We start from the raw sequence: 72,089 nt of genomic DNA, 5'->3' as shown, positions 1-72,089 counted from the left end.
GAAAAGCAATGCAGGCTCCCAAAGAACGCGGGGAGTAGTCTGGGACGGTGTGGGGCATTGAGGCTCCCCCCACAGTCCCTAACGTTGCATATAGGCCCCGGGGGATGGGGCTCCCGGGGAGAATAGAAATTGGTGATAGGTGGTGGGTTTTTTTTACATGGAAATTAGGAGTTTCATACCCAGTGCGGTGCCCAGCTCGGGCTCATGAGGTGCACGCGCTGGGTGCGAGACTCCCAGTGCGGACCCCTTGGTGTAAACGCGTTGGGTGCGCGACTCCAAGGAAAAAGATCTCTTGTGTTTATTCAGAGATTTTGGTACCTACAAGTAAGTACTGATGCAGAGTCTACGGTTGATGAGGAAGACTCTGTTACCCTCATCTGTAAAATGTACAGCGTCTCTCCTATAGATGCTGTCCATATTAAAACGCAGATTGTTGTGGTAAATGGACCCCATCCTATAATCTCGGAGAAAAGCAGAAACCGATTTATTGACATGTTTTCTAGGTTTCTCAATATGTGGACAAAATTGATTGGACCAGTTCCATTTCTGCCTTTGGCATATGTTAGAATAGACAAAGGCAGTTTGGGGGGAAAGTGACATAAATTCTCCAAAGGTGCCCTTCATAAGCAGTCCCAGACCTACCTCAGTCAAAGTGTCTAGGTCATTGCCACCACAGTGCGCAATTATGAGTTCAGGGTGTTGGAGATGAAAAAAGGATTTAACCGATGGCATCAATTGGTGCCACTTTAACCTTCTCTGTCCAATCCATTTAATGTCTACATTTGGCAAAGCTAGGTCTTTGTCAATGTCTCTATTTTCTGCATACCTTTGGCTCCAGAAAATATAGCTGTGTCCCACAATCCATACTCTAAGCATCTTGAAGGGAGGTCTGGATGTACTCAGGTGTCTGAATGTGAAATGGCAGTTTTAAAAGTAATATTTTCTAAAATGGTGGATAAGATGTAGTTTTGAAGAAAGAAGAGCAATTATTGGCTGTTTGAGAACATTGTACATTGAAAACTAGGGTGCATGTTTCTCTTTTTTAAAAGCATGTTTCTTATTGGTTAACAAAAACTGAAAGGAACATTACATACGATAAGCTGATATTTTGCAACGTCAAGCACACTTGCTGTTTGGATTAGCAACATTGTGTGCTGAACTTGTGACCTGTGTGCTCAGTTGAGTGTTCCATGAACTGTTACTATGGTAACAGGCAGTAAGCAGATTGGGGTAGGGTTCAAACTTATGACAATTTGAAAGTGTTGAAATGTGTAACCAATAGAAATGTGTGTTAGCTTTTCAATTAATGTAGGAAGCAATGTGATTTGATATTTACATGTATATGTGTGCAGATTGAGAGGGAAATGTTGCCATTGTTTGGTTTTCCTAAGATCGGTGCAGTACAGAGAATTTGATTAAGAAAATCTTGTGTGACTGACATAGTTCAAAGTCAAATTCAAATTCAAAAGTCATGTAGTCTTCTATAGAGCAACATATCACCGTTAGGTCTCAGGGCGCTTGCAGACACAGTGAGGCTCATCAGGTCGCTATTAGTTGGGAAATAGCCAGGTTTTTAATTCCTCTGAAATGGACGAGATATGTGGGGGAAGCTTGTTCCAAAGATGGGGGGCAAGATGAGAAATAGACCGTCCACCCTGTCTTGTGGTGCGCACTCTCAATGGTGTTAATAGAAATTTAGAACTGAATCTCAAGGTTCTGGTCGGTTGGTATTTACGAAGTTTATTTCCTAGGTACCCTGGGCCAGAGTGGTAGAGGCTCTCTCAGCCTGATTGGTAGCCAGTGTAGGGATTTCAAATTGGCGCAGGAAGATGATCTCCTGGGTAGATCCAGAATAAGTCTGGCAGCAATGTTTTGGAGGGTTCGTAACTTGGCATAGAGATCGTTATTTATGGAAGCCAATAGGGCATTACCATAATCTACTCGACTCATAATTAGGCCCTGGATCAATGGTATGCGAGATTCGATTGGTAGCCACTCAAAAATCCTACGCAGATTGCGTAATATTCCATAGGAAGTGCCCACTACCCGGTTTACATAAACTTTCATCGACAATTTATTGTCAATAGTGATCCCCAAATTGCAAATAGTTGATTTAGGAGATGAGCAGGGGTTCAGTGATTGGGGCCACCAGTCACTGGACCAGTGATCTTCAGCTCTGCCAAGCAGAATTATCTCAGTTTTGCTCTTGTTCAGTTGCAATTTGTTTTGACCCATCCAGTTGTCAATGTGGGTCATACATTTCTTGAACCGGATAATAGTTTCCAAGGGGTCAGGGCCAAAAGCTGTCAGCAGTTGGGTATCATCGGCATATGATACAGTTTCAAAGCCATACAATCTAATTATTTTGGCCAAGGAGGGAGTCACATACAGATTGAAGAGCATGGACTCAAAATGGAGCCCTGCGGTACTCCAAAGCATACTGACCTACTACATGCTGCCATAGGACCAAGGTGCACCGAGGTAGATCGGTCTTTTAGATAGTTATTAAACCAGTCCAAGGTCTTCCCCTGGACCCCCATCTCCCATAGCTGTTGTAACAAGATGTCATGGGAGATGGTGTCAAAAGCGGCTGATAGATCCAACAGCACCAAAATGGCTGATTCCTTCTCATCTAGGGCAAGCCTGATGTTATCGATCATTTCGACTACCGCTGTTTCGGTGCTGTGCGCAGCACGAAACCCTGTTTGAGAGGGATCTACCAGACTCTGCCGTTCTGAATAACAGGTTAGTTGTCTATTTACTACGGCTTCAAGAACTTTCCCAAAATAGGGCAACAACGAGATAGGACGATAATTAGCTAGTTCACTAGCATCTGATGAAGCTTTTGGAAAATGCATTGGTAATACCGAGGTGGCTCGGCGATGAAATCCAAGGAAAGCTGGTGATAGGATAAACAGCTCTAGGTGCGCTTTGCGGGCATTTTCGCAAATTGTTTTTAATATGCCCCATCATGTGTTTGCTGACAAATAACTGCTTTAAAATCTGTTCTGTTGTGAAGTTTTAGTAGCATTAGAAGGCAGTCATTGATTATGCATTTGCACAATCAGTGAGGCTTTCAATGTAAAGTGCAGTATTGAGATGTGTGGAATGTCTGCAGCCATATTACTTCTTCCAGACTAGTAAATGTGTTTTTAGTAAAGTTCAAGGAATCGTGTTGCTTATCTAAAATCACCTTGTGAGTCTCTCGTAGAGTTCTACTCCAGTCCACGTTTTGCTGAGGCTCGAGACTGTTGTGGGTGTAGTTGTGAGAGGTTGCGGATTGGTGACGGCTCCCAGTTCCCGGTTGTCCTGCAGCTTCCATTGTGTGCAAGTCCCCCGCGCCATGCGGTGCGTGGTGTGTGGCCCCTCTGCAGCCGCACCAAAACCAAAAGCCACACAAAGCCGCCGAAAAGCCACCAAAGGCACCCCCAGCGAGTGAACCTAACCAGGACCCGCAAGGGGGAGTCTGCCACAGTGTCTGGTGCCGTCCCAGCGGGACTGTTCAAAGCGGGGCAGAAGACTGCCAAATAGCAGCGGAAAGCAGGGAAAAAGTCGTCTCACAGTGGCTGCAGCCGCGAGTCTCTACAGCGGCGAGACACCAGTAGCAGTAAGAGCGGCATGAGCAGGAGCTTCATGAGCTCCAGGAGATACCCTAGAAGTTAGCCGCAAGGAGTTTGGTGCCACACCCGCTGCGAGCTTTCCTCATCAATAGGAGCTGCGCGTGATATCCCCGCAGCGGCCTCAAGCATCAAGCACCACCCCACAGGAGCCGTACAGGGCGGGCAGGAGCCGCAGGAGCCACGGGAGCCACCCAACTGCCTCCAGAGCCCTCACAGCCTCTAGACAGCAGCGCCTCAACAACCTTTTGACAGCCCTTCACAGCCTTTTACGGCCCTCTGACAGCGGCGGTTAGAGCAGTGGGTGTAGCGGCGGAACCCTTTTCAGCAGCGGCCTCCTTATCCCAGTACGCCCTTATCCAAAGATTCTTGCGGCCGCTCCCACCAGCCACGCTCACCAGCTCACCAGCCATGCTCACAAGCTCACCAACCGGCAGCCACCTCTGAAAAGCAGGTGCCGGGGGCTTCTGTGCTCTACAATCAAGCTACTCCAAGCTACCCCCAGGACTAAGGGGCTGGGGTTCTTACATCTGGTCAGTAAACCAGTAAGCCAGCAAGCCAGCAAGCTCACAAGCCTACAAACGCCTGGGTCTCGAGTGCTGCTCGCCTCCCGCTGTCACTGCTGTTGCCATTACCTGAGCGGCCGCCGCATTCTTGATACACCTCCCTCCCTGCCCAGAGAGGCTCACAGAGAGCGGGAAGCGGGAGGCTTGATATCAGCATTGGAAAACGCGATACCAGGAAAAATTGTGGCCATATCAGACAGCCAAGACAGCTACCTCAAACTAATAGCTCATAGCATCTTGCACGCAATCATGCGTTCTGGAAAGACAAGGTAGCAGGCATCAGTAAACCCTGCCAAAAGAATGAGGAGAGCAACCAAGAAGTCATTAAACAAGAGAGACACCAAAACAGATGCGAGGAAAAAAGTCGAAGCCTTCAATCTAATTTCTCCGCTCCTTATGAACCCCGAATCCTCGACAAGCGGGTTGGCAAGTAGTACAAGTAGCGAACCTATCCTGCCCAAGACAAGTTACCAACTCAAAATTTCCGCAAAATTTTCATTCCTAAACGATGCCATCAATCAATCAATCAGTACATTTATAGAGCGAGCTACTCACCCGTGTGGGTCTCAAGGCACTGAGGGAGGGGGGGTGCTGCTGCTACTGCTCGAATAGCCAGGTCTTGAGGTGTTTCCTGAGGTGAGGTGGTCCTGATTCAGTCCTAGGTGGGCGGGCAGGGAGTTCCACATCTTGGCAGCCAGGTAGGAGAATGATCTTCCTCCGGTGGTGGCTCTGCGAATCCGCGGGATGGTGGCGAGGGCGAAGCTGGCGGGTTGGCGTGTTGAACGTGAGGCCGTTGTTGAGGTATTCAGGGCCCATGTCATCGAGAGCTTTGTGTGCGTGGGTGAGAAGCCTGAACGTGATCCTCTTGTTGACGGGTAGCCAGTTCAGGTCTCTCAGGTGGGCGGAGATGTGGCTGTGGCGAGGGATGTCGAGGATGAGTCGTGCGGATGTGTTCTGTATGCGCTGGAGTCTTTTCTGCAGTGTGGCCGTGGTTCCAGTGTAGAGGGCGTTCCCGTAGTCCAGTCGGCTGGTGATGAGGGCCTGGGTGACCGCCTTTCTGGTTCCAGTGGGGATCCACCGGAAGATCTTTCGGAGCATGCGTAGGGTTTTGAAGCATGTGGATGAGATGGCGTTGACTTGCTTGGTCATCGTGAGGGTTGAGTCCAGGATGAATCCTAGGTTGCGTGCGTGGTCCGTGGGTGTCGGTGTGGTGCCCAGCGCTGTGGGCCACCAGGAGTCGCCCCAGGTGGATGGGGATGGTCCTAGGATGAGGACCTCCATCTTGTCTGAGTTCAGTTTCAGACGTCTGAGCTTCATCCATTCCGCGACGTCTCTCATTCCTTCCTGGAAGCTGATACTAGCCTTGGCCGCGTCTTTGGTTAGGGAGAGTATCAGCTGGGTGTCGTTGGCGTAGGAGATGATGTTGAGGTTGTGTTTGCGTGCGATGGTGGCGATGGGGCTCATGTAGATATTGAAGAGAGTAGGGCTGAGCGAGGAGCCTTGGGTTACACCACAGATGATCTTGGTGGCAGCAGAGCGGAAGGGAGGGACGCGGACTCGCTGGATTCTGTCAGAGAGGAATGAGGTGATCCAGTCCAGGGCCTTTCCTTGGATCCCAATGTTGAGCAGGTGGGATATTAGGGTGCGATGGCAAACGGTATCGAAGGCGGCTGAGAGGTCTAGAAGGATGAGAGTGGTGGTTTCCCCGTTGTCGAGCAGGGTCCTGATGTCGTCAGTGGCTGCGATGAGGGCCGTTTCAGTGCTGTGGTTGGCTCGAAATCCTGACTGGGATGGGTCGAGAGAGCTGTTTGCCTTGAGGAATGCAGTCAGCTGTTCATTGACAGTCTTCTCAATGACTTTTGCAGGGAAGGGGAGAAGAGAGGTGGGGCGGAGGTTCTTGAGGTCTTTGGGGTCCGCTGAGGGTTTCTTCAGTAGGGCGTTGATTTCTGCGTGCTTCCAGCTCTCTGGGAAGGTGGCGGATGTGAGGGAGTTGTTTATGACGTTCCGGAGTTGAGGTGCGATGATGGTGTCAGCTTTGTTGAAGATGTGGTGATGGCATGGGTCGGAGGGAGACCCGGAGTGGATGGTGTTCATCACGTGGGTGATGTCTTCTGTGCTGATGGGAGTCCAAGCGTTGAGGGTGGTGGTAGGGGGCATTGGTTTGGTGGCTGGGGGCCGGGTCTGGGCGCCGAAGCTGTTGTGTATATCGGCGATCTTGCGGTGGAAGAGCGTGGCGAGGGAGTTGCAGAGGTCTTGCGATGGTGTGATGTCGTTGTTGCTGGCGCTGGGGTTGGAGAGCTCTTTTACGAAGCTGAAGAGTTCCTTGCTGTTGTGTATGTCGTTGTCAAGCCGCTCTTAAAAAGATGTCCTTTTGGTGGTGCGGATTAGCTGGTGGTGTTTGCGTGTGGCGTTTTTGAAGGCTGTCAGGTTTTTTGTCGTCTGTTCGTGGTGCCAGGCTTTCTCGAGGGTTTGGCAGGATTTCTTTGAGTTTTTGAGGTCGTCGGTGAACCATGTGGCTTTCTTGTTGCCGGGCTTGCCTGGAGAGTTCTTCAGTGGTGCAAGGGCGTCAGCGCAGTTGGAGATCCGGGCCGGTACTGTGTATAAGTAGCAGTGAAGTAACCAACCTCCCCAATCCACTCCAACCTCTACATGCACATCAGACGGAACACCAGTTGGCACAACAGCAGCAGCAATGGCATCAGCAGGGGCCAGACTGTTGAAGCTTATCAGTCGCCGGCAAAAGCTATGGTAGTGGAGATGCTAGCCCTAAAAAGGGAAAAGTCGCACCAGCAATAATCAAAGAGGCAAAGACCCAGGGAATCGAGAAAAACGATCACCCGGGATACAATATCCTGAGTCATCTGGAGATAGCCCTCCCTATAAACATCGCAATAGACAATGAGTGCAAGCATAACATGCCTGGACAGGCGGCGAGCTGCAGACCAACAACTGCAGAGGGTGGAGAAGGAGGTATGGAGGAAAAAAAGGGGGAAATGACCAATAACTGCCTTCCCTAACACTATAACTGCACCCCTTATAAGCAGGTCAAGGATGGATCCTTGGACAAAATGTTCCCACAGCTATTGGCAGGAGATGTGGAAGCTTCTGGAAACCAGAAGCTCAGTGTAGCTTCTCATGGTCCCTTACAGCGAACAGATACGTCATCAAAGGCCATAGCCATATAGGAGATAGCGAAGACTCCTATAATATAACAAAAAATACCGAAGTCGGGAAAACACTATCAGCATAAGATGATCGCGCTCAACTGAGCCAGGAAAAATCTAATACCCAATATGGTCTCGTCTCTGTCGCAGCTCAACCTGACTGCAACACGAATCGGGAACCAACAGGATTATTAATGTCTCCCGGAACTGAACCAGAGTCATCATATCTTACTCCTGAAGAATGGGAGGAATTAGTCGTGTCTTATCCTACTGCCACTGGAGGTGAGCCAGAAAGAAGAAATAACAGTTCTCCAAAACGCAACATCGAAAAAGTTAAAACACAAAAAAAGACGATGTTTGGTGCACTCTATTGCACACAATGCAAATGTCTGTGAACGCACTGCAGTATCAATCAGACAAGATGGACCTCCAGTTGTCAGTCCTCAACTCACTCTCCATTTTTGTCGCTGGCATAGACGACAAGTTGGCTGACCTTAACAACCTGATCAAGAAGGCACAATCAGAGACAAAATTCGCCCAGGCTAGCTGCACCTGTATAACAATAGTGGACAAGCTAGCAACATTACCATCAGCACTGGATAACCTCCTTGCCGACATTAGGAAAGCAGTGCCAGCCCAATCAGTGCCAGGTGTGGCCCACACCAGCATCAGTGGCCAACAAACAACAAAGCTAAGAAAAGTCCAAGGTCCCATTGCACAGGCTAAGCTAATTGCAAATGCGGCCCAGATATCAGACGGGATGCAGGCTCCCGAGGAGGGGGACTTACCCATACCAGGGCTAAACAACAGTGCACGAGCCGAAGGATCATCAGCAGCACAGACGAGTAAGACCACTCAGTCCAATAAATCCCTGGAAAAACAGGAACCAACTGAAGTTGCACAACTATTGTCCAAACAGCGGAGAAAATTAAGGAGGAAGGGGCGAAACCAAAAACCCATGCAGGCCCTGCCACATAGCAAGGATGGAATATACAATCCCCGGGATGAACCAACGGATGATCAACTACTCTATTCTTGTAGGGTAGAAGTAGATACGGTCCCAGGTCGGGAATAGGAAAAGAGTCCAATCCACGAAAAAGCACTAGAAACTGACGGACTGGAACAGAAACCGGGGACCAAAAGCAGGAGCTCGTTAGGGGAACCGCTGATAACTACAATAAAGGACTAGGCACACATTTAGGCAATACAAGGTTCATCAACATTATCAACGAATGGGCCGTTGGAGCCAGAAGGGGGAAAAGCAGCCCCACAAAGAAGCACTTGCAGGGAGGGGGAGACAATTAAAACAACAGTGCCAAGTATGGTGAAAGCTTCAGCAAACAACAGCCAGGTACTCGGGCCTGACTATACCAGCGCAAGCCATCACCATCAACAGAGGTCTCAACATCGACAGAGACCCCCCTGGACCCACAAACAGGGCACTCTGGCGCAACAACAACAATCATGTTTTACTCAGAGTACATATCAAAGGGACGGGTTGATATACTAAACAGGGGCAACATCTTGCATTTACTAAGGACCATCAACACCTTAAAGAACATAAAAACCACTGACCTGGAGTCAGTTGAGTTTAAAGAATCTCCTGATCGCCCAGGCACAGAGTTAACGAAAACAGTCTGGGCTACACCAGAACTAGCTGAGAGAATCCTAAAGGAACAAAATAGGTTCAACGATTGGGGCTTTAAACTCCAGCCACTTGAAAAACCAAAGTATCCTGACCCCTTGTTGGCTGAACCAAAGTGCCAAGAAGAAAACCCTGGCTCTGGACAACCGAGCCCATGACTATTCTCAGTACTGCGAGGGGCACGCAGCAACAGCACAGAGCACAAGGGGAACGGAGAACAGATTGCACTTAGGGCAAAAGCAAACAGAAGCAGACCCACACCGGAGTGGAGCACGGTTACCAGGACAATAAACATCAAAATGAAAAGACCGTGACATTCTAAGCATCATGCACCCCCACTCAAGAACTCATTGAAAATCTGTTCCTGGAACATCAATGGGCTGGGAGACAAGATCTCGGACCTGGAACTGCAATCTTACCTGCAAACATTTTATATAATTTCGCTCCAAGAGACATGGAGCGAAGCACCAACGGCACTGCATGTCTTCAACATGCTCTACCTACCAGCAATTAGAAAAGCTAAATTTGGCCACAAAAAGGGAGGTTTAGCTACATACAGCTCCATAAGTAGCATTTAGGCAGCAGAACCCTTTGCGTGCAACCTAGCGCCACCAAATGAAATGCAAGCAACTCGAATTACTCTGCAGGGGAAGACAAGTAAAGAACATATAATATCTGCACCCGCACGATAAAAACAAAGGGAGTCAACAACTTAAGGAGGAGCTGGTGAAAATTATTACAGAAGAGAAAACAAATAACTGGATAATCACAGGGGACTTCAATCTAAACATGCTGAGGAAACGAGCTGATGACATCCACTCAGAGGAGGATCCATTTGCTTGGGAGGAAATGCCCCAAGACATTAACACAGATGGAAGACTCACAAACACCTCGAAAAATCTGTTGTCATTCTTAGAGCAACTGGGCTCACGTGCATTGAATGGCAGATTTCTTGGAGATTGCCCACAAACAGCAACATTAAACAACGCAGCAAACAGGTCCACAATTGACTACACATTCTGCTCTTGCCACATGTTCACAAAAGTAGAAAACTATTGCATTGGGAGCGTAGATTTCAGCAACCACTTACACCAGGAAATCACAGTAGAAGACCAATCACCATATACATTGCTCCCAGTAAACATAATCAGCTCAGAATATACCAACAACAAGAGAAGAGTAAAATAAAGAACCAACGATCCAGAGGAACTCCTCTCTTTAGCAAAACAACTCTGGGAAGAAGGGAAAGCAGCCAACCCCGACATAATTGGAGGCTGGGAGGCATTCACAAACGCCCTACGTAACAGCTACGGAGACATGAATGGCCACTTTCGAAACAGGAGAATAAAGTGCTATCAAAACCTACGACCAGGCTCCAACCGAAGCAATAACGTCAAATTTAAACAGCTAAAAGCACGGATAAACCTCACACTGCGGAGGCTGAAGAAAGATCACTCGGCATTGCAAGAACTGCGGCAGTTAAAAGCTACTCGCAAAAAACGTATTTGGCAAACAAAAAGGAAGCAGAAGAATCTCTCTGGGCTACACTCCTGTACGACATCAAAAACAACAACAGCGCACAATTTTGGAAAAAGATTAATGCCCTATCTAACACACAAGGTCAGTACATCAGCTCCAACATCACAGAAGATTCATGGATAAGTTACCTCAAACCTAACTTTAACAAAGAACAGATTCCCCAAATTGGCTTAAATAACCTTGTGCCTAGTACGGAAACCCACCTGCTCCACTTAAACTTTAATGCAGAACATGGTCAGAACCTCACAATCACAAATAACCAAGTTCATAAAAGAATCTTGAAAGGTAGATGTGAGGGAGCTCCTGGCCCAAACGGGATCCTGCCTATACTATTCAAATAAGACCCTGAATTTTGGGCTACAGTTCTAAAACCGATCTTTAATAAAATCCTACAGACATCAATAATACCATCATCGTGGAGGGGCTCAATAATCTCGCCCATTTATAAAAAAGGCAACAGGAGCGACCCAAAGATCTATCTGCTGGTAGCTCTTCTGGAAAATGAAGCCAAATATTATGCTGGGGTACTTCTTCAAGAATTAACAACATGGGCCACAGAAACTACAGCAATACCCTATAAACAAACCGACTTTTGTAGAGAAATGGGCACTTCCACTAACATCTCTGCCCTCTCACTAATGATAGACGCTGCACTTGTACTCAAACAGCCTCTATACATCTGCTTCATTGATTACAGTTCAGCATTCAATCATATAAACAGAAATATTCTGTGGCAAAAAATAAAAATGTTAGGTATCCCATCATTACTCCTGAGACAACTAATCCTTCTGCATAGTAACACCTGGGTACAAGTAAAGTTGGGGGCACGTGACCATCTATCGAAAAAGATGAACACAACCTCAGGATTAAAACAAGGGTGTGTACTTGCCCCGACACTTTTTAATCTATTTATGGCCAAGCTTTCAGTCCAACTTAATGGAAGCAATGCACATGCACCGAAGCTAGGAGGTCGTCAGCTATCTAACATCCTATATGCAGACGACTTAGTATTCATCAGTCGGACACCCTTAATACTACAACGCCTGCTGGACACTATATCTCAATACTCAGACATCAATAAACTAAGCATTAACCAAGACAAAACCAATGTCATGTGTGTAAATCATCGGAGAGTAAAAATAAAGTACAACTGGCACCTAGCAAAAGTCAAGATTGAAGTTGTACAAAACTATAAATATCTGGGGGTCTTGATTGACAGCAAAGGCAATTACATAGCACAATGTGAGGCAATAAAAAAGAGGGGATTAACAACAGCGATTGCATTAAGAAACCTTAAAAACATAACCGCTGGGCCAAGCTTTCTCCCTCTGACCAAGGTGATACAGGCCAAACTTATTCCATCAATTACTTATGGAAGCGAAGCCATGAGAGGGAGGGATGCGGAAACATTGAATGGCACCATCGCAAGAACGCTGAGAATAATATATGGGCTGCATGGATATTAATCTCTGGAGCAAATGAGGCTTGAATTCGGGATAAAAAGACAGGAGCTAGCCAGAAAAGGAGCTTTTGTTAAAAACTGGTTCCAGATCAAAAAAGGGCAGCCGGAAACGCTAAACTTCTACTTGTGGAGAGAAGTAGAAACCACAGAAACCTGCCCAGCTAGACACTTTTTGGACACTGCACTGGACCAGTTGGGGTTACGGCAACTCTGGGCAACGTTGGTGACCACAGCAAGCTTAAAAAAAACTGTAAATAACATTGTTAAAAATTAGTCTATTATACAAAGCGGCCTTGACAGAACGTTCACATGGCTGGCTCACTATTCAATCTTACAGTAAAGCGTCTCCTCAAGCTTACCTACTCTCTAACTTCTCCAAAACTACCAAACAGAAGTCTTTGAAATTCAGGCTAGGTTTATTACCATCTGCATACCATCTGTCCCCTTGGTTGCGCCTTCCTAAGCCAGCAATGTGCCGCCTCTGCGGGGAAGGAGAGGAGGACATAGTCCATATCATAACCATTTGCCATGAGCTGAAGCGGGAACGCCTGTCACTACTTAGACCTATTTTCAATAAAAACCAAATACAGTCGTGCAGACAAACGGTGCTTGCAAGCTTCTATGACGAAGACACTCAACTAAGCTGCTACCTGGTAAAAATGTTACCTGCCGCGGACCTTCGATTAAAACAGATACCGCCGGATCATTGATGAAACTGTATTGGAACAGAGATGGTGACGCCCTGTTATTCCTCTGTGCACACAATTGTAATTGCGTTTTTAAGCACACAAATTTAAGCATTTTTGCACATGTAAGCCTCATAGGAAAGCATCAATAGGCTAATTATCTTTGCACAAATCAATGAATGTTGAGACAGGACTATGCACTATAAATTTGCACCTATCGGCCTGCCTTCCCTCTGTAGCCAAAACTCTGATAAGGGGGGCAATTCTGTCTCATGAACTGCTGCTAATCTCTACTGACATAAATGAAGAAACAAGACTATGGGTCATCAAGGCCGGGGGAGTGGATCTGCTCCGCAATCTTAACGTGCGTTTTTAACTGTGGCTATCAGCCTCTTTTAACCTGATGTTTTATTGCTTATAAACAATGTTCAATTTTTGTAATGGTTTTAATTAACTGTACAATAAACATATTACATTGTGAGTCTGTGTGCACTTGGGAACTATTGTCACAGAAGCAGTTGGGTATTTCATGTCTTTGCAGACATATTACTGCTTAAAAACCTATCCTGTGCAGGGAGTAGTCTTGCTTTTCTAGAATCACATTGGGGCATATTAACAAAATTGAATAGACCTATTTACTGTGCGGCGTTAACATGCATTAATGCATGTAACCAGCCGGTTTGTTAACGCCTCGTCTTGCATTTCCAATGAGATGTAATGTAGGCATTCCCAGAGGCAAGGTAGGTGTTCTCATGACAATAGAATATGGAGGAGGGTACTACGACAGCAGTGTTGTATTTACAAGGCGGTAGTGGATTTTAGGAGTAATAGCAAAACTCATGCTAACCGTGGTTTATGTTGGATCCTAACGTGTGTTCTGAAGTTGTCTTAAGCATGCTTAATATGTGAGATGTATTGACATGTTAAGTTCATATTCTCATATTAAGAAGCTTTTCACTTGCGAACATGAATTATCGCTGCATTTTCCACGATATTGGTGCTTGTCGCCAATATAGCTGGATTTTTTGATTGCTTTTGGAAAATTCATTGGTAATACCGCGCAGGCTCAGCGATGAAATCCAGGGATAGCTGGTGATAGGATAAACAGCACTAGGCGTGCTTTTCCGGCATTATCGCAAATTGTTTTTAATATGCCACTTCATGTGTTTGTTGACAAAAAACTGCTTTAAAATCTGTTATGTTGTGAAGTTTTAGTAGCATTAGAAGGCAGTCATTGCTTTTGCATTTGCACAATTAGTGATGCTTTGAGAGTAAAGTGCAGTACTGAAATGTGTGGAATGTGTGCTGTCCAGACTAGTTAATGTGTTTTAGTAAAGTCCAAGGATTTGTGTTGCTTGTCTAAAATCACATTGTGAGTCTGCATGCATTTGGGCACTATTATCAGAGAAGAATTTGGGTATTTCATGTCTTTGCAAATACATAACTGCTTAAAAACCTATCCTGTGCAGGGAGTAGTCTTCCTTTTCTAGAATCACATTGGGGCATATTAACACGGGTCATTTCACTGCATTTTTTACTTTAAGAGCCAGAAATGCAGCAAAAATACTATGCGGCGCTAACATGCATTAACAAATGCTACTAGCCAGTTTGTTAACATCTTGTCTCGCATCTCCAATGACATGCAATGTAAGCGTTCCCAGAGGCCAGGTAGGTGTTGTTATGACAATAGAACATGGAGGATGGTACTACTACAATAGTGTTGTAGTTACAAGTCGGCCGTGGATTTTAGGAGGAATAGCAAAACTCACGCCAACCGCGTTTTTTGTCGGATCCTAACGTGTGTTCTTAAGTTGACTTAAGCATGCTTAATATGGGAGGTGAATGGGCATGTTAAGTCTACACTGTTATATTAAGAAGCTTTTTACTTGCGAACATAAATTATTGCTGTATTTTCTTCGATATTCGTGCTTATCGCGGGTATAGCTGGATTTCGTATAGACTTTGGAAAATGCGTTGGTAATATTGCGCCTGCTCTGCGATGTAATCCAGGGATAGCTGGCAATAGAATAAACAGCGCTAGGTGTGCTTTGCGGGTATTATCGCAAATTCTTGTTAATATGCCCCTTCATGTGTTTGCTGACAGATAAGTGCTTTAAAATGAGTACATAAGTACTCATGCAGTCATCCAGGGCTTTAGCACTTGGACTAGTACGAAGTCATATGCACTATGCATGTCGTCATCTAAATACCTACACGCTTGTATTTCAGACCTACAATTCCTTTGTCAGTATCCATACACTGCTACAAACACTCTATCAGTGTTTGTATTCCCATACAGTTATGTATACACTTGGAATTACAATTTTAATTAATAAAATTAAAAGAAAGTGGTTAAATGTTTTTTATATAGAATGTGCTTGTATTGTAATAGAAAAGTAAAATGTATAAATGTATTTAAATACATAATTTATGTTAATTGTTTACAGCTTTGTTTATCATCATTGAAATAAAGTTGTCATGTCTGAAAAATCAAGAAAGAGAAAAGGACTCCTAAATGACAATTATTTGAAGAAAATTCAACAACAAGTATTGGATGACCAATATGATGTGGGTAGAAAGAAAAAATCTTCTGGTAAGATAACAAACGATTTTAATAAAAACTTTCAAAGCCCACAAATAGTGTGCAGAATGTGGAAACTAGTGACAAAGATTCTACCCGAAAAAATGATATGAGTAATAGGAAAGGAAAAAAAGTAATTTTGAAGTCAAAATATTCGTTTTATGGTAACAGAAGGCAAAATCAATATTAAGAAATTCATTAAAAAATGTATCATAGAGTGGTTCTTAACTTGCTGAAAGAGGTGAAAAAATATAGAAAATGAGCACTATTTTATAAAAAGAATAAGTATATTGAATCCATTGTTCAAAAGGCTTTTGAAGTAAAAACAAAACTATTTATTTTAGTTTTAAACAGAATTCGATCACTAGATAAACCAATCCATTTTATGAAGGCCAAAAGTAAGAGGAAAAAAGTAATTAACAGAACTATTTTTTTGTGATTTTTTGGGAGGGTCATGGAAGCACAGTTCAAGTTCAAAGCCTTTCTTTAATGAAGAGAGTTATTTTCAGACCAATGATTTATTGCATGCAGTTGATACCAGTGGTCGAGCTTATGGGGTTAGATATGGTTGTCCAATTGAGAAAGAGAAAATGGTTCCCTGAAATTCAGAAGAAGTGTTAGCTGATGAAGTTCTAGGCAGACGTCCTAAAGCCCCAGTGTAAACTTGGGGTTGCAGTAGTATTTGTAGTTACGACAAGAATCTATTGATATTTTACGCAATTTCTTACCACAAGACAGTAAAAAAAGTGTTGAACAAAAGATAAAGATGTTGCAAAGATTAGACCCTTGCAGAGTGAGAAAAAATACTGCTTTGCAAGGTCATTCTCTGGCTTGTCTTTCTAGGAAAGTATGTCAAAGTGTTTTTCACCATTTCAGGATGTTAGCAGTGCCTCATACTCAAATGCAGAAGGAAGTTAGTCAGAAGATTGTATTAAGCTAAAAGTCCAGCACTAAAATTAAATGAGTTGAACATTTTTTTTTGCGTGGGTCTGTTTCAGATGTGAAGAAGATTTGTGATGACATTGGGTTCTGTTACTTTGGTCCTTAACAAGAGAGTGCAGAAACTGAGACATTAATAGAAGAAAATGTTGAAGAGAATGTACAACATAGTACTACCAGAAATTTTGAGGAAGAAATTACAAAGTTTAAGGTGATTTCAGGTGAAAGGCCAAACTATTCTTGAATTTGTTGTCGACGAACTCACTATAAAAATCAGACTAGGAGTGTTGATCTGTTTTTATAAAGTGAAAGAAAAAATTTGTTGGTAGAGAATTGTTTTGATTTACGTTCTGATCAGCGTATTTGTAAACATTGTTATAATAAATTAGATGAGAACAAAATGCCTTCTAGAGCTGTCCATAATAATCTAGAGTTGGTAACTATTCCTCCTGAACTGATAGATTTAAATACCTATGAGTCTATTCTCATTCAATGTGTGCACCCATTTCAGACTATTGTTCGTATGGAGCCTAAAACAGGTAGATTGCCTCTGTCAGATTTACAGAGAGGATTAAAAGGAAGAGTTGTATATTTACCTCTAGATTTAAAGACACATGTTGAAACTATTGGTGTAGAGTGTGGGGAAAATGAACCACTAGTTATTCTAGTTAACAGCGTGCCCACTAAGAGTAAGAAAATCTGGCAGGAATTAGTGGATGTTAGAAAAGTGCAAAAGGCAACTTTGTATCTGATAAAAAATAATGAGTACTATAAAAATGTGTATATGGGAGAAGAAGAAATACTTTTAGCAGAAGATACTGAAACGTCAAGTGGACACATTGAAAAAGTGGATATGTCCAGAAGTAAAGAAATATATGAACATTACAGTGTACATTCACTTCATTCAAAAGAAGTGATGGGGAATACTATTGAGTTATTCCAAATCAAAAAAGCAAAGGGAAGTCCCATGAGTGTATGGGAAGAATGCTTGGTAGCTCGTTGTTTTCCGCAGCTATTCCCAACAGGAAAAGGAGGATGGTATGATGAATGACCTGTGCAGATTCCTGCATCTGAATATCGGACAACAAGATTGTATACAGAAGATCCAAGATTGCGTGAATGTATCCCATATATATTTCATCTTTTGTTTGAGAGTGACTTGTCTGGACTTTCATATGCAGTCAATCACATATTGAAAATGGGAGTACATTTGCAAAATGTTTCTGCAAAGGCCTTTATGGATGAAGTGCACCAGAGAGATGATCATTTAGAATCTCAGCTGATTAATCTGATGGCTTGTCAGCGAGGCACTAATGAGTATTGATACAGTCGTCATGGAGAACTTAAATGTATGCTAAGGAACTTAGGAACTCCTACATCGTTCCTTACCCTAAGCTGTGCTGAATACGCTTGAGATGATTTACTTGAATTTCTTCGAGAGGCAAATTCGAATATAAAAAATATTGAATACAAGACACCTGGAGAATTGTGCTCTTTGGATCCAGTTAATGTATGCAGGTATTTCAAACATAGATTTGAAGCTATGATATCTTTTATTTGAAATACAAAAACATCCTCCTCTTGGAGAAGTTGTGGATTTCCTTTGGAGAAAGGAGTATCAAGCAAGAGGTGCTCCTCATATACATATGCTAATATGGATCAAGAATGCCCCCAAATTTGGAACAGATTTGGATGTTTTTTCTTTTATTGAAGAATATGCCACATGTGCTATACCCAAAAGCACAGATGAAAACAACTTAAGACAAGTCTTACGATTCCAAAGCCATCGATGTGGAAAATACTGTCAACGAAAGTACGTGTCCAAGGAAAAGTTCTATACCAAATGTCGTTTTGGATTTCCATGTCCTGTAATATCCAAAGGAAGAGTCACAGTTTTATGCCAGCTAAGGGACACCCCATCACAAGAAAGACTCCAAAAAATACCTACAATTTGAGAAGAAGCGAAGAATCAAAATACATAAATTATTACAATCCGGTTATTCTGTCAATGTGGAATGCTAACATGGATGTTCAGTATGTTGCAGACAATTCAGTTGCTGTTGCTCGATATGTAACGTCCTACATTACAAAATCAGAAAAGATGGAATTGAAAGAAATGTGGGAAGAGATTTCTCATGAGAAGAGTCTAAGTATCAGTTTGAAGATGGTATCCCATCGAGAAATCGGAGCGTATGAATGCACAGATGAGTTCTCATAAGCAAGTCTATACTCAAAATCTAGAAGGATTATTTGGGTGAGTCTAGGCCTTGCTGCAAATCGAAATTGGATACTTAAATCTGTTCAAGAAATCAAATATTTCGCAGAAAAAGATCCAGAAAGTACAGATATTTTGAAAACGAATATGTTGGATACATATTACCCAAACAGAAGTCATCATCTTGAGAACATGTGTCTCTATGAAGTGCTGCAAAACTACACTTTTAAGCGGAATACTACAGAAAACATCAATGAAGGAAAATATGCAGTTATGGTTCCGAAGGATGTTTGATGAAATAAAGGAAAGGAAATTTAAATAATCACAGAAAATTGAGTTGCGACACTGCTGATAAAAGAGAATTTTACTATTTAGCCCTTTTGCAAATGATCAAACCGTGGCTTTCAGAATTGGGATTACTTGGAGAATTTCAGAGCTATGAAGATTCCTACAATGCTTGTAAATATACTATAGAATGTACTGTTTTTGCATTTTGTGAAAATGTCGAACGATGAAATCTATCAAGAAGCTACTATTGCAGCTGAGATTGCTAGAGACAGTTCTCAAGACAGTCAAACTTCTGCTCCACTGAGTCAAAATCCAATAGGACAACCAATTGTTGAAAATGAAGCAGCAATTGCCATCAATGAGGTGGAAACAGCAATGCATCAAGCTCATGAAGATAATATGGACTTAGCAAACTTGGAAGAACAACTAAATGTTGAACAGAAAGAAATATATCAGCAAGTGAGAGAAAAGATTAAGCATGGATTGCTTTATGAAAAAAAAGAATACACATGCACATCATTTCAACCTATCGAATGTATGTCAGTGGTCAAGCTGGAACAGGAAAAAGTTTCTTAGTTAAAGTAATGACCAGTTATCTACAGAAAAAAATGGACTCACATTTGTCTTGTATTGTAACTGCTCCAACTGGGTTGGCAGCACACAACATTAAAGGAATTACATTGCATCGTTTACTTATGCTACCCGTGGAGCATGAAAACAAATTGGAATATCATAAGTTATCTGGAGATGCTTGTTATGAAGTTTCAAGAGTGCTTAAAAAAACAAAACTTCTGAATATTGATGTGGTAAGCATGGTCTCAAACTTAATGCTTGCTTTTGTGCATTTAAGAATGCAGCAAATTCTTAAAACAGAGTGTGATGTCTTATTTGGAGGAAAACATATCATAGTTTTTGGAGATCTACTGCAACTTACTCCCATAAAATGACAACCACTATTTCAAACACTTGCGCATGATGACACCAGAAAGTCTTTGGGTAGCATTGGAAATGTTAACATTTGGTCATATTTTGAATACAAAGAACTCATTACAAATATGCGACAGGCAAACGATGTTGATTATGGAAGTATTCATCAAGATGTAAGAATTGGACCACTTACAGAACATGGCAAAGAAGCTTTGCAGACACGATTACTTTCCAATTTGTTTCCAAATTAAAGTATAGTTCCTGAGAAAATATATATGAAAATTGCAGAAAGCAAATCTGTAATCTGCTTAATGCCAACACTGCGTGAGTGTTCTATTTTCAATGAACAACTTTTGAAGCTGGAAAATGAAGAAATGATAATAAAAATGGAAGTAATTGATAAAATAAAGCATGAAGGAATCACGGTCATTTTGACAGAAAAATTGAAAATTAAATTAGATTCTTTAGAAAAATCGATATCCAAAACTGCTGGTTTAGAAAAGAATCTTAATGCATATATAAACTGTCGGGTAATTCTAATTTGGATGTAGAAAAAGGTTTAGTTAATAGAGCAATGGGCTAAGTTGTGGATTTTGTTAATTATCAAAATAAAGATGGAATTGAATTTTTCAAAATTAAATTTGATCAGATTGAAGAGGTATAACAAATTGGTTGTTGTTCAGTTTGTTTTTTGCTTGTTAAAGATTTATATATCCGTAGAAAACAGTTTCCAGTTTCTGTGGCATATGCAGTGACTATTCTTAAATCTCAAGGTTTAAGTGTAGACAGTACTGTATTTAAAGAGGGTATGGCATATGTGTCTTTGTCCCGAGTCAGAACTTTATCTGGATTGTATTTGATTGATTTTGATAAGACAAAAATTACTGCAAATGCAAACTGTGTAACAGAGTGTAATAGGTTAAGAAGAGCAGACGCTCCCAATTTAGGTCAATATCCCGTGTTTGAAATGCGTGTAGTAGATCATAAAAGAAGGTATGACAATATCTGTAGTGAAGGTATAGAGAAGGAAAAAAACAAGAAAATGTTGTGATCACAAGCAAAATTAAAAAAGATATTCTTGAAGAGATTGTTGGTTATCAGTTTGAAAATAGTTCAGGTGTCAACTGATATGCTAATGTAGTGGTCAATGTTGTTTTTTTTCTTGAAAGTTTGCAACAGCAAATTATGGAGAATCAGGAAAAATTATTTTGTTCTTTGTTGCAATGTATTTATGAAAAATTGAGAACTGATAAAACCAAAATACAAAGCGTTTGTGATATTCGTAATCTTTTTGATGTATGTTCTGGTTCAACACAATTTACGGAGAATATCCAACAAGATGCTCATACATTTCTAATGGATATGCTTACCATATTGGAAAATGAAGGAATAGAAATTGAAAATCTTTTTGGCCTTTGTTATAAATAGGAACATTATTGTGAAAACTGTATGTATACATAGAGCACTAATATAGACACTGAAAGATTTATATATTTGACATTGTAAATCAATATCTTTCAATAAACTAGGTAATGCAGCAAATCAAAACATTGAGTGTAGCCAATGCAAATCAGAAACGTTATCAACATTATTTATACAAAGATATGGACAATATACAATTTTAATGATGCAACATTGTACAGCTGGTGGAAGAAAATTGCACACTTTAATAAAACATTTTGTAGCAAGTCATCTATCAATATCAGGAAAGACTTTTGTAGCAGTAGCAATAATTTTCCATGATGGTCCTTCCACAACACCTGGACATTACACTGCCTATCTAAAATGTGACAACGGCTGGACATATTGTAAGGATGCTCAGTTGGTACGGCTGGCATCTTCAATGGCTCTCGAGCTGAGAAGTAAGACACTAACGGTCTTGCCTTCTGCGCTTAACACAGGTGAGCCCATTCTCCATTGACAGACCCACCGCTCAAAGGTCCTTCGTGTTGCTTCCTTTATTCCCGGAGGCTTCATCCCTCACTGCTTCTGTTTTTTAGATCTCTGTATTGGCGGCTGTACCCGCCCATCTCTCCACCACTGTTTTTCATGATTGACAACCTTATGGTACACTACTTATACCCATACATGCCGAGTCGGGATTATCACCGGCAACACGGTGAGTCAACCTAACTTTATGTTTGTTTTTTCTTGGCGGATCCGATTGCCCCCTAAATTGGATTTAACTTACCCGACCTAGCGTAATGTTTGTTTTTGAATTCCTGGCAGGTCTGATTACCCCTTCGTTTTGATTTAATGTACCCAACCATCTTTCTCCCCCCACAGATCCTTTAACTATTGACAATTCACAGGTATTTTATGCCCGTTTCCCCTAGCGCTGTGCCACCATGCATGTCCTTCATTTATTTCTATAGCTCATGTTATGAATGCCGCGGAACATTTTGGAAAGCATTATTACAGCTAGAAGACAGATCGAAAGGAAGGAAAAGAGACAAGTTTAGAGGTAAGTGCAATTTTAAGGAAATATTAGTAGTATAACATTTATAGAAAATGCAAATTTAAGAAAAATAAAAATAATAATACGTACAATGGAAATTTATAAAGTGAAGTTTTTATTTATAAAAAATATATTTTGGTAAAGAATATTTTTATTAAATGTATACATATTTTTAATATGATAATAGATGCATGTAACATTTATTTAAAAATATTTAAGAACTTTGTAGTATACTTTTAAAGAAATGGTCCTTTTTTAATCTTTGTAGCTCCTGATGACATCGATGCATAAACGTGAATGCAAGCGGCCATTTTGAAGAGCGTCTATGGAGCAAGCAGCTGGAAGCTGAACTGCGCTCAGGTAGGGTACAGTTTAAACTTTATTTATTTACATTAAAATGTTTTACAGTATATCTATATTGAAAAGAAAGGATAAGGAGTGTTTGCATATGTAAATTGAAATGTATATTGAGTATTTTCAGCATATGTCGCCGATCATGTAAGTAGAGTATGCCTTTGTCGGGTCGCTTGTAGTAATATATTGATGTGTGTTATTATTGTATAGTTGAAAAATAAAGAGAAATTTAATGAAAATATTATTTTAGAGTATGTAAGTTTTAAAAATGCAATGTTAAAAAATATCTGTTTGAAGATCAAATACATGTACTTTGGATTTTTCGGGTGATCGACTTGGAAACCAGTTTGGATTTCGGGAAATAAGGTTTTCTTGGGTGTTCGAGTTGAAAACCTCTTTGGATTTCGTGGACTTTGGATTTTTTTGAGTTTCGAATTGGAAACCAATTTGGATTTCGTGGACTATGGATTTTTGAGGTGTTCGAATTTGAAACACTTTGGATTTCGGGAATTTAGGATTATTATGGACATCGAATTGGAAACCACTTTGGATTTCGTGGATTTTGGATTCCAGTCGTGAACTTTTGGAGAAGAACATGGATTTCGAGGAGATCGAATTGTCAAGAAATTGAATTTCGGGGATTCTGGATTATGGATATTGTTTGTGAAGTCATGATTTTGACTTTGACGTTTTTAGTATTCAATCAAAGAAGATAGTTTTCAATAGAAAACTACTGCATTTTTAAAAATATCAGAATGTTTTTTGAAAATGGAAAATGAAAACACGTGAAAATTTTGTAAAAGACGACATTGGAATTTTTTTTAACATCCTTGGATTGCAATTGGATTTGGATTTTACTACCAAAAGGATTTATTTTTGGGGAAAAAAAGAAGAAGAAGAAGAAAGAAGACTACTAAAGGTAAGGTGACCCGACGAATAATTGAAAAAATAATTTTGTGAAAAGTAAATGCCAATTTAATTGAAAAGTTATTGTAATTTAGGGCAAAGCAGGAAAGTAATGTGTATATTAGATTTAAAAATGTAGGATGTTAGCAACATTTTCTAGGTAGTCTAAAGCCACACACAACGAAAACTGTTGTAAGATAGCCAATAGTCTCTCAGACATTTGTTTGGATTTTTGGGAGATTCGTGGGTTTAGGCTACCAGTTAATGTTTGAGAGATTCTCATTTCTTGGAAACTTTGCTCCTTATTCAAAGTTTCCAAAAAATGATATAAGTTGGGGTGTGGTTTACCAATTGTATGGTTGAAGGAGTTATGTCATCCCTCTATGGCATTGTTTGTTTTTGCTTCTCCTTCTAAACAGCTCGTGTAGCAGTTCCACCACTCCACATGGAGAAGAGGCTTCCTTCTGCAACCCGACCTGCTTAGATGCCCAATCCATGTGTCTTTGAAGTAATTTAGTAAGGGTGCCAATTTATCCTCGTTCTCATTAAAAAATGTAGACTCTGTAATTGCAGTGTAGTACTCGTCTACACTTTCTGGAGGAACAAAGCAAAGTGCAGTTAGTTGTTTTAGTTCAAACTGTAATTTGCTATCTGATGAATAATCTGCAACCAGGGATGTTTTTTGAAGTTTACGCCAAAAAGCCTGGGAAAAATGAAAAAAACATCCCTGAATTTGGGTATCCATGTACGTTTTGGTGATTACATTAATCATTGCAAATTCAAAATCAACAATTATTTTCCTAGGACTTTTATTTGATGTTTTACTTTTAATCACTGATAAAAGTTCAGTGTAGGTTGCAGTTTGTTTATCAGGTAGCAAACCATATACTAAGGGAATTACATTGTGGTTAATCTTGGCATGAATAGTGTAAATTTGGGTGAATGGATGGGGTGTACTTTTAAACGTCCCATCCATCATCCAAATTTCACTGTTCTCTAATTTAACAAGGTTGCGGGGAGTACTAAAGATTAGAATACGTTTCAGAGGGTTTTGGTTGTCATGCAGGAGGAAAGGTACATTAGAAAAAGAAATAGTGAGTTCATTAGGAATTAGAATGTCAGCAATGGTATGAGGTGTTGTTGTTTGGTTATTACTTGCCTCCTTTTGTCTTTGAATAATTCTTCTCAAATTGTGAATGATAGGCATACTTCTAGCTACATGACTGAAGACATGCTGTGCAATCTCTCTTAATATTGAACCTGTTGAGACATTGGAGGTGCATGCAATTGCTTTCATTTCATTAATGGTTTCACAAACCTCAATCTCAATTGCAGAGGCAGAGCGGTTATGTTCAGTTGTTTTAATAATAGTTTCTTCATGAGTAACCGCTCTGCCACTGCAATGGGTTGAGTAATATTGCACACAACTCCAATGTCTTCGTGGTTCACTTATACTTTCTTTACAATATAGATATCCTGCATGCTTTAGTAAGCGGTTTCCTTTCTTTGATTTTACATAGGAGGCAGTTTGCTCAGAAGACATTTTCTGTAAAGACATGTTAAAAAGTTTGAAATTTATTTATGTTTTTTATTGAGAAGGACTATTTCTAACTTGCACCTTCTTAGAGTAAGAATAGTAAATGTTACCCCTACACTATCCCACATTTTCCCTACTGCTGCACCTTCCTGGAGTTAGAATAGTAAATGTTACCCCTACACTATCCAACACTTTCCCTACTGCTGCATCATCCTGGAGTTAGAATAGTAAATGAGGCTCCTCCTGTCCACCGGTACCTCCCCTTTGGTTCAGGTTCAGTCCCGGAGGTGCCGACGGACAGGTAAGGACTTCTCAGAGACCAGGCACTGCAATTTGACTGTCCTGATGCATTGTTAGCTTTTTTAACTGCTACAACTTTGTCTAAGGGGGTTAATTTTAGCCAGGCAAACCAACCAGTAGTTTAGTTGGGTTCATTTCTAAAGGAATAGTCAGACACTCAATCGTGAATTCCTGCTATGAGTGTGATAGAGTGACCTAATGAGCTGTCTGGTTCTTTTTCCCTCTAAAACCATTCATTACATGTATTAATTAAATGAATTGGTTACCAGCATTCTAGTTGAGTGCAGTCTTCTGAGAGCAGCGCTTTTTTACCCTCATAAAAATCCTTTCAGAATGTGTATGAATACTATGAATGGATGACCAGCATTCTAGCTGAGTGCAGCCTTCTGAGTGCAGCGTTTCGCCTTTGTTGAGACCTTTGGGCTTTTTTGAGAACAACCAAGTTTATTTAGTTTTTAATACTAAGTACAAATCTTGAGATAGTGACACGTATCAAATCCTGAATGAGTCCTTCTCTGTATGTCTAATAGAGCGGGGCCTCTTTATCCGAGCCGTTGCCGGGTGAGGTGAGGTCTACTTCCCACACAAGGCTGGGTAAGTACTAATGAGTATTACTCCCTTTTTGTATACAGATTATCTGATTGTGACACAATATTATGCACATGTTCTCTATCTGGCCATTATAAATTTAACTGGCCTACTGAGTTAAAGAATGCCACAATGTCTGTTCACACACTTTGTACATCACAAAAGAGTTTTTCTTTGTTCTTTTCTCTATGCCGCTTGCAGGAAAAGATTGCTGTTGAAATGGTTATCCACAAGGATACGGTAGGGTGGCAGACTTAGCCACTGAGTTTTACTTACCTAACCATACAAATTTCAAAGTTTTTTCTTGTTATGATTTCACCTAAATAATAGTGGATGTTGCAGTAGCTGTCATTCCAACTTGGCCCTGAAGAATGCCGGTAGAATATTACCTTTACGGCAGAAACATGTTGGCCTTATTCTCTGTACCTACTGTACAGTGATTTTTTTACACTGTCATCACTTTTTTACTTGACGCCCAGGGAGATATCAATAAAGACATTTTTCTACCCTGACCGTCATTTTAAATACACATTTATTTTCTTTGAGCACTGCACTCTATCAGTTTCACTTCTAGTGAGGACACATCTTTTTTCAGCTTTGGATCCATTGGTACCAAGCACTATTATTAAGGTTTGGCCATGGATAAACCTGCTGATTTAAGTCCTAGATGACGATGCTCCGCCACATGGGTGGGCTGATAGGACTTCTTTACAAATGATGGTCCCTCACTACTAGTTGCGATAGTGTTGTGTGACATTCTGTTGTGGCCGCTTCCTAACTCTCGTGACCCTCAAGTTCCTTTTGTTGTTGTAACCCCTACACTATCCCACACATTCCCTACTGCTGCACCTTCCTGGAGTTAGAATAGTAAATGTTACCCCTACACTATCCCACACTTTCCCTACTGCTGCACCTTCCTGGTGTTAGAATAGTAAATGTTACCCCTACACTATCCCACATTTTCCCTACTGCTGCACCTTCCTGGAGTTAGGATAGTAAATGTTACCCCTACACTATCCCACACTTTACCTACTGCTGCACCTTCCTGGAATTAGAATAGTAAATGTTACCCCTACACTATCCCACACTTTCCCAACTGCTGCACCTTCCTGGTGTTAGAACAGTAAATGTTACCCCTACACTATCCCACACTTTCCCTACTGCTGCACCTTCCTGGAATTAGAATAGTAAATGTTACACCTACACTATCCCACACTTTCCCTACTGCTGCACCTTCCTGGAGTTAGAATAGTAAATGTTACCCCTACACTATCCCACAATTTCCCTACTGCTGCATCTTCCTGGAGTTAGAATAGTAAAGGTTACCCATACACTATCTCACAATTTCCCTACTGCTGCATCTTCCTGGAGTTAGAATAGTAAATGGTACCCCTACACTATCACACACTTTTCCTACTGCTGCACCTTACTGGAGTGAGAATAGTAAATCGTACCCCTTAACTATCCCACACTTTCCATAATGCTGCACCTTCCTGGAGTTTGAATAGTAAATGGTACCCATACATTATCCCACACTTTCCCTACTGCTGCACCTTCCTGCAGTTAGAATAGTAAATGTTACCCCTAAGCTATCCCACACTTTCCCTACTGCTGCAACTTCCTGGTGTTAGAATAGTAAATGTTACCCCTACACTATCCCACACTTTCCCTACTGCTGCACCTTCCTGGAGTTAGAATAGTAAATGTTACCCCTACACTATCCCACACTTTCCCTACTGCTGCACCTTCCTGGAGTTAGAATAGTAAATGTTACCCCTACACTATCCCACACTTTCCCTACTGCTGCGCCTTCCTGGAGTTAGAATAGTAAATGTTACCCCTACACTATCCCACAATTTCCCTACTGCTGAATCTTCCTGGAGTTAGAATAGTAAATGTTACCCCTACACTATCCCACAATTTCCCTACTGCAGCATCTTCCTGGAGTTAGAATAGTAAATGGTACCCCTACACTATCCCACACTTTCCCTACTGCTGCACCTGCCTGGAGTAAGAATAGTAAATCGTACCCCATAACTATCCCACACTTTCCATAATGCTACACCTTCCTGGAGTTTGAATAGTAAATGTTACCCCTAAACTATCCCACACTTTTCCTACTGCTGCACCTTCCTGGAGTTAGAATAGTAAATGTTACCCCTACACTATCCCACACTTTCCCAACTGCTGCACCTTCATGGTGTTAGAATAGTAAATGTTACCCCTACACTATCCCACACTTTCCCTACTGCTGCACCTTCCTGGAGTTTGAATAGTAAATGTTACCCCTACACTATCCCACACTTTCCCTACTGCTGCACCTTCCTGGAGCTTGTATAGTAAATGGTACCCCTACACTATCCCACACTTTCCCTACTGCTGCACCTTCATGGAGTTAGAATAGTAAATGTTACCCCTACACTATCCCACACTTTTCCTACTGCTGCATCTTCCTGGAGTTAGAATAGTAAATAGTACCCCTATACTATCCTACACTTTCCCTACTGCTGCACCTTCCTGGAGTTTGAATAGTAAATGGTACCCCTACACTATCCCACACTTTCCCTACTGCTACACCTTCCAGGAGTTAGAATTGTAAATGTTACACCTACACTATCCCACACTTTCCCTACTGCTACTCCATTCTGGAGTTAGAATAGTAAATGTTACCCCTACACTATCCCACACTTTCCCTACTGCTGCACCTTCGTGGAGTTAGAATAGTAAATGTTACCCCTACACTATCCCACACTTTCCATAATGCTGCACCTTCCTGGAGCTTGAATAGTAAATGGTACCCCTACACTATCCCACACATTCCCTACTGCTACACCTTCCTGGAGTTAGAATAGTAAATGTTACCCCTACACTATCCCACACGTTCTCTACTGCTGCACCTTCCTGGAGTTAGAATAGTAAATGGTACCCCTACACTATCCCACACTTTCCCTACTGCTGCACCTTCCTGGAGTTAGAATAGTAAATGTTACTCCTACACTATCCCACACTTTCCTTACTGCTGCACCTTCGTAGAGTTAGAATAGTAAATGGTACCCCTACACTATCCCATACTTTCCCTACCGCTGGACCTTCCTGGAGTTAGAATAGTAAATGGTACCACTTAACTATCCCACACTTTCCCTACTGCTGCACCTTCCTGGAGTTAGAATAGTAAATGGTACCCCTTAACGATCCCACACTTTCCCTACTGCTGCACCTTCCTGGAGTTATAATAGTAAATGGTACCCCAACACTATCCCACATTTTCAATACTGCTGCACCTTCCTGGAGTTAGAATAGTAAATGGTACCTCTACACTATCCACCTCTTTTCCTACTGTTGCACCTTCCTGGAGTTAGAATACTAAATGGTACCCCTACACTATCCCACACTTTCTCTACTGTTGCATATTCCTGGAGTTAGAATAGTAAATGGTACCCCTACACTATCCCACATTTTCCTTTCTGCTACACTTTCTTTGCTATTTTTTACTGATTCACTTTTGACACATTTACCTTTATAGTTTTTCTGTTTTGGTTGAAGATGTGTATTCGTTTGGCTGTTGTTCGATGCTTGTTAGATGGTTATCTGTTTTTACTGAAAAAATAAAGTACAATTGAGGTTTGCTTTTTATTAAAATGTATTTCATGTTTGTCTAAAAAGAAATAAAAAAAACTTTATTGTTCATGTTAGCAAAACACACTGTTTCACATGGTACATAAGTTCTTGTCTAATATTAATAGGAATTAGGAAATACGTCTAATTCTGCAGCCATTTCTTGTTTATTTGCATTGAGAAAAATAACAGAATGCTTTTTCTAAAGGATGTATGACGTTTGCACATTTGAAATATTATTTTAATTGTTTTAACTTTGGTTGTTTAGTTTTGCGTTCTTGGCTTGGATTTGGAGTTTGAAAATGAAGAGTAGTTTCTTTTGGATCTTGTTGAAAGATAGAGAAAAAGGAATATTTCTTGTAAATGTTTAAAATATTGTACTTTTTCTTTTTGTTATGAAAACAGAGGTTTTTCTATTACGATGTTTTTTGGTGAAAATAGATATAAATAGTAAAATTTACCTTTTCTTTTTATTTTTTTTTATTTTTGAAAACCTTTATTTTCAAATCAGTGCACACAGCTATTTAGCCATACATCCCGGAGGCTAGGCAGCATATCATCAACCAGAAGGCTAGTGTACAAGAAGCAAGTTACCAAAGCGTATCAAGGTTTTAATTTTCTGTTTTTGTAGAGATTAAACGAAGACAAGAAAAAGAAAGCACCGAAACTAGTGCGAAGAAGCAAGGCAATTTAAAACATTTGTGCAACAGAGCCCGAACATGGGAAGGGCTAGGCCAGATAACCTAAAAAAACAGTCAAAACAGTACCCATTTGTAAGACCATAGGGGGGGGAGGATACAGAATAGATATGCAAATAGAACGTGTGTTGGAGTCATAGACTACGGGGTCAGTCGTTCTTCCAGGGGGGCGGTGTCAGGCGGTATGCAAATGTCACCCCTATACTCGTTCCAGGCCCCCCATATCTTTTGCCACTTTTTGGGTTTACCCCTGGCCACATAGACAGTCTTCTCTCGGAACATACACCAATCCATGTTGGCCTTCCATTGTACCACCTTTGGGGCTGTAGCAGCACCCCACATCTGTGCAATATCTCGTTTCGCAACCATGTTTCCCAGGGTGACCCATTGGGTTTGTGCAGTGCTATAATCAGTAGGGCCCCAGACATTCAGGAGGCAGCGTCGGGCCTCCGCCTGAACATCCACCCCGGTCACTTCACTCATAATCATGTGTATCCGCCTCAAATAGGAGGCTACTGCACTACACTCCCAGATAATGTGCATAAAGGTGGCTAGAGCACCACAGCCACGTCTACAGAGGCCGTCCACTGAGCGACCCATGTGTATCAATCTGGGGCCCGTCACATAAACCCTATGAAGAATTTTCAATTGAACCAGCCGCAGCCTGGCCGGGATAGCCACTTCCTGGGGGGAGGACACTGCACATTGCCAGTCTTCATCGTCTAGCTCTATCCCATCTCGCACCCACTGGTCTTTCACCCCCAGGAGAAGGTCAGTACGGACATTAATACGTTTTTTATAAATTAGGGAAATGGCGCTGTCCGGCATGTGGCCGTCCAGCACCCTATCCTCCAGAGGGGAATGCTCCGGTATTCTCTCGCCCTCTGGCATAGCTGTCCGAAGGGCATGACGCAGCTGGGCGTACCGGAAATATTCCGTTCCACCCAGCTGGAACTCTGTCTGTAAAAGAGTAAAGGATTTAATCTCCCCTCTCACGATAATGTCTTCCACCTTGGATATGCCTATCATGTCCCACTTGTCGAATCCCTTAGTGTGCCATAATTTGCCCAGTATTTCAGAATCAAAAAGAGGGGTTGCCATTGTGAGCCTATCCTTCCATCCCTGCAACTTCGTGATCGCCCGCCATATGTGTACAGCTGTTTTCGTTGGCCCCGACATTCGACCATCCAGAGATCTCGAGTACAACGCCCTATGGTACTTCCCGTCGTCCAGGAGCCACCGATCCATGGCATAACCTGGGCTTACTGCTGGACCGTAGAGGCCGTGATTAAGGGCTGCCAACTGGGAAGCCCAATAGTATCTCCGGATGTCAGGCAACGCTATACCCCCGTCATACCATGGGAGCGTAAGCTTCGTAATAGCTATGCGTGGTCTGCCATCCCAGAGAAGGGCCCGTTGCAAGCCCTCGATCTCCCTAAAGTAACTAGCTGGGACCGGATCTTGGGTATTTTGTAGGGCATACAGGAACCTAGGCAGGGACATCATTTTAAACAGTGCCGCACGCCCAGGCAGGGAAAGCGGGAGTTTGCGCCAGCCCTTTACGTCACGTCGGAGATGGACGAGGGGGGGAAGCAGGTTATTCGTGTAGCATACTTTGGGATCCATTGAGATATAGATCCCCAAGTATTTAAAACCCTGCCGCGAGACCTGTATGCCGCAGTCCCTTGGAAGTCGAGGCGTCCCCCCTCTCAGCACATACAGGTGTGACTTCGACCAATTGATAACCAGGCCAGAGTGCCGGCCAAAGAGAAGGAGCACATCACACACCACAATGAGCGACTTACAAGGAGAGGTGAGATATAGCAAGATGTCATCAGCGTATAGCGACACCCGGTCCTCGAATCCAGGGGACCAACATATTCCGTTTATATCTGGATGATGTCACAGCCATGCAGCCAACGGTTCAAGTGCCAATGCAAACAACAGGGGCGACAGGGGACAACCCTGCCTAGTGCCCCTGCGGAGAGCAAAGGACGCAGACACAGGACCATTAACCGTTACATTGGCCAGTGGGCTAGCGTACAGAAGCTTGACCCACCCTATGAATTCCGAACCAAATCCAAACTTCGCCAACACTGCCCATAAGTAGTTCCATTCAAGGGAGTCGAACGCCATCGTAGCATCCAGTGACGCCAGGACGGCTGGCTCCCTGAGCGTGTGGGCCCTGGCGAAGGCCCCATGCAGTCTCCGAAGGTTAAGGGCAGTGTTGAGGTGTGGAAAAAAGCCCGACTGGTCCGGGTGCACCAAGTCGCCAATCGCGCCAATCAGACGGTTGGCCAGCAGCTTGGCAAGAATCTTGGGTTCAACGTTCAACAGAGAAATGGGATGATACGATCGACACAGGTCTCTGGGTTTCCCTTCCTTATGAATGACCACAATGGTGGCCAGTCTCTGGTCAAGGGGAAGCATGCCCGTCTCCCGTGCCTCCAGGAACATGTTCCGCAGGGGCGGAGAGATGACATCAGGTTTAATCTTATAAAGTTCCACAGGTATACCATTGGGGCCGGGCGCCTTGCCGGACCTAAGGGAGCGAATGGCGAGGGCTATCTCGTCGGTGGTAATATCCCTATCCAAGTCGTCCCGGTCCGCTTCCGACAGACACGGGAGTTCCGCCTCTACCAAAAGCTCCCCAGAATTGGTCTCGGACTGGTCAGAGACCGAGGTATAAACCGCCTCAAAATAGTCCGCGAACGTCGCGACTATGGCACCTGGATCGGTGACAGTCAAGCCGTCCTCTCCCAACACTTCTGGGACCACCCGGCTGGCTCTTTCTTTTTTATCCAGCCAAGCGATGAGCTTGCCCGCCTTATCCCCGACATCGTAGATCCTACCCTGTTGTTCTCTACCCATGACCTTGGCAGCGTCAGTGACAGTAGCCGATATTCCGATTGTTTAAGTGAGAGAACGTGGAGTAGATCTGGTGTCGGGTTGACTTCCAGTTGGGAGTCCAGATCTGTAATCTCAGATTCGATACGCACCACATCCGCATCTCTGCGTCTCCGAACATCAGCAATAAGAGAGAACGCCTCTCCTCTCAAGACCGTCGTAAATGCTTCCCATAGGGTGACAGCCGATGCGACCGACCCTGAGTTTTCGGAAAAATAGAGCTCAATAGCCTTGGCCATGAGTCCCCGAGTTTTGGGGTTGCGGAAATACCATGGATTAACCGATACCACCCTCTCGGTCACCACAATGTCGAAGTCAAAGGACACCCAGACCGGGGAATGGTCTGAGAGGCCCCTAGCCAGCAATCGGGCCTCAGAGACTGCCGACGCGTGGGCCGCCAGAGCCAGAACATAGTAGATTCTGGAGAGGCTGCAATGTGCCCCTGAGTGGAATGAGTACTGACATTGGGTAGGGTGCATAAGCCGCCAGCAGTCAATAAGTCCCATAGTGTCCAGGAAGTCGGGTAGCCAGGATTGCGAACTTCGGAGATCTCTGGGTGGATGTCTGTCTAGGGTCCCCGAGCAAACTGAATTGAAATCGCCCCCTATAATAAGCATACCCTCGGGTAGACCCAAAATGGCGCCCCCAAGATCCTGAAAAGTGTTGTTTTGCAACCCAGGGGGAACGTAAACCGAAACCAGAATCAGAGACCGTCCCTCCCATCTCCCCGAGACAGCAACGTACCGCCCCCTCTCATCAACAACACTAGAATTAATCTCAAGAGGGAGAGACGCACGCACCATAATCCCCGCCCCCCGGGATCCCGAAGAGAACCCTGAGTGTGCCACCATCTTGAATCCCTTCCTGTTAAGCGCTTGGCACGTATTTCCCACCAAGTGTGTCTCTTGTAACAGAATAACGTCAGGCATACATCTCTTAAACAGTTGTAGAACCACACCTCTCTTAATACGATCCCCCAGTCCATTGACATTCCAACACAGTACTTTTAGTGTCCTACCCCCCATCGTCAAATCGTGGGCCCTTGCCGATCCCGGCAGGCCTCATAGTTACACAAGTAAAAAAATAGCAGTCATTACGTTGCCTTGAAGTAGAGAAAGAAAAAAGAGGAAAACACACACAACCAACAATCCAACCTCCCCCCACCCTGCACCCCTGCATCAGACTAAGAAGCCCCCCCAACCAGCAGTGTGCCTGTCGCCCCAAAAACTACGCTACAAAAAGACCCTAGAGGAGAATGGAGATCACACAGGCCCCCCTGCCACCCTCCATAACGAAGCGAAGGATATGCTTTATAAAGTGCAATAGTGTGATATTGGTTGTCGCCAATGGGTCCACCGTCCGATAAAGTTATAAAAGTGAGCTCTACTCTTGTTGCTCAGGGCCTCCCGAGGCGCCCTCCGAATGTTCTTCTCGTTCATCGTGTCTTTGCGGCAAAGTGTCCAACCACTCGCTTACCACTTCAGGCAGATCAAAAAATATAGCACGGCCATCATGTTCGATGCGCAGTTTCGCGGGGAACATCATCGAGTACTTCATCCCAAGGTCTCTAAGGCGCCTCTTCACTCCCGCAAAACTTTGTCACTGCCGCTGTACAGACCGAGTGAAGTCCGGATAAAAGTTGATGTCCGCATTCTGAAACTTGAGCTTGCAGGATAGCGTCCCGATCCCTGAAATTGAACAGCCATGCTATAATGGGCCTCGGCGGGGCACCCAGTTTTCGGGCGTCCCCCCGGCAGTCTATGAGCTCGCTCCACTGAGAAGAAACGGCTGAGGCCCGCAGGAGCCAGATGAGTTTGCACCAAGTCTTTCACAAAGAGATCAGTGGCCGAATCCTCTGCCCCTTCCGGTACACCGATGATGTGAACGTTCTGTGGCCTGGCACGTCCCTCAAAATCGTCCAGTCACCTCGAGAAAAGATCGTTGGCCGACCTCAAGTCCCGGACCTCCGTTTGTAGGTCCGATACATCACTTGTGAGGCTTGTGGTTTTAATGTCCAACGATTTAACCCTGTCATTGGTTTTGCTCAGATCGGCTCTAATCAGGTTGATTTCAATCGCCAAAGTGTCGACTTTATGTGTCAGGACCTCGTGTTGCTTGTGCATCTCCGTTTTGATGCCAGCAATGGCGCCCATAACATCTCGAAGTGTCGGGTCCGACGTGTCTGGCGACCCTTCTCGATGAGAGTCTTTTGGCCGGGTAGCCGCACCTGGTGAATTCTTCTGCTGGGCGTAGCGATCAATTTTGTTCGACTGGGAATGAGTAGTTTTCCTACTTACTCGATTCGTCGTCTTGTCTGGCTCGCCCTTACCCGCCATGATGGAGCCGGAGAACAGAACAATGGGTCGTACACCAAGGCCACCCCGGCTATGCAAAGCGATCTCAAAGTATCTTGGTCACCAATAGTAACTCAGCGATAGACCACTCCGGAACTCCGCGTGCTTCGTAGAGCCAGCGTAGTAGTCACTCTCACAGCATATCGTTCATGTGTTTCAGTGTCATCGTCGTCAGCCACCACAGAGACAATGGCACGTCACTGGCACGACTCTTCAACACGATGTAACTCCGTCCAGGAGTGTCGGATTCTGAATCGGACAGCGGGTCCCGCCTCAGCAACCGCTCACCACCAGTATTCCACTACCGTGGTTCAGGATTTCCATCAGGATTTATGCGGAGGGTCGGAGGGTCTCCGGAGCTCCGAGCTCACGCGGCCATCTTGCTTGGCCGCGAAGCTCCTCCAACATTTACCTTTTCAATTCTTTCAATGGTATTTCAGTTGAATGAAGGTTTATAGTTCTTAGAAGATGATTTCTCTAAATATGGATTAAAAAAACTGGAAGATGTTTAAGTTTTATAACCCTACAATTTTATAGGAAAAAAAAACAATGTTATTTTAAATAATTTGTCATACTTTCGAAAATGGAATTTCCATGTGTTAAATGTTTTCCAATTTCTAAATTGCTTTACAAAAATGGTATTTCATCTTTAGGTTGATAAAGTACTGCATCCTTTTAAAAATACATTCATTGTAAATAATTGAAATAAAGTACCTTTTTAAATCAGGACATATTATGCTTTGCTCCTTAATTGGAGAAACCACTCTTGCAGAGTTGTTTTTGGGTTATTGTTTTTTCTGACGATAGAAAACATTAGAGATTGGTTTTTGTTTTAATATATGTAAATTCAAATAAGTAATTCTTTTTTAACTTTTTACTAGAAAACATTTAATTTTAAAATGTGAAACAGAACTAAAACTGTGACAGTCCAACGTGACTAACTTTTTAAATAAGTCAATAATACTATTGTTTTTTTAAACACTGCTGCATGTGACAATTATTTGCTTTGTTAAGATATTTGAAAATGTTGCTTTGTTGGTTAAGCAGATTAAAAGTAAAGATATTTTATAATTATAATTGGACTTACATAGTAGAGTAAATAGTTGTTATGGTGAAACGATGTTATTTGATGAATGGATTTTTTTATAAATCTGAAAAAAAAATGTGTCATGTTTAGTATTTGAAATTATTATTTAGAGATTAATGCTTATTTTACTTTTATTGCAATGGAAACTTACTTGTATTTCTGTAAGGATTAGTTTTGGCTTCGGTCCAGGTCGTCTATGTGGCAAGTGGTCAGAGGGTCAGTTTTTTGCATCTGCTCTCTCTGGGAGTTGTGAAACAACTGATTTCAAAATGGTGTCTTACTCGTATTTATAGTTTTTTGTATGGTTACCTGTAAATTTTAAGAAACGCTGCGTTTAAATGTGTTTTTTTTTACTTTAATTTGCTGTGAAAACATGTAATTTAAATTATCGTTTTTAAGTGTGTGTTTTGTGTTTGAAATAGCTTTTGGTCCTCCATTTTGTTTTCGCTCTCTAGGTGTTATTTCATGAAAAGAGTTGTAGGACTTATTTCTTGTGCTTATTATCTAAAATGGCGGCTATGTGTTTCATATTTCGATCATATTTGTGAAACTTATGTTCTTTTTTTCGTATAATAATAGTTTTTGGAATTTGTTTTATATGTTTCTAAATGTTTTCTGAATGTGAGCATTTTTTTATTACTCGGGTATTAATTTTAGTACTCGAGTATTCATTTTCGTAAATCCCGTTTTTATTATATATTGACGTACAGTTTATTACCACATTTTAAATTACTTCCCCACCCAAAACCCCTATTTTCCCTGCATCCCGTGCCAGGATTTATTTTACAAAAGAAAAAAATATATATTTACATTTTTTTTTTATGCGTTGTAATGGTATGGGTTATATGTGTTTTCGTTGTAATAGTACTTTTCCATTACTTTTAGTATTTCGCATTGTAATAGTATGCGTTGTAAAGACATGCGTTGTAAAGGTACATGCATTGTAAAAAATGCGTTGTAAAAGCATGCGTTGTAATAGTATGCGTTGTAACGTCATACATCCATCCAGAGCCTAATCCAAGCATTAGTAGGAGCCATAGATATAACATCTCTATATAAACTGCCTCTAGCCATTATCACCCTTGATGCCGCTAAGGCATTTGACCGTGTAAATTGGGTCTTTTAACCAGAGTATTAGAGAATTGTAATCTAGGGAAGAATTTCTGTAGAGCTATATCTTCAATCAAGTCAAGTCAAGTCAATAAACTTTATTCGGTTGTTCTTATTGACAACCATAAAAGCATTTACATTACAATTATTAACACAATTATACGTTAAAAAAGGAGATTCAATTATAATATAGTCATAAAAGAGACAGATCTACATTGTACAATCAAAACGTTTAAGAAATCCATTAAAAAGAGAAAATAACAATTCATGTATAAGTATATTTTATCCTTCCATACTGTTTCTGAATTTTACTGCCAATTTTAAAAAACTACATATATACAAAGTGTATTCACAACTTAGCAGCTGAAGAAAGTGCAGTGCAGGACGGAATTGTCGAAAATTTAGTTTTTTCAAACAGGGTTTTAAATATATCTTCCTTGGTATAACATAAAATGGACAAAAAAACAGAAAGTGTGCCTGGTCTTGCGGAGACTAATCGTCGCAGCCGCAAGCCGGCAACACTTGCCCACGATGAGATCCCCTGGGAACAGCCAACAAAAAATGAAACAGGTTGAACCTGAACCTTGTTAGTAGAAAACGGTCATAACTAGACATTTGCCATGATAGGTAAGGTTCCATGAGCAAAGTGCTTTTAATTAATACATGGTTACGAACACTTTCTTTTTTTAATTCACATGATTCCCTATCCTGGTGTCTAGAATCAATAAACGCTTTCTTGACCGCTATAACATCCTTTTTAGTAATAGATTCAGGAACTAGAAAGAGTTCAGGACGACCTAAGTCAGTAAAGCACTTATGTAAGTACTTTAACCAGGGAACCTTCATCCTGTTATCCCATGTAAGTGTTTCTCTTAGGATGAGCTGGGTGAGTGGTATATTGTCATTTAACCAACAGTTCATCCAGCATAACAAAGGATTGACTGCGATTTTATCACTTACAAAGGGAACCCCCAATTCCTCATGCACAGAAAAATTTGCCGTACCCCTGGGGACCCTTAATAATTGTTTTAAAAAGTTATTTTCGACTATCTGTAGTGCTTCCAGAGGAACATAACCCCATAATTCACTGCCGTAACATGCTGTGGTAACACTTTTGGCCTAGTAAAGTTGGAGTAATGCAGCAACTGGGCTATTACCCACTTTCCTGGAAAAGTCCAGTATTGCCGCATTTACCCTGATAACCTCTCCCTTCTTTTTTTGAATCACGGGTCCCCAATTCAGTTGACTATCAAAGAGGACCCCAAGGTAGGAGAATGTATGTGTTACAGGGATTTGTACTCCCTTTATATTGAGCGATTTAGTTTTTTGCTTCCTTGGCCGACCTTCATTATATAAGATTTCGAATTATTAATACTTAACTCTCTTGACTTCATGAAAGAGTAGAAGGAGTCTAATAAAATTTGAAGTCCATTGGCAGTCCTAGATAAAAGGACTGCGTCATCCGCATATAGCAGAACTGGCAGACCCTTTCGGCCAATGTACGGGTAGTCAGTGTTGGTGCTTAAAAGGTGCTCTTCCAGCTCGTTTATGTAGAGGTTAAAGAGGAACGGGGCCAGAATGCATCCTTGTCGGACACCCCAATACACTCCAAAGTCTTTAGTCACATTTAGATCTTGGGTGTATCTGACATTCGCTTTGGTGTCCGAGTGCATATCTTCTAGCAAATTTATTAAGTTTTGATCCACGCCCATTTTTGCCATGGCGCCCCAGAGCTTCCCCCGACTCACACAATCGAAAGCCGAGAAAAGATCCATGAACGCCATGTGGATTGTTCCTCTTCGGGCCTTGGTGTACTTCTCGATAATAAGATATAAATTTAAACATTGGGAAATCGTGGAATGTCCAGGCCTAAATCCATACTGGATTGGAGATATTATATTATTTTCCTCTGACCATCTGACCAATCTATTCAAAATTACTCCTCCCACAACTTTAACAACGGAGTTTATTAATGATATTGGTCTATAGCAGGCTGGGCTGCTACGGTCTCCTTTCTTAAAAATAGGCACAACAGTAGATACCCCCCATGATTTTGGACATCCACAAGATACAGCCGCATTAAGTACTGCTGTATGGACCGGTGCCCATAGTGCTATACAAGATTTGAAAAGGTCAGGAGGAAGACCATCAGGTCCTGGGGCCTTGTTGTTTGATAATCCTTCGATTCCCTTTATTACCTCATCAGTTGAGAAAAATAGGAAATTTTCTCTACTTCCATTTGAACTGCGTTCTACCTGCAGCCCATTACTTTTAAAAATAGAGCTGAAGTGGTTAATCCATTCTTCCTCTGGGATATTAGTGCCCACATTAGAAATACTAGGATGATCAAATATAGGCTTATTAATAATCTCCCAGAACTTCGAGCTATTTTTTAATGTTTCAGGATCTAACAGTGACTCCCATATGCTTTTTTTAACTGCTCGTTTGCGAATAGCAAGTGACTTCTTGTACTCAGCCCGCAAAACCCTAATGATCAACGGGTCTCTGGGTTTTAATTTTAAAGCTTTCTTAAGCTCACGACTGGCCTTCGAACAATTGCTATCAAACCATTTTGGGTTCCTGGTTGGGTTAACTTTTCCCTTAGTAGGTAGCGTTAAAAGTGACTCCGCCTTCTTAACAATCTCCTTAAATGATGTCAAAATTTGTAATGGTGCTGATGCAGGAGATGTACATACTGTCAGATCGTAATTGCACACATTGTTGATAGAGGAATAAAATTGTTTACAATCCACCATTGACCATTTTAGGCGTCGCTTGCCATTGATACATTTTATGAAGCCACAGTCCTCTCGAGAATTACGCTTTTCAAGTATATTCATGCCCATTGTAATGCATAGAGGGTTATGGTCGCTATAGATGCTCAAAAGGATCGAGAAATCCTCAACAATATTAACGAAGTCTGCCGAAAGTAAAATATGGTCTATGTAAGTCCCCGTTGCATGTCCTTTAAAGGTAGGAGTTGAAAATACAGTTTGCTCCGATACTATTGACATTGCTGTAAAAAAGTTATTTTCATTCATTAAGTCATTTAAACCTGTACCCCTCCGCGAGTGATCAAAATGAATTCCTTCCATGCTATTACATCCCATTTGGCCAACAGTTCTCAAACTAGGGTTCCCACATAGATGTGTATTAAAATCACCCACTATTATCTTGAGGCGAGGCAGAGAACCATCATTAGCCCTTAGGAATTCATGCAGTGACTCGATATTACAATCTCCGGACTGATTCACTGCATTATAGAAATTGATCAATACAAAATTTGTTTTATCCCTCTTAAATTCTAAGACCTGGATATTACTATTGCCAGAGTGGTGTTCGATTTGATGGCATATAAGTGTCAAATTAAAAAAAATTGCCAAACCCCCTTTTGCTCTTCCGCTAGCAGATGGGACTGCTAAAATTATAAAACTCTGGTAGCCTTCAATATGGACATTTTTCCCCACTACCCAAGTTTCTTGGAGGCATATTACAGGGTAATCTTTAACAAAAGACAACCAATCTTTATCTTTCAATTTATCAGGGAGACCAGCTATATTCCACGATAATAGCCCCTCCTTATGTTTATGTGGTTCGCATTGTGTTATGTCCACTTTTTCACATACATCTAGGCTAGTGGGCATTAAACCTATGCTACAAGATACCCGATCTGTCCCAGAATTGGCAATAGTATGAACTGGGGGGAAAACTGAGTTGATGTCGTTATGTGAGCCGGATATATCAAATAATTGATTCGCAACACCCAATGCCACGACATTACTACCTTGCAGATCTAAGACCTGGGTGACATTTCCTAAGCCTATATCTTCTGGCAGGCGATCATTGAAGGCAGGGTTAGACAGTGTGTCGGGCAGTCATTTCACCCCCTCCAGCCCACCCTCATCTAAAAAGATGTCATACCTGTTAGAAATGGAAATATTGAAACGATTATTGAAGTGGCTAGGGTATTGTTGATCTAGGTGGTGTGGCCGTATTGGGCGTTCCCATCTATCCTGACTATAGCCCCAGTGATTAGTTGGTGCACCAAAACCCCAGCCATTAGTTGTTTCTGGCCATATTGGCCTAGTATGGGTATGAGTAGGCTTAGGATATGTCATACTCCGTTGTTTTTTGCCGAAAAATTCTAGGGTGAGAGGAATGATGGTGCCTCTCCTGCGCTGCGGCGGCAAGATATTTGGCAGGATATTTGGTAAGACAGCAGGGTTTACAAAATTTATAATAATACAGTCACCTTTAAATTTTTTGGGATTTTGACCTATCCACGGAACCCTTCTAGCTGACTTAATGTCTCCAGCTAGCTGTTGTTTCCCCCATGGGGCCAACTGCATATTGCCAGATAACCAATGCAGGGCCTTACTTGTTACCGCCGTGGGGGATTCTGATTGTTCTGGTGCTAGTGGAGGAGCATTTGCCAGTACCAGCACAAATGGAGCCGCATCTTCTATAAAGTGTAGTGTATCTTCCTCTACACTAGATACGGGTATTACAGGAGGGTTTAGGGGCTGGGTCTCTCTTGGCAATAAATGATTTGACACAGTAATTGGAGTCTGGTCCAGTAGATTTACTTGAGTAATATTAGGAGTTGTGCCTCCCTCTGATCTAAGTCCAAAGGCCTCTTTTATGGGTAGAACCAAATTTGTGACTGTTTCTGATATGTTTGACACATCTTCTACTATCTTTTTCTGATCTGCGCCTAATTTCTTTACATCTGCAGATAGCTTATCCAGTTTGGTCACTACTGGTTTAATTAAAGCTTTGAATTTAATGTCAATTAAATCAGCTATCCTGGATAATAGCTCTTCATCCACATTAAACTTCTCAGCATCTTCTACTACTTTCCCCGTACTTTTTTCCCTACTTTTCACAGGTGACGTGGCCCTCTTCCTCCCAGAGTGAGCTCCACCACGATGTAATTGTGTTTTCCTGCACTTTCTAATAGCGCGGGGAGCTGGGACTTGTGCAGGGAGGTCAACATCATTATTTAACTGCTCACTCTCCTGCACAGTTTGATCTTGTTCAATATCAACTATCTGGGAATCCGAGTCATTAACCTGAGCTGTGTCTTGTCCCTGTGCTATGTGAATACTCAGGTTTGAGGTACCATTATCATGTGTATCAGAATCTAAGATTGCACTTCCTTCAACCTGAGAAGGTATGTCTATCCACGGTGAATCTGGTGATGGACTTAAAGGGGATAGATTAGGGGAAAGACTAAGGCCTAGGGATTATCTCCTTTCGTTATTGATCTTTGACACTACTTGTACCATATAATTTTCTATAGTGTTACCCCCCGCCACTAGGTTCTTTTTAGGCATTCTTATTTAATCTAATATTAAATCCCAAACTTTAACGTTCGTAAACTGTAAGAGGGCACACAGTAAATATGATGCAAATATGTCCGCGATGTAAGTTATAATCAAGGGTAATTAGTCTTACTGCAACCAAGCAGATCAGGTTCAGCAGGGGCAGAGTGGCGTGCCCAGTCCAGTCTCAGCCTGTCTCGGACTGTCTAAGACTGTCCGCCCTTTGTCCGGGCTTCGTCCGGCGTCCCGCACACGCGTCCCGCTGTGCGTCAATAGCACGTTTTTGTAGGAGGAGCAGGGGGCGAGAAGAGACTCCAGGTGCGCTACGTTGATCCTGCGCGGAACCCTGGGCCTCGCAGTCCCGGCCCCTGTTACAGCAGCCTTTCACTCTCCTCAGCGATGGAAAATAATCACCTCTCCACACTTTACTGCAGGCAAACGGGAAGGGTCAGAAGCAGAGACACGGTCTCTGAACACAGCTGCGAGCGGCTCCCGCGGAGCGGGGGCCGCGAGCTGTTTTAAAGCACAAGCCAGGCAATCAGGGAGGAGCAGGGGCGGGAAGAGACTCCAGGTGCGCTACGTCGATCCTGCGCAGAACCCTGGGTCTCGCAGTCCCGGCCCCTGTTACAGCAGCCTTTCACTCTCCTCAGCGATGGAAAATAATCACCTCTCCACACTTAACTGCAGGCGAACGGGAAGGGTCAGAAGCAGAGACACGGTCTCTGAACACAGCTGCGAGCGGCACCCGCGGAGCGGGAGCCGCGAGCTGTTTTAAAGCACAAGCCAGGCAATCAGGGAGGAGCAGGGGCTGGAAGAGACTCCAGGTGCGCTACGTTGATCCTGCGCGGAACCCTGGGTCTCGCAGTCCCGGCCCCTGTTACAGCAGCCTTTCACTCTCCTCAGCGATGGAAAATAATCACCTCTCCACACTTTACTGCAGGCGAACGGGAAGGGTCAGAAGCAGAGACACGGTCTCTGAACACAGCTGCAAGTGTGTTCACCATCCCACAGCTAGAGTATTGGTCAACGGGAATTTATCAGCACCCATAGATACCAAAAGAGGGACAAGGTAGGGATGTCCTCTTTCACCTCTGCTTTTCAACTTATATATTGAGTCCTTGGCAGAGAAGATCAGGCTAGACATGAGTATTGTACCCTTTAAATTTAGGAATTGGGAAAGGAAAGTGTCATTATATGCTGACGATATGCTGATATATACGTCGGATCCAATACAGGCAATTCCGTTAATATATAGTGCCCCAATTCAGTTTGGTCAGCTCTCTGGGTATCAGATCAACCAGCCCAAAACAGAATGTATGCTTTTGAATGTGGAAGCTCAGCTTCCTATGTTAAAACATAAGATAAGATATCTAGGAGTTCAAGTCACCCAGGATACCGCAAAATTAATGGATAGAAATCTAGATAAAGCAAATAAAGAAATTTCTGAGGCATTAAAGGGCTGGTCTTTTCTACCCCTTACACTAATCAGAAGAGTCAATATTATAAAGATGATGCTTCTTCCCAAATTGATCTTTTTGTTCCAGAATATACCCCTAGCGTTTAATGAAGTGAAGCTCAGACAAATGCAAGCTAAATTTAATTCCTTTGTATGGGCCTCAAAGGGTATCAGGATTTTGTGGAGGAAACTGAGCAGGAAAAAAAGTAAAGGCGGTTTGTGTGCCCCGGATATGAAACTGTATGCATGGACCCTACTAATTAAAGCAGGGATTCCGCTTTTTAACTGTCCAGACAGATCAGAAGCAGGCATAATGTTCATGGAAATGTTGACAGGAATCCAAGGGGGTTTAAATGGCTTTCTATACAAATTTGGGGACCCACGCTTCTTCAAAAAGGTGCGTTTGAAGATGTTGAGGGATATGGCCTATACTTGGGCTAGAATAAGGAAGGCGCTGAAACGTACCTACTACACAGCCATGTCTCCCATCTGGGATTCTCCTGGTTCTCCGGAGTGGACTAAAGACATTCTCGCAAAGCCTTTGTTAGATGCAGACATTAAGTATTGGTCTCAACTAATGCCTGAGGGGAAGTTTGTATCCTGGGAGGAGATTTCTGGCATGACTAACAATAACTTATCTAAGTTTAAAAACTTTCAAATAAAGAGCTGGAGCGAGGCGGTAGGATTGCAAGTAGGAACCACCAGCGCTTTAGAAGTTTTGCTCCAAGGGAAGAACAGGAAAATAAAGACAGCAATCCTCTATTGGGCCATTTTAGAAGCGGAAGACGGCGATTTTACCTTGCCAGTTCATCTGTCGGGAGAACATATTTTGGACGTCGATCTGGAGAATTTATGGCAAGTATCTTTTGACATACTACACAGCACAGTCTCTCCCGCCAATTTAAAACGCAACCATTTTTTTCCTCTTCACAGAGTATATTGGTCCCCAGCTAAGCTGGCTACATTTTCAAAGGACAGTATACCTTGCTGTCCAAAATGTAAGATGGAAAAAGCAGACGATCTCCATATGTTTTTAACATGTCCAGTCTTGTATAATTACTGGTGTGCGGTATCTGAAGGTATGGAAAGTATGTTGAAGTTAAATATACAGGTTAGTACGTTATTTATATTTTTTGGTATTTCCTCAAATTTTGAATCACTCTCTCGAGATGTTAATAAGTTGCTGTTTTATTTAGTTATATTAGCTCGAAGAGAAATATGCAAACTATGGATAAAAGATACAGCACCAACTTATTTAGACTGGATTACTTCAATTAAATATACTTTGAAACTAGATAGCATAAATTGAAAGAGGAAAAAACATTTCTGGACTCCGTGCATTTCCTGGTTGGATAAACTTTAAGAACAAGGTCCAATGATTATGCCTTTTTGTAGAGTAATGTACCCTAAGATCAGTTTCATGGTGGTTAGTTAGATGAACTGAATTGATTTTATATCAGCAGGGTACCTACAAAAAGTGCTTCCAATAAGATCTTCGGAGTTCATAAGTATTCCTGGGCACACCTGCTGTCAGTGGATGGTAACGGTTGAAGGAACTTCGAGAATATCTTTTGGCGTATGAGGACTAAAAAGAGAAAAAAAAGAGCATCAGGGCCAGTAAAATCAATAATGTGGACGAGTTGTGTCTACCCTCCCCTTCCTTTCCCTCTCCTCCCCTCAACCCTCCTGTCCACCCCGCACCCTTCTTGTTGTGCCCCCCCCCTCCCCTCCCCCCCCCCATGTCCTGGCTGGAACAGCAGCTGCACTGATTTCATCTGTATCATCCCAAATCGACACTGTAGGGCCAGTTTCAACAGAAATGAACGCACATTGTGGGAGGAAGTCTAAGACGAGTAACTTTAAGCTCTTTCTGGGAATCGAGCTCCCAGTTTTTAGCTTTGTTAGTAATTAGGGCCTTATTGAGAGGTTTTCGGACAGTTTACTCCGCCATAAACGTATTAGATATAAATCATATAATGCACTTGTAAGAAGGCGTACAAGGTACAGGAAATATTTTGCAAATATAATTGATCCATATAACTTTTCAAATACATTCCTTTCTCCACACTGTAAACATAAATACGGTGTGACTGTGTATGTGTGCAAGCACGACCGTATTATTTGCCGCCATGCACACGAGAAAATAATACGCAGTGAAAGTTGCATTGCTTTAAAATGTAGATATTAAATCAAAGGCATATCATGACTCTGGAAGGTGAATAATTCAGACGATACGGCATGCTTCATAGAACTGAAACTCAGCACTGCTGGTTTTATTGAAAGAGAAGTTTCTTTCAGATGCCAAGGGATCATAAAGACGGTGGATAGCTATAATCAGGGCGCCGACTTTAGAAATGCTTTTCCTTTGCTTTATATATCTTTGTGAGCATTAATCACAGACACTGCAGAGCATATTCAATTAAAGAGTGCTTCATGTGGGCAAGGAAATAAAATGATGTTAAATGATGATGTTCACAAATTGTATAGCAGGACTCATTTGTATTCTAAGTATTAAATTCCTCATCTCACTTTGAAAATTCTGACACTTTTGCACATTTCCAACATTATCCACGTTTAGCGAAAATCTATTTATTGAGAACATTAATGACCATAATGAGTGATATGACCGAGGTGAAAAGGTAAAGATTTAGATATTACTTCGTGTAACCTAAGAAGGGTAATGAATATTCTCCCCTGCTCATAGAAGAGAAGAACCAACCACATAAATGTATAAGGCAATGAGGTAGAACAAATGAAATCTTCATGGTTGCAGTAGTTGTGTTTTTGTGTGCTCATATTATTAATTAATATGAAGGTCCTGTTCCTTGCTGTTTTCGTTTTATGACAGGCAGTGAACTCATCGTACTCTGTAAGTTTTTTATTTTAAGTAACATTTCTGTCCTCGAATGGTGTCACGAAAATGAATTGTGAAGAGCTGACGTGGAAAGCCAGCAAATCTTATCATGATTGACTGGCACTTCACCACGATTAATCCCAGTATGGACAAATGTGGGAAAATAAGTGACTAAAGCACGTTCAAGTGGGATAGGCTTCAGAAGTTCCTTCCTGGCCTAAAAAGAATCCAATGGAAACTGTATTGATGAAAATTCATAACCCTAAAACCCCTTCTCCCTGTCACAGTCAATTATTCAATTATCAGGAGTGCCTCCTCCTCAGAACCACCTCACTACTCAAGTCTTTCTTCCTTTTTCATACAAGAGCAATGCACCCTACCCACCACAATGCCCCCTCTCCCTGAAATACTCAGCTTGTGTGTGTGCTTGTCTTCTGACAGAATCATATCAAGTATAGTATGTTTGCTTTGTGCCTTGGGTGAGTATGATGTGGTGGGCTGAGCTATTCCTGTCCCCGTGCCTATGTGCATGCCCTCACTTCCGAGAACTACATTCTACTGGGAGACCTCAACTTCCACCTAGAAAAGACAAACAACAGCAACACCACCACCCTTCTTGACAACCTGGCCAATCTCGGACTCAAACAACTTGTTGACACCCCCACCCACCTTGCTGGTCACACGCTCGACCATATCTTCACCTCCAGCAAAGACATCTCCTTCGATCACACCACAGCTCTCCATTGGACAGACCACAACTGCGTGCACTTCAGCTACAAAAAGACCACGACCCACAACCCCCCACAATCTATTCCTCGAAGGAACTGGAACAAAATCACCACAGACCAACTCCTCACATCGCTCAACCAAAACCCTCCTGCCATACCATCGGACCCAAACCAAGCCACCACCAAACTCACACAATGGATCACCCACAGCGCTGACGTATTAGTAACCCTGAAACACCATCAGATCAAACAAGGTAGCAAAAAGGCCCCCTGGTTCAACGATGACCTCAAGAAATCCAAGAAGTTATGTCGTACCCTCGAGAAAACCCGGAGAAAAAACCCAACCTCCGACAACCTGACCACATTCAAGGACGCCACCCGCAAACACCACCAATTGATCCGTTCCACCAAGAAATCAGCATTCAAGGATCGACTCGACAACTCGACAACAACTATTCAACATCGTCAAAGAATTTACCAACCCCACCGCCGGCACCAACAACATCACTCCCTCCCAAGACCTCTGCGACTTTTTATCCTCTTTCTTCCACAACAAAATCGCCGACATACATAACAGCTTTGAAAACCAGTCCGATGAACAGCCCACGCCACCCACCTCTGAACCTAAACAGCTCCCTCACAACCTTTTCGCCTGGAACCCAATCACCACTGAAGACACCATCCGCCTGATGAACTCCATTCACTCAGGATCGTCAACCGACCCATGTCCCCACCACATCTTCAACAAAGCAGACTCCATCATCGCACCCCATCTCCGAGACATCATTAACCGTTCCTTTAACTCCGCCACCTTCCCGGAAAGCAGGAAACATGCCAAACTCAGCACCCTTCTGAAGAAACCCACAGCAGACCCCTCTGAACTTAAGAACTACCGACCCATCTCACTCCTCCCATTCCCTGCCAAAGTCATTGAGAAAGCCGTCAATAGTCAGCTCGCCACCTTCCTTGAATCCAACAATTCCCTCGACCCTTCTCAGTCCGGCTTCCGAGCCAAACACAGCACCGAAACCGCCCTCATCGCAGCTAGAGACGATATCCGAACGCTACTGGACAACGGAGAAACAGTTGCCCTCATCCTACTTGACCTCTCTGCCGCCTTCGAAACAGTCTGTCACAGCACCCTCATATAATGCCTCAGCAACGTCGGAATACAAGGAAAAGCTCTGGACTGGATCATCTCGTTCCTCGCCGGGAGAACCCAGAGAGTCCGCCTCCCCATTCAAATCAGAGGCCACAGAAGTCATCTGTGGTGTACCACAAGGATCTTCACTCAGCCCCACCCTCTTCAACGTATACACGAGTCCACTCGCATCCATTGCGCGCCAACACAACCTCAACATCATCTCCTACGCAGACGACACCCAGTTGATCCTCGCCCTCACCAAAGACCCCAACACTGCCAAATCCAATCTACACGAAGGAATGAAAGAAGTTGCCGAATGGATGAAGAACAGCCGTTTAAAACTTAATTCGGACAAAACGGAAGTCCTCATCTTAGGATCATCCCCCTCTGCTTGAGACAACTCATGGTGGCCACCGGCCCTGGGTACAGCACCCATACCCACAGATCACGCACGCAACCTGGGCTTCATCCTAGACTCCTCCCTCTCAATGACCAGACAAGTCAACGCTGTCTCATCTTCATGCTTCAACATCCTACGTATGCTCAAAAAAATCTTCCGCTGGATCCCCACTGAAACAAGAAAGACAGTCACCCACGCATTGGTCACCAGCCGACTGGATTATGGAAATACCCTTCACCCCAGGACCACAGCCAAACTACAGAAGAAACTCCAACGCATTCAAAACGCCTCAGCCAGAATCATACTGGACATTCCCCGTCATGCTCACATTTCGGGTCACCTGAAGGATCTCCACTGGCTCCCCGTCAACAAGAGAATAACGTTCCGTCTCCTCACCCACGCACACAAGGCCCTGTATGACCTAGGACCCGAATGCCTCAACACACGACTGTCCTTCTACACACCCACCTGGCAACTACCATCATCCAATCTAGCCCTCGCCGCAATTCTGCGCATCCAAAGATCCACCATGGGAGGACGATCCTTCTCCTACTTAGCGGCCAAAACCTGGAATTCTCTCCCCACTCACCTTCGACTTACACAGAACCACCTCTCCTTCAGAAAGCAACTTAAAACCTGGTTATTCGATAAGTAATGCACCACCCTCCCTCAAGCGCCCTGAGACCCTCTGGGTGAGTAGTGCGCTATACAAATTTCGGAATTTGAACTTGAAGTCCAGGAGGGTTGTTTTCGCCCCTTCAAAGCAGGGGAGTCAGCCACCTCGTGGAACGACGTAGGCATTGAGGCGAAGCACAGAGAGATGGGGGGTCGTGGGGGGAGGTTAGAGTGACAAGAGCTTGCAAGACAAGATCCTGTCAGTACAGAAACCCATCAGAAACATGAAGCCACGGCTGTGGAGAAAATTCAAGACAATGAACAGAATGTTCTGCCCCAGTGCAGCAATGGCACACTGCTTAAAACGTACGAGAGGCACCATACGGAGGAGGAGAGGAAGCCTATCAAGGGAAGATTTACAGACTTTAAACAAGCAGCGATTACCACTGTGTTAAATGGTCCTGCTGCCAAGAAGCACTTACTAGGCTGCACTAATGATGAGGAGCAGAAAGCAGGGCCCAAAGGAAAATATGTGGAAGCAGCCCATTATTAACAGATGCGGATCGACATCAGAGAAGTATTGGAATTTGAACCTTCTGCATAGACATCAGAAGTAGATTTTTTCCCAATATAAGGAGCAGAATGCGAATCTGCTACCGTCCCGTTTTGAAGAAAATGTTTTTCGAGATTGGAAGGACATTGACAGGTCTACTGCTTATCACTTCCTCAACAAAAGATGTACCCTGTAAAAAAACAATAATTATTTTCCTAAAATGCCCATGGTTAATTCCCTGCTCTCAAATATGACTCGTTCTACATCTCTCGCCTCTGCAGTATAACTGTTATCGGATCCCTGCAACAATAAAGCTGAAAGCTCCATGAAGCATGATCACGCAGCATCAAACTTTACGGTTAAAATACATTTATATGCTGCATCTAAAGAACGGACAATACTGAAAGACTTCCAGTCCCTTTTTGATTGTTTGCAAGAAGATGAAGCCACTAATGCAATTTTTTCCGAAGTTACTGTCCAACCCAATGTTTGACCCCTTGGGGTTTGCTTCAATGGTGGCAAGAGAGGCAGTGGCAGGCAGAAGATTGCTGAGGCTACACTTATAGAAAGTAGTCCCTTTCCAGTGGTCACTGATTCATAAGATGCCGATTATAGGTAAGAAACCTTTGGAATGGAAACTGAAGGACTTACTTTAAAAAACAAAAATAGGATGATGGATGGAATGCTTGAATTAATCTCAGCCACTGGAAATCGCCTGGGGCCACATTCCAAACCATATTTTTTTTTCCTCCATGCCAGTCCGGTTTGGACCCAGCTATATACACATCACTCTTGAACCTGCTCCTGTTGGGAACAGTCCACCCCGAACTGCCAGGCCAGGTCCTCCTTGGACAGGAAACAAGCATCTTGGGACCGGTTTGGGGGTATCACCCCTCATCAGCCAAGCTAGTTTGAATCTAGCAGCACAGTGAGCCCGGGACCCAACTCTCGGCTTACCCAGCGCACTGAGGGCATCAAATAATGAAAAAACAACAAGATGATGGATGGAATGCTTGAATTAATCTCAGCCACTGACAATTGCCTGGGGCTGCATCCCAAACCATCATTTTTTTGCCCGCCATGCCAGCCCAGTTTGGACCCAGCTATATACAAATCATTCTTGAACCTGCTCCCCATGGAAACAGTCAAGCCCGAACTGCCAGGCCAGGCCCTCCCTGTATCATAAACAAGCATCCTGGAACTTGTTTCAAGGTATCACCCCATATCAGCCTGGCTAGCTTGAATCCATTGGCACAGTGTGCCCAGGACCCATGTCTGGACATACCAGGGAGGCAAATACAAGAACAACAAGGTGATGGATGGAATGCTTAAATTCATCTCAACCACTGGCAATTGCTTGGGCTGCATCTCAAAATATCGGTTTTTTTGCCCACCATACCACCCCAGTTTGGACCCAGTGATGGCGCGAGATTACAAGTCCAATTAATCATACTCACCTGGGCCCATGAACATTCACACTTGAACCAGTAATCCAACTTGACTTCATGCCTATCAGAGTTTTATTCACCTTAGAACTTATAGCTGTACACCATGACTTACCAATCCTTGTCACTTGTGCGCTAAGTTCTAAACCTAAGGATCAAGGGAGTTAGAATAATAGGTAATAATATCACATTTATTTCCATAAAATAACCACAGACTCGGGAAAAGTTGTAAACACTTTATCTATGCAATATTTAGTGAGTTAGTGTCCAATACAGACTATTTAACTGTTTATCAAGGATAAGAATAATAATCAAAACAAAAATCTTTGGAGACTTATTCAGGACTTTAGACATTGGTACCTGGGAAGGGTGAGAAAGTTAAACGGTACAAGTACATACCACATAGATTATATTTACCTAGAATGGTGCGAGAAACAACCCTGGCCATGGGCTGGGACAAGAGAAAAGCTCCAGACTAATCAGGTGCCAACAGGACAGGTGAAGAATAGGACAGGTAGCCTCCGCTAAGTGCAACGCCAGCGTTACAGCCCTCTCTACAGCTACTCTCGGACTCAGCTTCTCCCTCAGCAAACTCTTGATTCTTCTGTCAAAGTGCTCGACCAGAACTCTGCTCTCGATTCTCCTTCAGCATAAGTTGGGTCAGTGACTGGTCTGTGACAAGTCGGACAGACTAACTGACTAAGCCTACCTTAGTTAGACCATTTCAGTTCGTGTACCATCCCCTTAATGTTGCAATTTCTATGTGTTCCCTTCATTTGATTGGTCAGGAAGACGAGGAGAGGTCATCACACCATACTAAAATGAGTTCATTTCAATTCGATATAGTTGATCAATGTTCTGGCCCATAAATTACTTTCCCATGATTTTATTCCACCCAGCAATAATATTTCATTTTAATATACAATGTTTAACAAATTTGCAAGTCGTCTTCCTTTTTCAAAGTCATGGGGTGAGTATCCCAGGTGTATCGCGGGTAAGACAGTCTTTGGCAAGGTTTCAATGCCACTGCTCGAGGTCTCTGAGTGCTCCTGGCACATGCGCAGAGGGATTTCAATATGGCGATTCAAGTCACCCTTCAGGCCCAAATACGAGCTATTAAAGAAGACAAAGAGAGACACATTAGAATACAAAAAGAAAATGAATGTTCTGTATACCACTTATTTCTACTCTAACCCCATTACTTTATTTAAACTATAGCTTTAATAGTTAGGCAGAACACACAAGTTTTAGTTCAGGCAGGAGCATGTGCATTAGTATGTAAAGCATGAAACGGCCAGCTTTGGTACTTGTGCGCAGCTACAAGAAATTCCCACCAAAAGCATGGATATGTCATACTACGTAGATGTAGTAGACGCATGCGTGGAAAGATTCCCGCGTTTTGGGCGGCTATATTAGGACACTCGGGTAACTGTTAGTAAAACACATACGCAAGCTTCCCTTATATACTAGAAATGTCGTGCTGTGCTGTTTTATTACTCACAAAACATGTTGGTTAATTTGTTACATGGTATTTTGAGAGGATTGAATACAAGCAAGTTTCTGTACTTATGAATCCGTGCTCCATCACCAGTGATATGCAAATAAGTCTTGACCTTGCTCTCCATGGGAACAGTCCATCTCAAACTGCCAGGGCAGTTCCTATCTGGATGGGAAACAAGCATTATGGGACCGGTTTTGGTGTATCACCCCTCGTCAGCCAGGCTACCTTTAATCCAGTGGCACAGTGTGTCTGGGACCCAACGTCTGGTCAAACCTGGTGTAGTTAGGGCAGCAAATGCAAAAACAAGAAGGTGAGGGATGGAATGCCTGAATTAATCTCACACACTGGCAATTGCTTGGGCCAGTCCAGAGAGAACCTTGCCAGGCAGTTCGGGATGGACTGTTACAATCAGGAGCAGGATCAAAATTGATTTGCATATGGCTTGGTCCAAACTGTAATGGCATGTTAAGCATAACATTATGGGACTGGGGGTGAATGTTTGATTTGTTCAAATAAAATTTAACAATAGGAGAGACAGGGCACTAAGAGGCACTCCTCATCCCCTTATAAAAATTAAACAATAAAGGAGTGACTTACGGCGCAAATCAAAAGAAGAGGGCTAATGATTGCAACCCCAAAAAATCCAGAAAAAATCAAAAAAGTGTGTGACATGGGAACAACCTGTTAAGTGTTTGAAAGAACCCTCACTCACCAACCTAGTTGGTGACATGCTTCATCATAGGGTTCCCACGGGGAAGACCGAATGCCTCCCCGGTGTATTACGACACCTGTAATTACAGTGGAGCTGTTTTTTAAAATTTTTGAAGTGATATAGTGATTGTGAAAGTGAAGTTAAAAAGAAGCAAAGTAGATCCCAAAATTAATTTTAATACGGGAACTACAAGCAAATGTTAAAATCATGTGAGGAGGACACAGGATGGTTATAAATTTGAACAAATGTATCCTTAGAAAAAAGAAAGGGTCGACATGTTTCTGCTCGCGTTTATCAAGCTTTTGTCATTGGTTAGTGGAGCCTGGCTTTGCTTCCTGTTCCAAGAAAAGGAGAGTAGGAGCAGAGATGCAGGACCCAGCAGTAACACAAGTTTTTTTAATTTATTGAGCACCCTAATTCCCGCGTGACTCCTCCCCCACAACACCCCTCCCCCTGCCCAACACCCACAAGCCATGCTAGCTGCCACTGACTCTGTTCCCACACTGGCTCTTGTTTAAAAATGTTTAACTCCAAAATGTACTAGTGTCCAAATGTCTTGAAACCTCACTTTAACCTAGACATGGTTGAAAACTAGCATCACCTTTCAGGGATCATTCTATGGATAAAAATCAATGAAAATGCTTAACTGCACATATGAATGGCCACATACATAACTATAACTAATTGGGGCCAGACCAATCTGCCTGATTTTCGAGGACAGTTCAGAGCAGCATCCCTCATGATATTTGATTGAGGCCACATCTGTTTTACTATTATATTATATAACCACAGCCTTTGTCACTTCAGCCCACAATATCCTTGTGCTCCCTTGTGTGGTGCAAGGACGATGCAAAGCCTTGATACATATGGACATAATGTCTTGACATACCTTCTCATCTGTATGCTGGCAATATGCATTTGCATCTAAAACTTAACTCCCCTGTTTCAATTAAAAATCCAAAATGCAGCTCAGCTACAAGCCAACAAAGGATGTACCTAACACATAAAATTCAAAATAGCAAATAATGAATTTTCCCTTTTGATCCTTGGCAAAAACAATAACATTGTGCAATCTTGGGAAAAATACAAAATGATCCAACATCAAGACATAAATATCCATGTTAGTAAAACATCTTAGCGTCTCTGTTGGTGAAAAACATAAATTAAAAAATACGGACCATGGTAAATAAAACTCTTCAAACACTCCCTCTTGCACCAAAAGTTTAAATACTTCTGTAGAAGCCCTAGCCATTTCTCATTTAGTATTCTTCCAAAAAATCACCATGCCACAATAAATTTGTTTGCCATTTCATAGCTTGCTTCCCATCTATCTAAAAAAACATGGTACATCGCGGTTCTCTTATCAAGCCAAACATCTTCTGCCTTTGGAAGCAAAATACATAGTCAAAACAACATTACATTTTACCAGAACACCATGAAATATCTAATAAATAAACTTGATGTCCCAGGAAGTTCGATCATACTTTAAAAAAATATATTTTTATTGAGTTTTGAAACAATGCAGAAGGTACTGCAGACAGTGATCATCAACTACAAAAATTACAGCAGTACATTTTCTCAATACAGTAAAGGATATACTGACCGCAGTAGTCCATTGCATAGAAAGAACAGGGGGAGGGGAAACAGGAAACAAACAAGAAAACTGATCCACTCAGCATGTCACATCTGCGTTCCCAATGAAGGTGGGGCTATCAGTAATGTCCACATCATTCAGTGACTCACAAAGGCCTAAGTACGTTGAACTGTTACAGGGCAGGTGTTATTTACACACTCACTAGTTGGCCTGATGTTCCAGCCTCTACTGTAGCCACTCCACCCCGGTCTCCGCTGAAGCCACTCGGACACGCGGGAACACCTCTTGGTGAAGCCATTTGTCTTTAGGACAGGAGCATGTAAGCAAGAGTTCTCAGAAACAGTACACTGTTCCTGGCAGTAGGCAGCATCCCTAAGCCAGTCAATAGCAAGTGGTAGAGAATACAACCCCCACCACATCTCAACACTGCACTTGGTGAGCAGAAGGAAGAGCACCACAAGTTTACGTCTCTTGGGCGGCATGTCCTGGATATATTCCAACAATGGGACAGCACTCAAGGAGATGCTCTTGAATATAAGAAAGCATAGTAAAGATATCATTCCAATAATCAGGAATTCCTGGGGAGTACCAGGCAAGGTGTAATAAACCAGCAATTGGGAAGGAACAACGTGCAGAGCGTGTGTCTGTGCACAGGCCCATTTTAAACAATTTCTCAGGGGGTTTGATACAGGCGGTGAACAAATTAATGAAACTGTGGCAATAGTTGAAAGAACCATGGGCTGACATATGCCTAGGTATATCCAGCTGGATGAGGGAGCACAGTCTCAAGGAGAAGATATGTAGAAGTCATAACAAGCACCTGCTTATCGTCTTACATGGAGGGTGCATTGTATTCCACCATTTTGCTCCCAACCTCACTCACTAGCAATAGCTCAGGTGGAGCGCAGTGCATACTGTACCTCACCCAGTTAGTCTCTATTTTCTGCAGGGGCAGTTTCACATTCTGAGTCAAAATCACTTCCAAGGTAGTGGCAACCAATCTCGTTAACAAAGAGCCAAGTGAAGGAAGGTAAGTTTGGCCCCTTACAATGGCACCAGAAAAAGTTAGTTTAGTCTCTAGGAGCATCCGCCACCAGACCCTTTCATCCCTAGGTGAATTGGTCAAGATGAGCGGCGTTTGCCACCAGTTCGCATGAGTAGGGGAATCCATACTCCTGCGCAATCCTGCACCATGATCTGTGGAGCATATATCTAGTCTTAGCCACTCAGGTGATCCTAGTCTTTCCTATAAGCCTTTGACAACGCTTCTCCCGTCTTCACTGTTGGTGAATTTTGCTGCGAGTTTAGGATCAGTGAAGTAATGCATCTTCACATGGTGTAGTATGCTTAACTTTGCAGGATTTAATAGGGAATATTTTGCCTCTGTGGGCTGGAGCATGTGCTTCACTGGAAGGAATTTTTTCTTAGTGGCCTGTACCATCAGTGTAAAATCTGAGTAAATTGAAATTTCATTGCCCTTATAGTGTAACAGTTGTCTTTCACTGGACTGGTGCAGTACCATATACCAATACCTATCATTCAACAGACAGGCTACAATAGGTCGGGGAAAAGTGTCTGAGGGGGTGTGTCAGATATGATCAAGCACTCTTACCTGAGTTGAAAACCAACCTTACCTGTAAGGTGCTTGATCGGTTTTGCAGAGACGCTATGGACCAATCCCCCAGAACCCTACCTTACAGCCTGTGATTCTTGTACATACACTAGGGTGATGGGTAGCAGTCAGGGAGAGAGGCCGGATCTGACGCTACTTGTTGTCTTGTAGTCGACCTGCGAATATACAAGAAGTTCCTTTTAGCAAATGTTCTTATCTTGTCCCTTACTTCCAGTTCTAACTCCTCTCACACTTTTCTTTGATCTTTGTAAGCAGTCTCCTACCTGCGAACTACCTGTCTGGTCTTCGCGTCCTGGATGTCGTCGTTTTGATGTGTCAATGAAGGGTTGTGGCTTTTCTGTCGAAGGTGGTTGATTTGTCCGCCCCCAGACTTGGTTACCAAATTCTAGAAAAGTAAACAACACTTATTTGCACTTTCCTTAAGCCTTTTTCTTTTCCCTGCAAACAAACTTTGAGTTAATCTTACTCACTTCTTCTCCATCTCTCGTAGATCTAGACGACTTCTCCGTGAAGATTCTAGAGTTCTAAGCACTTCAAAACCTTTTTGCTATTGCTGCTGAAACTTCTTAAGTTACAAAATTATATACTACACATCACCTTTATCATACACAACCTGCATTTAAAACATTACATTGACTCATGTACATGCTAGGCTGTTACTCTGAATACTGAAAACAATCTAAGATTTGTCCATGGATTATAGATAAGCAAAATGTCCAAAAAAGTGTCCCATAAATGCTAGCGTTGGGCGCCTTGACGAAGAAAGTACTTAGCTCTTCTTTTCCAGGCTGTCAGAAGAGTCCCAGCGGATGGCTTGCAAAGTCCGACACCTTCAGTGGTACCCGGGAGAACTCCGACGCTGATGTTGTCTCCAAGATGCTCCGAAGACTAAGCGCCTTCTGGAACCCTGGGTGTGGCTTTTATAGCCCAGCCACACCCCGGGACGTTGTAGAACAGCTGCGCGCCACGCCCTGAGCCGTCGTAAGCTCCGCGAGCAGAGCGATGAGTCAGGCTTTCTTTGCGCACCAAAAAGATGCGTGTCGTGTTTTAAACGCGCGTCTTTTTTCCTTTTCAACTGCAGTTGCAGTACAAATTACACAAACATTAAAAGGCCTTCTATTTCCATACATGACAGTGGCTATTTACTAATGAAGTACCAATAAATGACCAAAACCCAACGTGAACCAATTCTCTGCATATGTTAACCCTTTTGCATCTTTCTAGGTACATGGAGTGCTGGTTGCACGGGACAGGGGTGGGTTTCCATGAGTGATATTCCAAGCTTAGATAAAGCTTGGGAAGATGGTTTCATGACAGTACCCTCCCCGTAGAATCCCCCCTAATACTGTTGGAATTGGCTTAGGTTTTTCTGGAAATCGATTATGAAAGGTTTTTAGGACCTTGGGAGAGTTTCTTAAGTTTTCCAGAGGTTCCCAAGAACGGTCTTCCGGACCATAGCCCTTCCAATCCACCAAGTAATATAACTTGCCTTTCTTCCTTTTGGAGTCTAGAACTGCCTTTACCTCATATTCTAAATCACCTTCAATCTCAATTTCGGGAGGATGAATAATTTTCCGAGTGTCAGGATCACAAGGTTTCAGTAGTGAGACATGAAAAACTGGGTGGATTCGATACGAGCTTGGTCATTTCAGCTTCATACTGACTGGATTGACAACTTTTTCTATAGGAAAAGGTCCTATGAATCGAGGACGAAAAGCTTTATGACTTTTCAATCTTAAGTTTTTTGTGGCCAACCAAACATCATCACCCACAGAATAGTTGGGCTGTTTAGACCGATGTTTGTCAGCAAATTTCTTCTGAATTTCTTTTGCATGAATTAAATGCTGTTGAGCCTCTTGTTGAATAGAAAACAGATTGTCTATGAAATCAGTGACCGCTGGCGTATCTGAAACCTTTCTATCTATACCCAACATATCTTTTGGATGAAAACCATGAACACAGAAAAAAGGTGACATACCAGTTGAAGAATGATCTGTATTGTTGTAAGCGAACTCAGCAGCCCATATAATATCTGACCATTCATGCTCATAGGTGGTTAACAAACATCGCAGAAATTGTTCTACTGTCTGATTCGTGCATTCTGTTAGTCCGTCAGTTTGTGGATGATAGCTGGATGACATGCGCACTTCCATTTTTAAAGATTTCCCTAGATTTTGCCAAAAATGTGACACAAACTGTGAACCTCTATCCGATAGCACAACAGACGGAATGCCATGTAGTTTCACAATGTGTGTGACAAAAATGTGTGCCAAATCTAAAGCTGAAGGAAGTTTTTTTAAAGGAATGAAATGAGCATATCTAGAAAAGTGATCTACTATTGTAAGAATGGTGGTGAAGCCTAAAGTTGTACGAGGCAACTCTACAATGAAATCTAAAGACACAGTATGCCAAGGCTGAGGAGGAACTGGCAAAGGCATGAGTAATCCAGATGGGGACTTATGAACTGCTTTGTTTCTGCTACAAATCGTGCATGTTTGTACATATCTTTGGATGTCCGTTAACATGTTCTGCCACCAAAAGCGTCTTTTAATGAGCTGATACATTTTTGTAACCCCTGGGTGGATTGACAACATGGAATCATGATAATTTTGCAATACCTTTTCCTGTAATATTTCATTGGGAACGAAAACTTGGTCATTCATAAACATCATATTGCCTTTCCATTGCAACAAAGGATAAAGCTTGTTCCATTCTTCCCTTGTATGCTCTTGCAGGGCTTTCTCTATATCAATCAAAACATCTGAGTTGATAAGACCAATCTGAAAACGTTCCTCTGAAATTATAGGATGTAACACTTCTTTTCGTAGATTCAAATCATCACTTAAACCTATTCTAGACAAGGCATCAGCTTTGTTATTTTCTTTTCCTGGGCGATAGGTTATGATGAAATCATAATCATTAAAAAACAAAGTCCAACGCAGTTAGCGAGGAGTCATAGCTTTAGCGGATCTAAGTGTCTGTAAATTCCTATGATCCGTGTAAATAGTTACCGGATGTCGAGCCCCTAGCAAGTAGTGTCGCCATTCTTTGAACACAGCTTTAATTGCCAATAGTTCTCGGTCTGCAATTGCATAATTCTGTTCTGGAGGGGATAATTTCCTGGAATAATATGCAATGGGGTGCAATTGTCCAGTTTTTGTACTTCTCTGAGATAAGATTCCCCCTATGGCAAATTGTGAGGCATCAGCTTCTACCATAAAAGGCTGAGAAGGATCGGGATGTTTTAGAACTGGGGCTGTCACAAATTGGTTTTTTAGATCCTGAAAAGCTAATTCAGTTTCTGAGGTCCATTCAAATTTTGTATTTTTGCGTAGTAATTTAGTGATAGGCGTAACCTTATGTGAAAAGTCTTTAATGAAACGCCTATAGAAATTTGCAAATCCCAGAAAACTCTGGATTTGCTTCACAGAGGAGGGACTGGGCCATTCAATTATTGCCTTAACCTTCTTTGGGTCCATTTCAATTCCAGCCGGACTAAGGATATATCCCGAAAAATCTACTGTGGTTACATGGAACAAACTTTTTTCGAGTTTCACGAATAAGGAATTTTGTAAAAGCTGTTGAAGAATGGCTCGTACTTGCTTTACATGCTCTGATTTGTCCTTTGAATAAATGAGGATATCATCGATGTAGACTATACAGCAAATATCCAAAAAGTCTCTTAATACTTCATTTATAAAAAACTGGAATGCTGCTGGAGCATTGCATAGTCCGAAAGGCATTACTTGGTATTCATATAATCCGAATTTGGTTCTGAATGCTGTTTTCCATTCGTCACCCTCTCGGACTCGCACCAAATGATAAGCCCCTCGCAGATCCAGTTTTGTATAAATGGTAGCATCTTTGATTTGATCAAGTAAAGTCGGAATTAAAGGTAAGGGATATTGATTCTTGACTGTCACATTATTGATGGCACGATAGTCAATACAAGGGCGCAATTCTCCTCCCTTCTTCGGGATAAAAAAAGAGGAGAAGAGACTGGGGACTTGGAATGTCGAATAAACCCATTGGCCAAGTATTCATCCAGATAATTACGTAGATGTTCATTTTCCTTCTCAGTCAGAGCGTAAATTCGGCTACAAGGCAACGATGCCCCGGGAACCAAATCTATCTGACAATCAAAATCTCTGTGAGGAGGTAAGGTATTAGCCTTTTTTTTTGTCAAAAACATCTACCAAATCCTGATACTCTTCTGGTACCCCTGCAACTACTAAAACACTCTTGGAATCTTTTGGGAAATCATAACCTTGGATTAACAACTCAGAACCCGGGAATTGATGAAAACATTTAGCATGACAATAATCAGATTTAAATAAAATACTCCTGTTAGTCCAATCAATATAAGGATTGTGTAAAACTAACCAAGGGATCCCCAAAATCAAACCGAATTGAGGAGCATCAATTATGTCAAATGTTATATTTTCCACGTGTTTTTCAGCACAAGTCATCTTTAGGATTTCTGTGTGGTACTGTATGAGACCAGAAGTGAGTTCCTTTCCGTCCACTGCCCTGACTACTTCTGGGGAGTCTTTGACTATTTGTTGTATACCTAACTTCTGGAATAATTTAGTATCAATAAAATTTCCAGTTGCCCCGGAATCTATTAAAGCATCGATGGACCAAGACCAATCCTTATTCACTTGGGACTGAAGAAGAATACGCATGCTGAGGTGACAATGAGAGGCAGTTGGAGTTAAGGAGGCCAAAGTGATAGGTGAACTCGATAGATCGACCTCTTTATCTACCGAGAGAGCTAGTTTTGCGACTGTTGCATTGTTGCTACTTCTGAAGTTTTGATTTTAGGTCTGACAGGACGTGTTGGACAATCTTTTATAAAATGTCCGGTTTTTCCACAGTACATACACTGGTTCAATTTTCGGCGCTTTTCTCTCTCATCTTTAGTGAGGGGTCCTCTAACTGTGCCTATTTGCATTGGCTCTACTGGATCAAGCTTAGCAGGAGAAGACTCTGTTCTTGAATTCCCCGTCTCTTTGAAGACCATCATCCTAAAGTCTGACTTACCCCTTTCTACTTTTCTCTCCGAAATCCTGTGATTTAGTTTAACTACTAGATCTATGAACTCCTCACAATCTGTAGGTGGATCTAAAATCTGTGTTACCATGTCTTTTAAATCGTCGCGTAAACCACGATAAAATAGTGACACGCGTTTCTCCTCAGGCCATTCTGCTTCAATGACCAACCTATTAAAGATTGAAATATAATGCAAAAGATCTGAGGACCCTTGCCTTAAATTTAGTAACTCATGATCTGCTGATTGCACGAACACATGTTTAGCAAACAATTTCTTCATAGCTCTTTTAAATCGCCTTAAGTCATTCAACATTGGATCATTTCTTTCCACGTAGGGTACTGACCATACAGCAGCGTCTCCGCCTAAATAGGACAGGATAAAAGCCACCTTAGATGAGTCATCGGGAAATGCTGTAGGTTTTGCCACAAAATGTAATTGACACTGGTTCAGAAAGATCGTGAATTTGTTACTATCCCCATAAAATCTCTCGGGAGGTGCTAAAGGTACCACTACTGGAGTAACCACTTGAATTTGAGTGCTAGCTGATGTATTTGAGGCAGCTTCACCACTATACAAAGTGTGCATAGTCGGTTGAAAGACTGGTGGTTTTACATAGGATTTTTTATCAGAAGTAAAAGTCCAGGTTTGAGGACTAGGTGCTTGTAATCTATTTTGGATTGCAGTTAAATCCTTTCTTAAGTCTGCATTTTCTGCCCTCATTTCTAATAATACTGCAGCTAAATCCTGCAAAGTGAACTGCTGAGATTCTTCCATAGCGCCTGGGCAAAGCCTTTTGTAGTGGGCTTAGTCTTCTGTCAGATATGATCAAGCACTCTTACCTGAGTTGAAAACCAACCTTACCTGTAAGGTGCTTGATCGGTTTTGCAGAGACGCTATGGACCAATCCCCCAGAACCCTACCTTACAGCCTGTGATTCTTGTACATACACTAGGGTGATGGGTAGCAGTCAGGGAGAGAGGCCGGATCTGACGCTACTTGTTGTCTTGTAGTCGACCTGCGAATATACAAGAAGTTCCTTTTAGCAAATGTTCTTATCTTGTCCCTTACTTCCAGTTCTAACTCCTCTCACACTTTTCTTTGATCTTTGTAAGCAGTCTCCTACCTGCGAACTACCTGTCTGGTCTTCGCGTCCTGGATGTCGTCGTTTTGATGTGTCAATGAAGGGTTGTGGCTTTTCTGTCGAAGGTGGTTGATTTGTCCGCCCCCAGACTTGGTTACCGAATTCTAGAAAAGTAAACAACACTTATTTGCACTTTCCTTAAGCATTTTTCTTTTCCCTGCAAACAAACTTTGAGTTAATCTTACTCACTTCTTCTCCATCTCTCGTAGATCTACACGACTTCTCCGTGAAGATTCTAGAGTTCTAAGCACTTCAAAACCTTTTTGCTATTGCTGCTGAAACTTCTTAAGTTACAAAATTATATACTACACATCACCTTTATCATACACAACCTGCATTTAAAACATTACATTGAGTCATGTACATGCTAGGCTGTTACTCTGAATACTGAAAACAATCTAAGATTTGTCCATGAATTATAGATAAGCAAAATGTCCAAAAAAGTGTCCCATAAATGCTAGCGTTGGGCGCCTCGACGAAGAAAGTACTTAGCTCTTCTTTTCCAGGCTGTCAGAAGAGTCCCAGCGGATGGCTTGCAAAGTCCGACACCTTCAGTGGTAACCGGGAGAACTCCGACGCTGATGTTGTCTCCAAGATGCTCCTAAGACTAAGCGCCTTCTGGAACCCTGGGTGTGGCTTTTATAGCCCAGCCACACCCCGGGACGTTGTAGAACAGCTGCGTGCCACGCCCTGAGCCGCCGTAAGCTCCGCGAGCAGAGCGATGAGTCAGGCTTTCTTTGCGCACCAAAAAGATGCGTGTCGTTTTTTAAACGCGCGTCTTTTTTCCTTTTCAACTGCAGTTGCAGTACAAATTACACAAACGTTAAAAGGCCTTCTATTTCCATACATGACAGTGGCTATTTACTAATGAAGTACCAATAAATGACCAAAACCCAACGTGAACCCATTCTCTGCATATGTTAACCCTTTTGCATCTTTCTAGGTACATGGAGTGCTGGTTGCACGGGACAGGGGTGGGTTTCCATGAGGGATATTCCAAGCTTAGATAAAGCTTGGGAAGATGGTTTCATGACAGGGTGGCTTGGTCCCATAGATCAGTGTGCATGTTCCATTGAAAAAATAGTGGACAGTATCTCTCTGAGGCAAGAGCGGAGCATCTCTTCTATGTGATCTTCCATCCTGCCCATTTCAGTGGACTCAGGCATGCCCAGTATCCAAATGCTGTTCCTTTTGGAGTGTGCCTCTAAGTCTTTGTTTTTGTTGTGGATTACTGCTAGTACTTTTTCCATTCAGAGGAGTTTTTCTCTATCACTGATTGTCCATCTACTTACGAGGTGCGGTGCTCCAGCTGTTCTATTCAATTGTCATGTTTCTCAACTTTTTCTTTTAGGTGGTCAAACCTGTTTGCTAAGAGGTACATTTTAGTATCAATTGTGGTGAGACTTTGGTTTAGGTCCAGAAACATAGCTCTGATTTCAGGTTCGAGGCCTTGGGCAGTTCCGCCGTCTCAAATCTGAGAAGGCTCCACAACGGGGGGATCCATGGTGCGTGTCTGACATCTGTTTTCAAATATGAGCTTCGCCTATTTAGCGTCAGTTTTGCCCATCTTCTGCGAAATAAGAACCTCCATCCGCCAACTGGTTGTACAGGAGTTGAGCTATGCAGTACCTCATTGTTTCCAGGTTTCCACTGACCTCACTCAGCCAATCCGTAGGGGGCATGAGCAGACCACAAGTGCCAGCTCAGTGCACAGGCTCAAATTGGTAGAAACAATGCATCTCCTTCTCTGGCCCCAGGGAGCAGTTGACCATGGGAATTCACTATACCTGGCACCTGGCCCCTCCTCGTTCTGACTCCCCCAGGCAGGCACAAGCAAGCCAGAGACCCACACAGCAGGGACACGCAATCACCCAAAGACAATCATAGTACTTCAGGCAATCCACGTCGTTATCTCTGGTCCCATCTCAGGCTTTCAACACAGTGAGCTCAATGCCTACTTTAATCAGTAGAGAAAGGCACTAAGATCCAGGAAGGACAGCCACCCCTGCTGCAATATCCCAGGGCAGTTCAGACTAAGCCTCCGAGCAGCTAATAAGAGTGGGTCTCCTTATCTTTGTAATCGAGTATATTCATGGAATCTCTACTTTTCAGGAGGCCTTTCAATCCTCAGGCTTCACAAAGGTTAGCCACCACCCTAGCAAACAGCGACATCTTTCTCGCAGGGGCTTAGACAGCTGGTCTGCCAGTTAAACCTTTCCGACGCCACACACGTAGCTCACTCATCAGAGCAATCTGAGCCACATCATTTGCATGACAACATTTGTTGTTTATATAATTGAATGCAGAGGCATGAAAAGATATGTAGGCAGCACAATCAGGACACTGCGGGAGAGAATGAGTGAACATATGAGAGCAGTGAAGCAGGGAGATGTGAGATGTCCTATTGTTGCTCATGTAACAGTGTCAGGCGCAGGCCTCACATAGACAATTAGATTTATTTGGCATAGAACAGGTCCAGCGACACCCAAGGGGGGGGGGGTGATAGAGAATTGGCCCTGCGCAGATAAGAAGCACTATGGACCCTCAGAGTTCGTAGCACAGAGATCGGGCTGAACATTGATCTAGAATTGGATTACTTCCTAGGAAGATGAGTACATGGAGCTGCCACAGTTTATGTATAATGATTAACACACAGGCTTTTGGCTCTTTTTATGACCTTGAATCAATAAGAATCTGTTCATTAACAGCTCACACAGCACTATGGTTACATACTGAAAGAATAGTGTGAATGATTTACATTAACAGCATACATGGTTGTTGTGTTGTTTTTCTTATAATGATTTGTCACTACACTGTTCTCCCCATGAGCATTGAATGTTTCAATATGTTTTTGAATATTAATTTCCTTGTGTCCCTTACAATGATTTGACAATGGGGATCTTAGGAGATGAATAATATACACTCTTTTGAATTGAAAACTTTTGCTCTGCATGTATGCACAAGACTTAAATGTCCCGGAATCTGGGTAATGCATGTTTTAGGGACCATTGGGCACTACACACTTCATAATTGGAACACGATATTGCCATAGCATACATTTTTCTAACACCATTTGGGATGCCCTAGTCATAACGGACTAACGTCAATAATGCGCTAGATATAGCGTTTATTTTAATAATTTTCTAACGATCATACTACCACTCACCTCACACGACAGAAAATGGCCACACAACTTTCAACTGGTTAAATGTTAATTGATTATAAGCATTATCAGTGTGTGACAACTGTGTTGGGTTCAAAACAACATGAATACCCATTACCAATTGCTATTTCAGGTATCATTACAAAATGGCCGCCAACATAACACAGGGCTTTACACACAGGTCCGTCCATTTTCTCTTTTGCGGAGGAAGAATGGGCGATTGGCCTTCCTCAGTTTTCATCACACTTCCTTTGGAACCGGTACAAAGGTATGGAGAACGGGAGCCTCATTCGTGCACCATACTCGGTTACACGAGGAGCGGCGTCCCTGTTTGGTCACCTTTGTAACAACTAAAGGTAAGGAGCTTAGCGACCAGGGAAATTTTGCACATAGACCAGCTGAATATGGTAGTTTGGCAAATTTTACCATGCAGCCTAACTTATTTGTTAAAAACGAGATAACCCTCAAAAAACCATAATGTGTAGGATAGCTTATAACGCTCAAAACTCAGGTAGAAAATAATATTGGCACCAACAGTGCATCTTTTGATTTGTACCGATCTTGGTTATGGCATTTAAATATAGAGCATTTGATCTCACTGTGAATTTGGAATAAGCATGCAAAAACGTACATGGTGGTATCAAGCAGTGTGTCCATTAGCTAACTAGATTGGAAGCTGTGTTGCATAAGTAGTGACTACACACTATTATGCTTCACTGCTGAGGTCTAATAACACTTTAATGCACTCACTTGGGATAAAATTTGAAGACAGTGACTGATATAAGGAGATTAAATAGTTACTTGGGGTAATTTTAATAATGATTGATACATCATTGGTTATATATGTCTTTTAGATTTTGAGTGTTTCGGACTTACGGGGATCTCTTGGTCACAAGGTCGAGTATTTGGGACGTCGCAGAGAGAGAGAACCCTTTGTGGGTTGGAAGTATCACCACAAATAAAGTAGGTGATCAACTGGTTCATTGTATTCACATAACGACATGCTCATATTATTTTGCCTTGACAGATTTATTTATGTTGAGGACATTTGTATGTTTCTAACAGGGATTCCTAAAAAGAAGAAAATAGGTATTTCATATACTCCCCAACCACTACATGGGTTTGCCTGTAGGTTTGAACATTGACACTCTCAGAGATGTGATCCAACTTCACTCTAGAAATTCCCCCACTTTGATTATCATGCACAATTCAAATAGACTGGTCTTTTTAATTATTCCTGATTGGCACTATATATATTCCTTTTTATGCACGTTTTTTACCTAGACTCCACCTGTATAAAATATTTTTTCACTTCATCTGCACTTTGGGAATCTGGATCCTTTGATCCTGAGATTGACGGGGCACTTCAGTAGGTGTTTGGTTTACTGGTGAATTACGTCTTGTGCATGTGGGCACACAACCACTGCGGCATCACATTGTTGTGATTTGTTTGCACTGGCCACTGAAAGCGACACATTTTTTTGTATACACCAAATGTTTAAGAGGTGATACCATGAGTATTTATTTTGTTTCTTGTGCAGCCTTGATAAAGTCGCGGGCCGAACTCCCATGTATGCGACGAAACACGTGTTGGCTATCTGAACACCCAGAAATAAAAGGAAAAGAACTGAACACACCTACTTACATTTAATCTGTGCTTACATTATGTATGTCCACGTTATTGCTATATAACATACGTGTGCTGAGGATTTCTGTTGTATATTTTTTAGTGAAGATTGTTTTCAAATTGTGTGTTTGAAAATGCCACTTTTAGAAAGTACTATAATAATAACAGTGGTACAAGCACAAAATTACATAAAAAGAAACAACATTTGTTATGAATACGAATGAAAACAGTATTGAAAACAGTATAAATAGGACAAAAGTCGTAGCAAATCAAAAAAAGATTATGAAAAGGTACCCATAATAATCAAACAATATCTATTGCAGAAACATCTTTTACTAAAAAATTATATAAAATGACAATAAGCCACTGTTCAAAAGGTGCTCATACAGTTACTATTTAAATATTAGAAAAGACACAATCAACAGTGTAAACAATGATTGATTGATTGAAGCTTTATTTCGAGAAAAAAATATCTTAAAAGCATTGACAGCACAATAAAAGACCACAATCTATACATCATTCATATTGCTAATTATTAAAACTTGCTTATAAACAGAGAAAAACTACATAAAAAGATACCGGTGAAAACACTCATTAGATATGTACAGAAAGCCTTTTTGATCGGATGGACCAAGTCCATCTTAAAAATTTGGACACACCACATATAAAAGGAGTATGGGTATCTGACATCAAAATGCGAAGTGCCACAATATGATGCTGGGTGCCTAATTCCCTGCAAATTGGGCGTAACCAGCATTTTCTCGGTGCTTCATAAGCCGGACATTCAAACAACATGTGAGCAACGGACTCTTCTCTAGTCAGACAGAATGGGCAAAAAGGTGAAGTCTGATGCAGAGGGTTCCAACGCGCAGTCAGTTCACCTACTGGAAGGATACCCACCCTAAATCTGAAATACAAGGCCCGGTCAGATGGCGTCAAAATTGTATCAAGGTACGGTTCATAAACCGCCACATCCTTGATCCTTAAAAACTCTACAGTTGTTCTGCCATGCAACGAGTTAGAACTATTTTTGCTGGATATCCAGCTCCAATATAACTTTTTGAGAACAGCTTTGGGGGGGCAGATCTAGTTCCCCAAGCATCCCCGAGTCCCAGTTCACCAAGCAGAAATTTAACGTCTTTCAGCCACTTGATTTTTGACCAGCCATGCAACGACATTACATCCCGCAAGCCGTCTGCATAGGAGGCTAGATCCGGCACTCGCCACAACGGAGCCCATAATAACAATGGACGAATTTGAGCCTGGTCTTTAATCGAACGGCATCCCATATCTAGCAACAAGGGTAAAGTCGGGGTACTCTGTGGGAGAGCCATCAAATCCTTCAAGAAATTACTCTCGGATCTGGCTAACACATCTACATTACTAGTACCCCACAAATCAGCCCCATATAGGGCCGCGCTAACTCCTCTAGCCTTAGAGATGTCAAAAACAGGGGCAATGGGTTTAGATGAGGAGGAGCGCTGCTCCTTCAGGAGTGTCCCCACTACCCTTTTATGACTAAGTAACATCTTCTGGATATGGGAATTCCACTGCATAGTGTCTGTGAGACGGATGCCTAAATAATCAAATTCCGCTACCCTCTCCAATGGCACAAGGTTTAACGCCGGTGGACGGCCAAGTTTCTTCGGGGGGTTCAGCACCAAATACTTGGTTTTGCCCGTATTATTATAAGCCCTCTGGTCTTGCAGAAGGACTCAAAACTATCCAAAATACTCTGTAAGCCCACAGGAGACTTCGAGATGAGAGGGTGTTGTCAGCGAAAAGGAGAGTTGGTATACGCTTCCCCGCCAGGGACGGTGCATCTGATGGAATTTTCGTTAAATGTTCAACCACTCCATTCACATAAAGAGAGAATAGAGTGGGAGCAAGCACACATCCCGGGTGGACACCCCTATTCACTGGCACCCTTTCGGTTTTCTGGCCCTGCGTACCTCACCTCACCTGGGCGAAGTTACCAGTATGTAACTTCAACAGCAAGGACAAAATGTACGAGGGCATTCCCATTTCGGACAGGACCCCCCAAAGCTGGTCCCGGGGCACTAGGTCAAAGGCAGTCTTTAAGTCTATAAACGCAAGGTAAAGACTGCCTTTGGCCAGAAGGACCAACCTCCAATGGATGAGCACTAGCCAAAAGGCCTGCTCAATGGACCCTGTACCCGTCCTGAAGCCAGCTTGGTAATCGGAAAGAATATTATTGTCTTCCACCCACTGGAGGACCATCCCAAGAACCATTGTTGATGGCGTTAAGTAAGGACGAAATTATCCTCCCCCACTCGATATAATTGAAGCGTAGCAGGTCTCCCGGGATCCCATCTGGGCCAGCTGCTTTAAGGTAGACCAAGGTTTTAATCGCATTCTCCACTTCCTTAGGTGTAAAGGGTAGCCCTGAGGGGTCAGTTGAAATAAAAAAGGGTATAAACGACCCCTGGCTAACCTCCCGATCGATGGTATACAGGGACGAGAAGTGGTGAAACCAGCTTTCACCCGAGATTTTGCACGTCATAAGTGTGTTATCTGGCCTATTCTTGGCCCTCACTATATTCCAGAACCCTCTGGAGTCCCTCCACACACTGGCTTCCTTTAACTCACACCAGTACCGGTCCTCCCATTCTTCCTTAGCTACACTGATGGTCAATTTGTATTCTTTTCTGGCCGACTGGATCTTAGCCCGGGATTTGCTTTTAACTGCTATAATCAGTGCAGTCTTCATCTCCCTGCATTTTTCGTTGTACCAGCCCAAATTATTTTTGAGTCTCTTGCAGTCTGCTGGAGTAGTATCCCTACTTACTACCAAAAATAGATCCCCCAATGCCTTAAAAGTCTCGCAGAAAAGAACAGACACGCCACTGTTGTCCACAGCAGGACAGTCCAACTTATTCTGAGCTGCTGGTACTAGCTCCTCTTTTGCTTGAACTTTCCCCTCATCCATAGCGACCTTGCACCATTTGAGACGCCTCCCGCAATTGGTGTGGCAAACTTCCAAGGTTGGGAGCATTTTGGTAGGCTTAACCGTGCCTACCGTGCTCGGCCACAAAGGGTGCAAGGCCAAAGAGAGCAGGTTATGATCACTGTCCACTGTTGGCAGAACTGCCATGTAGTGCATTAAACTCCAGAGCTTAAAATCAAGCAAGATATAATCTATCCTTGAGGTGTGATCTACCCTATTAAAGGTGTGAGCTCCAGATGGGTACGACATGGTTCTGCCATTTACTGCCCTCAATCCCAATTCTACGGTCAGAGTATTCAACTGGATGGCCCGTTGGGACCACCTCCTTATAGATTGGGTGGATAATGAGGGTATACCCCTCCTAGAGTCCTCAGAAGCAATGTCCAGAATGTCATCGGACGCGAGGGGCTCAAAAGTACAATTGAAATCGCCCGTGACCAGGACATGCGTGGAAACCGGACACTGCCTAAGTTGAGCCTCCAGGCTCGCAACTGTAGGCGACGGCGAGCCCCCTTTAGTGCCTCTAGCATAAATATTGAAGATTTCTAGGGTACACCCTCTCCGTGAACCCCTGACCAAAATTCTAAGTATGTCAGGGCAGTTGGACTCTCTCTGGACGATTTGACAGCCCAGCG

This window comes from Lissotriton vulgaris, chromosome 8 (genome assembly GCF_964263255.1).
Source record: "Lissotriton vulgaris chromosome 8, aLisVul1.2, whole genome shotgun sequence".
Taxonomy (NCBI): domain Eukaryota; kingdom Metazoa; phylum Chordata; class Amphibia; order Caudata; family Salamandridae; genus Lissotriton; species Lissotriton vulgaris.
Note: the sequence above shows the minus strand (reverse complement) of the source record.